Source organism: Molothrus aeneus, chromosome 7, assembly GCF_037042795.1.
Source record: "Molothrus aeneus isolate 106 chromosome 7, BPBGC_Maene_1.0, whole genome shotgun sequence".
NCBI classification, from domain to species: domain Eukaryota; kingdom Metazoa; phylum Chordata; class Aves; order Passeriformes; family Icteridae; genus Molothrus; species Molothrus aeneus.
The window spans coordinates 10,419,467-10,480,414 of NC_089652.1; the positions used below are offsets into that span (position 1 = coordinate 10,419,467).

At 40.1% G+C, this 60,948-nt stretch overlaps 1 protein-coding gene across 2 annotated transcripts; it reads left to right on the forward strand.

Annotated features, from left to right (window-relative positions):
- Nucleotides 1–28,407: 28,407 nt before the first annotated feature.
- SLC39A10 (solute carrier family 39 member 10) lies at nt 28,408–60,688 on the forward strand. Of its 2 annotated transcripts, XM_066553303.1 has the most exons (11): nt 28,408–28,484; nt 41,763–42,836; nt 43,696–43,897; nt 47,926–48,095; nt 49,043–49,261; nt 50,538–50,658; nt 51,934–52,302; nt 54,118–54,198; nt 55,951–56,141; nt 57,481–57,649; nt 58,543–60,688. In XM_066553303.1, the coding sequence occupies exons 2-10, from the start codon at nt 41,772–41,774 to the stop codon at nt 57,637–57,639; spliced, it is 2,577 nt and encodes an 858-aa protein (XP_066409400.1). In that variant the 5' UTR covers nt 28,408–28,484; nt 41,763–41,771; the 3' UTR covers nt 57,640–57,649; nt 58,543–60,688. The 2 variants fall into 2 exon arrangements, with proteins under 2 accessions (XP_066409400.1, XP_066409399.1); XM_066553302.1 differs by having other exon boundaries at nt 57,481–60,688.
- Nucleotides 60,689–60,948: the final 260 nt, after the last annotated feature.

The window sequence follows — 60,948 nt, forward strand, 5'->3', positions numbered from 1 at the left end:
TCGTTCACAGACAGGCTGAACTGTGGTTTCGGCACACAGCAAAATTACAATCTTTTACAAATAGCTGTCTGCCAAATGACTCACAGTAATATCTACATTGACGTTTTTTATTTGGCCATGTAGTCAGGTAATGTAGCTGAGACAGAATCTCTGTGAAAAAAACCATACTGTCTCTTGGAAGACATCTACTTCCATTTAGAGGCACTGATAGGATCAAGGAAACTGAACTGACAAATCATTTTATTGACTCTTCAATGTAAAACTCAAATGAGAACTGAAAGTCTTAGAGCATTAGAGAAATAAATTCTGGTGGGTTTTTTACTGAAACATGGGACATATTGTGGCAGCACCTCAAGGACAGGCTCTGAAGCTTCCTGAGATACAGTATGAGTTTTATGGTCAGAGCAGGTGTACAGGAAGAACTGAAGTCTCCTAACTAGATGAAGTTCATTTCACTGCCTCTCTCTGCAGTGAACAAGGCATGTACACACATTTTACACTCCACATTAAAAATTTGGGGCCTTTAGAGAAATGGCACGTGCAAGGGACTGGGTAGTGAAAATCCAACACATTTAGTTGGGGAACAGGTGGGTAGAAACTTGAGTCCATAGGCCTTGAAGAGTTCCATGCATGCTTTATTTTATGCAGATAAATAATCTTATTTACTTCACTGAGTACCTCCTAGGTAAAGCTCTGTAAATCTGTGTGTGCAAGTAAAATGCCTTCTGCTGATCCTGCAGGGACTGTCTGCCCCTGTTGTAGGGCAAAGCTGCCTGCAAGCCTGTATCACTGCCTTTAATCCTCTGTGAGTGTGTGCATTGTTATGTGATAGCACTGCATCCCTGTGAGCATTCCAAAGCATTTATCCACTTCTGAGAACACTGCTGTACTGCTGACCTAATGGTAAGCACACAGAAATGTGGAGAAATGAGCTGCTGAACTACAGGTTAAAAGATTTAACAAACAGGAATTTTCACAGTCAAGTTGCAATAAATATTGTGGGTCTTCAGTAACAGCAGATTGAATCTTACTGTGGTGTGAAACCTAACTGCAGTGTATTTTAAAATATCATGAGGTACCATCAGCAGTAATTCTTGCTAAAGTTGCACTGGAAGAGGTGAATAAAGTTTAGTAATTGGGCCTTTACTCGAAATGTAAACATATGATTTAACAGATTGATGGAACAGATTATAGACATAAATAAACCTGGATCATGTTACTTCTTTAGAATATTAACTGAGGTTAACAAACGCTGCATGAAGAAAAAGAAATTGCCTAGGATTCCACTGTCAGCAGTCTAAAATGCATTCTCTGCTAATCTCGTGACAAGCATACAACCAACCCCAGCTGGACCTGGGGCTCTCAATTGTGTTGGCATTGTGATTGTTGGAAACTGAATTCTGGGCCCATCTCCCTGCTGCTGCCATGCCATAAAGGGGCAATTTTTATATCAAACTCATAAAGCATTTGTAATCCTCTAGATGTTAAAGAATTTTAGCAAGTGACGTGTGAGTTTAGAACATCAGGATGAATAAGGTATGAGCTTGGAAAGAAATAAACTTTAAAATGCCTTCTAGCTTTTTGACTCCAAAGGACTTGAAGCAAGGAAACAACAACAATCACATCCTGTTTTGTCACTTAGTCATGTCAAGTGCCAGTAGCCATAACCATTCCTTCATGTTTTCTGTCTATATTCCCAGCTGTTCCCATCATTAATTAAGCCAAACATGCTGGCTCTATTTAGAACCGCTGTAGTTATAATTCAGCTCTTAATACTAGTAATTAATCATACCTTCTTGAAATTCATCTCTCCACTGGAAATGGCATTGGTAACCAGACTTTGCTTTTAATTTTTGCTCTTGTCTCTTTCTATATCTATTTGATTTGTTTTATGAGTAGCAATACTTTATGGATATGGGCTGAAAAGTAAAAGTAATTTTAAGTGTCAGGCAGAAGAATTTAATTCAAGGAACTGAATTTTCAAATTTAACTAGTGATGGATCGTAAGGGTTTTGTGGGTTTTTTGTTGTTCGAAGTATTAAAATGCTCCATAATATCTGGTTCATTTCTGTTTCACAGATAATGTTTTATCAAGAAAAGTTAAGAGATCAAATAGTTTACAAAAGAAAAATGACCAACTGTGTTTAGAATTGCTCATTATCTGTACAGCAAAGTGGGAAACTCTGGGGGACTAGTTTTTAAATTAACTACCTGAGCCATGTGATCTAGCAAAGCCTCCAAAATATGAAAAGTATGCTTAATCTGGTAATGACTTTTTTGATTTCTTACTACCAAAGCAACATAATTAGTGTTGATTTCTGGAAAGTTTCTCTCTGAAATCCACTTAACTTTACTCTCAATAACATGCACAAATCCTCCCTTAAACCTCTATAGCAGATGTTAAGGCTGAGATTTTTGAGTTCAATAAAGCCCAATGCCTACAGCAATCTAGTTGTAACAAATGGACTTTCACAGAAGGCCTAGCCCAAAATGTTGTTTTCCAGTACTTTCAATTAAAGAAACATTTTGACTTGACTGTGGCTGTAACTGCAATGACAGGAAGCAGTGATGTTTAAAATAGAACTCAATAATTTATTGCCAGCATTACATCATCCTGACGCCTTGAAGTTCCTCTTGTCCCCCACCCCTAATCTGCTGCAGCTCTTGAAAAGAGCCAGAAGGATCAATGCAGAGAGCAGCACCTCCAGCCTTGGGCCCATCTCCCTGCAACTGAGGTTATTAAGTTCTTCTCAAGCTACAGTGAACTTGGCAGGGGGCAGCTTTCCATACTCAGCATCAGAATATCTCCTGTTGTACCATACTTCTATCTAGGCCTGCCAAGGGTAGGGGTTTTGGCTTGGGATGGGGTTTTTGCACTCAGCTTGGCAGTCAGGGTGGTACTGCAGAGAAGGGATAACCATGGTTAGTCAGTGTTTGAACACCTCAGTCATGTCATTAACTCACATCATTAGATTGCTTTTCTAGCTGGTGGGGGAAAGGTTTTCCTTGTACTCTGTATCCAGCCTCTGTTTTGGAGTTACTGTGTGGAACTGTGGTATTGATGCCTCTTACATCATAACTTATACTGCCATTCCTAGTTTTCTATGGTGGAATATTTTAGAGTTAGTTTCTTTTTTTTTTTCCCTTAGTGATGCTGGCTTGCTCTCAGCTTTGTTGATGGCCTGTAATTACCTGTAGGTTTTCAGTAGCTTTATATGGACTTACAGTTAGCTTGGACTCTTAGCATCATAATTCAAAGCATTCTATCCTTAGCTCTCCTAATAGCTTCTCATAAACGAGTTCATGTATATGTCACTTAATAATTATACATAATATAGTTTGAGTAAACCTGGCAGTATAGCCACTCACAGCTTCTTCTAGACTCTCCAATGAAAATAGCTTTTTTCTTTGTAATTTTGGGGGTGTGGTTTGGAGGTTTTGAGTTGGGTTTTTGGTTTCGGTTATGTTTCAATTCTCTTTGTTTGGGTTTTTTTAACAATCTTGCTAATCTGTTGTTAAATACAGATGATGCTGGTACACATGACAGCCACTGAATGTTAGTGAAGCTATTTCTGTGTCCTTACTTTACTTTGTTTCAGTCCAACATCACAATAAGCTGGTAGTTTTCCCACTTATGATCACAGATGCAGAGAGTTAAGGCAATACCTCCATATTTTACCACTGCACTTGGCTCCAACTTGCAGGTACTTTCCACACAGTTAATGGTGCCCAGTTCTAAGCTGAATGCTTATCTTTAACCCATCATTCAGGGCAACTGTTTTGAATGGTAAAACTTCCAGCACCAAAGAAATCATGTGCATGTTTGTGTGTGGCCATCACTTGTTTGCTGTCTGGCAACACATCCATATGCCATATTACATCAGTTTTTGTGCTTAAACATTCCACAAAAAACTCTCACCTAACAATGGTCATGAGCTGTGGGGCTCCCATCCATAGCTAAGATCAGCACATCTCATAGCTGAAGAGTTACTCAGATTTTGTTTGGGCCCATCTCAAAAAAGTCCATGCTAAGAGAAATTTTCCACCTTTTTTCTGCTGCCACTCCCCCAGAGCACTTACAGTGTTTGCTTACCTTGGGGCTCAGGAGGGAAGCAGTCTTTCCAGCCAAAATGCTGTGTTAGCCTTTAATCAGTTGTTGGGAGGAGCCATAGTTAAAACTTTTACTTTTTTCCTAGATTAATGACTTCCTGGCTTTCCTTCTTTCTTTGTTCCTTGCTCACAATCCCAAATGTGTGGGCTTGGATCCACTGAAAGGTACAGAGGGCTTTGGAGGCCCATGCAGCAAAGATTAAGGACACTTCAGCAGACTTCAACTTAGGAGCTAAAGAGAATAGCAAAGGTTAACCAGGAGACTGCTTTTATCAAAAGTTTTCTAGTCTGTACTGGTGAAAGTCTAAAACATATAAACTGATCAATAGCTTTAAAAGCTGGATGTATTCTCTTGCTTTGAAGCTTTTTCCAAAACAGTCCTTTCCAAAGGATAACTTTGGAAACTGCAGACAAGCTTCCTAGAGCTCCATCCAGTCCATAGCAGAGCTAGTACTTATTCTGTCTTCTTTCTGTTTTGGACATGCTAGAAGGAGATTGAGAGCCTAAAGAAGTTACATTTCTGCAGAACTGTCAGCATAATTTTCTATGCTCCAGCAAGGCACTTCTACTGCTTGTCTTGGACCATGACACTGATTTAGCTCCAGCTGGTTTAGCATGACAGGCAAGACCTTCTCATTGACAGATATTGGGGCTTACTACAATAAAATACATACTTCATAAAATAAATATGATAATCATAGACTTGGGGAAACAGCTGGCAGGGATAACAAAAGGTTTCTAAGTGAGTGGAAGAAAATGTCTTTTCCACTGGAAGATATTTTCACTTTTTACCAGAAATTACCAAACTCTTTCCGATCTGTAACCAGAGTAGCTCCAACTCAAATCCATTGCCTGTACTATCCTCTCTGTCCCCTACATCCAGTCACAGCCAAAGGCAGCGAGGAACAGCTACTAGACCAGTCCTACAGAGCCACATTTGCTCAGCTGCTCTGCCTTCACCTCCAGTACTGCCCTCAGGACCTCTGCACTATGTTCCAGTATGTAATGTAGATAAGGCAGCAAATCATCACACTGCCTCATCTTCAAGTGAAGGCTTTTCCAGATTAGGACCATTGATTGCTTGTCCCAAATGTTTGTTTCCTTTGTCCCTTTTTTCCTAACTCAAAAGTTGGAAACATTGTCAGGAATGCATTTCTTCAGAAAATGACAAGATAAGGTAATATACAGTGCTACTAAATCTAGTGACCTCCATAAACTTCCTATGAACACATGCAGTTTGCAGGAATGCTTTTCAATTCAGCTGATTAAAGAGCATGTAAACAGACAGATAATGCTCAAACTGTGTGTATACATGGGTGTGGATTTTAAGGATGGAAGAGAGCATTAAAAATTCTTAAACTATACAAATATTTTAACTAGGCTTTACAAACTACATTCACTTTGGACTTGTGCCCAGAGTGTAACCATATTATGATTTCTTGGCTCGAAACTACAGCTCTGATGGTTTAATTCTTCTGTGAATGACTAACACTTTACCAAAAACTTTGTTTAAACACAGAAGAATGGGTGACCTTCAAACATATCATTTTCCAGTACCTGAGAACCTGGCTAGGAACAGTGCAGGAAGCACATGGGGCTGGGCATTGTACTATGAACACCATCCCTTTCTTTTATCCTGCCCCTCATGCCATCCTCAGGCCCCCTCTGATTGGTGTCACTGCAGGGAAGTATCTCCACCTTTCTCTTTGTGAGAACTGTGAGAACAAAGGGCTTCACTACGTGTTTGCAAACCAGTTTACTTCTTGCAGCCTTTCAAAGTGGTTCACCAGGTGGTGCTTTTCTTGCCAAAAGGGAGGCTAAGCTCAGCTCTTGGGTTCCTGTTGACTTCCAGACTCACTGGGAACTGGATGCCCTCATCCAGAGTTCTGAGTAAAGCAAAAAGATGCATCCTTAGTTACTAAATATTTGTTATCTACCATCACCCTTTAGCTGCTCATTGGTAAAATAGGTAAGTGGTTGTAGTAATAGGTACATGCTTGGGGGAATTCCAAACAGGAAAGCAAACATTTCCATATTTAGGTGAGTTGTTTCCCTGCTCTCAAAAGCCTAGGTTTCAAATACACTGCTACCATGGAGTTTTGATATTCATGTTGCTGCTTTCTGAATAGGAATGAAACAGGCTTTGCACTACAGTGGGGAAGAGTGTCTGGTCTGGAGAGAAAGGCAAATATATTGGAATTAACACCTACACAATTCAGAAGATGCATTGTCTCCAAACCATCAATAGCTTTGCACATTGGCAGCTTCTCTGTCAAAAAATTGCTGTTACAGGGACAGCTACTGACAGCCAGCTCAAACCAGAGAGCTGCTGGGTGAGAGGAGGTGGCATTTTCCTCTCCCTGAGAATCTGCTGAAGCCCCAGATTTCAGATGATTGGGCAACAGCATTCTGCTTTGACTCCTCTATATGCAATGAGGTCCTCAGTTACCTTCCTTCAATGCTAATCAGCCAAATTCATATGCAATGCTGCTGAGTGAAGCAGCTCCGGATATAGGCTCTGTGGAGATGACTTTGCCCTCAGAAAATAGTCCAGATTTTAATCAGACTGTGTGAGTCAGTTAAAGCCACTGTGTGGCTCTAGGTGGCCATTGATAATGAGCTTGGTGGAAGTCTGTCCTAACAGCTTGGGCTCTTGCTCAATCTCACTTCTTCACCTGGTGGGCATCCACATGAAAAAACAAAGAATACTTAGAATTTTGTGATCCTTCAACACCAGCCTACATGGTTGTGAAATGCAGAGGATGGCAAAAGCTGCACTTGATAATAAGTATATTAAATATTAAATGCATACCCTGCAGCATGATGTTCTTTCCAATAAAACAGGCAGCAACAAAACCAGATTGCTCTGGATAGGGAGTGTTCAACAGCCCAAACTGGATTTTGGCAGGATGAGCATCACAAACAGTAACAGGCCCCCTCTTGAAAAAAAAAAAAGACATTAAATTGTTAATGCCACTATATAATCAGAGCTTTGATCTTGATTCCAAGAAAAGAAACCTCAAGCCAGTAGTTGAAATCTCTACAGCCAGCAAAGGCATTGGTTTAATAATGGCCCAGAATAAGCTTCATGGTGCTGTCTGCTGCTAGCTCTCCCACTCTCCTTGGCCTAAGCCTACCTACTTAATCTAAAAAATCTAGGAGGTATGGATTTTATTGATCACCAAAGACCCTCAGAGTTTTTAAATACATTCATTGTAAAAAACAGATGAGAACCCTCCATTCTCCAAGAAAGGATGTCCCATGGCAGATCCTAGCCATCACTCCCCTTGCTTCCCAATCAAATCAGAAATTATTACAACAAAGTTTGCTTTGGCATTATTTCCCTTAATGGATAGCTCTGTTTGGAGCTCTCATTCTTTCAGCGACATGTTACGTGTCAAATCCTAAATGTTCCAAATCTTACCTTTACAAAAACAAATGAATTCACTTGCTACCTCTTGTGTGAGAGCATGTAAAATCTGGAGGTTCTCTAACCACCCTCCAGTTAAAAATTGGCTTCCAGGACTGTACTTTTAGGGCATGTGGGGTTCTGTTAAACAGCCTGTACAGAACTCAGCTAGTAAATGCAAGCTGAGTTACAAGGGCAGCTGAGTGACAGCAATGAAAGGAAATATTCAACAAGTTGAGGCATTGAAAATGACTGGGATTACAGCCAAAGTTAAGTACTGTGTGTCTTCAGTATTCAGCTTTGAATACTTAAGTAACAGCTTTGCTTTTGCTGCAAAGGATTCCCTGCATAGCTCCTGGTTTTCTTCCTGAGCATTCTGAAATATATTTGTATCTCAAGTCTGGTTTGTGGTGTATTTCAGAAAAAGGACTGTATCAAGGGAGATCTAAAAAAGTATAAAATCAGGCCACTGCTTATTTTTATTATGTGAGAGGCACTTTGGGCATTTCTTCCCTGGAATCCACCCTCATTAGTGATGTTTTCTCAAATTACTTTGGCTGCTTTAGGTGTCTCTTTAACAGATGTGTCTATTTTTACTTGCCCTGCATTCACATCTGTTTCATTCTTATCAGCAAATATCTATTCACTGGTCCTATCTAACTCTTTTACATCTATCTGCATTAAAATATGTGTCACTCATCAACTCAGGGTTTGTACATAAATTAGTCTCCTGTATGTCCTGTAGCAGTGTTATTCTTTCTGCTTATTGCATCACCTAAAAATAAAATTCATTTCATTTCTGGCAGATATCTGAATTCATATCCCTTAACTATTTCTTAGTTCAATCAGTCAACTTTTACAATTAGATTGGTTTGAAGTCCTGTGAGTTTGACAGAGTATTTGTATTCAGAACATTCTGTTTACAAACTTGATGGGTGTGGGGGGTTGTTTGTTTGTTTGTTTTTTGTGCAAGAAATAAAAGGTTTCTGACTATTTTGTAATAGCTTTGAGAATTATTTAGATAGAAAACTCACAGGTCTACAAATCTGGACTGTATTAGCCTTAACCTTGTAATGAAAGTCCAGCATCTAGAAGACAGTTCATAGATAAATATGAATTTTTAGTAAGCTACTTGTTATTTTCTGTCCTAGAAATCTACTTGAGAGATCATCTTTGAGCAGTTCTTCTAACTGCTCTGTAATCGTGATGATTTTTTACTTCTCAAGTACTAAAATATTCTCTATGTAGGTATGTTCACACTGGATTTTCACACAATTTAAAAATCTTTCCACTGATAATATAATTTCTTGTAACAAAATAAGATGTTCATGGCAAAGCATTATATTATACAGACAATGCACAATTGCAAATATGAAAGGTAACCTTGATCATCTAAATTAAGTCTTGAAAGTTAATGCTGATCTTTAATCTTTGCCCAGGAGAAATGTAATAAGTCTTCACAAACAGTTGCATCAGATTTCTAGCATTTTATCTAAGTAACTCTACCCCAGCTGAATGAGTAAATCCTTAGCACTCGAATATGGGTTTGTAATGGGGAGCATTTAATTTGTTTCAGTTACCTATACAAATAATTCTACTCTACAGCTCACTTGCCCTGGTTTGAATAATGTTCATATTTAACATGGTAAAATGCATGTGTCTAAACTTGGCTTGCAGTGCTGAAACAGCTTGTTTAGACAGACAGATATTTGATGGATATTTAGTATCTCAGATATGTTTACCACACTAATTCTGTTTATAATACTAACTCTATTTAGTTAAATGTGCTATTTTTCCAGCAGATACACAAAGACTATTAATGTCATGTCTGAGCAAACTACCTGTAATTAGTTCCTGTCAAAACTGATGTAAAAGCAACAGGAAAGAAATTACCTCTCGTAATTCTTTGATAGTTGATGTTCTATTGTCTGATGCAAAGAAAAAAGAAAGGAAATAATTTATTACTACTCTAATATTTCTGTAGCATAGAAATTGCCTCAGAATTACATAACCATGTCCTTTGCACAGTTAGGTGCCCTTTGTTTGTAAATCATCTCAGGGGAATCCATGAAGCCACTACTGGCAGTCAGAGGTGGGAATTTTACGTAGTTTTCATGCTAAGCTTTTTCCCAAAAGTGCCCTGTTTCATGGTCAGTTCCTGGCAACAGTATCATGTAAACATCCTCCACGTGTTTTAGACCTCCTTCTCCATAAAATATTGTCCCAGTAGTCTTCTGTGGCACTGCTGTGGATGGAGAGGCTTAGGGAATGCTTTACATTTATTAGAGTAAAATCTCTAATAGTAGTCTCTTTTCCCTCCCTATGAAGACAGAACCCATCTCCAGGACAGGCAGTAAGTATAGTGGCTATCTTATTTCTTTCTGTTATCCTAGCTGAGCAGACAGTATGTTACCAGACAATGAAATGGTGAAACATAAAAACCTTCTACAGAATTCTTCAGAAAGTTGCAGATGCAGAATGAGTTTGAGTTTGCTCCACAATCTTTAAGGACGCAGGTGTAAACCCAAGGATTAAAAACTGGCTTACTTTATAAATTTGGAGTTACAAGAAATCAATTAGCTTGTCCTGTCCCATAGATTGTGAAGTATCGGGGAGAGCAAAGAGAGAGAAGTAATCCTTCAGTTTGTAAAGAGAAGTAATAAACATGAAAATTCAGGCTCATACTTTTAGATTAAAATTTGTTGTGGGATAAAATACTCTTCCAGGAAATTGGTTCTCAAGTGGGAAACATGCTATCAGATGTAATAGTGATATATGGGACCATCTCTTGTATGAATTCAAAAGTGCTGTAACTTCTGCAACGTCTTCACTTGGGAGTGCTGGGTGCTAAAGCTCTAAGCAGAGCTCTATGAGATGAAAGCATGTTGCACTCCAAATGCACTTAGCAGCTGGATGAACAGCACAAGGCTGGCTCCCAGTATGTGCCATTTACTTTGCAAACAGGGAGCTTGATAAGTAAAGACCTGCTGGATGATTGCAAAAAAAAAAAGAGTAGGCATGTAAGGAATAAGAGAAGAACATAGCTGGATTAGCTGTATTGTGTTTGAGCAGTAATGAATGAGAGAAATATGCTGTCAGTGTGTTCATCATCAGCCTTTAATGACACACCATGACTATTTTCCCATCATTTATATGTAGACTGTTAAAGGCATGTGCACAGGAGCAGCTCCAAAAGAAACAAGCAAACTACATCACTTCCTCTTGAACTATTCTCTAGGGTTGGTTTAGACATTAAACAGATAAGCACTAATGTGAAAGTGGTGGAGCAGAAGGTTACATACTTGTCCAAATGGATTCATCAAACACCTGCATTTAAAAAGGTTTATTATAAATTAGTTACATTCTGATGAGACAAGGAATCTTTTCAAGTGTGCATAAAAGTGATTCTTTTCTTTTTTTTTTTTTGTTAGCTTAAGAAATGTGTTATAGAATTAAAAATTTAGTTTGCTACTGATGCATCATCTGTAGCTAAAATCAAGCAAAGGTAAGGGCTGCCACCTCAAGTCAGACACCAAATCTAGGGGTTGCAATATCATAGTGTCCCCCTGAAACAACATGCAGAGGGAAAGGCTTCAGGGAGCAGAAGAGATAGTCTTCACAAATGCACTTCTACAAAATGCAGCATTTGATTTAAGGTCTGATCTTGGATAAACTGCAGGTAAACTGAGTTATACAATTAAATCAGACTGGCAGGTTGCATATGCACATGAAGTATCAGGTTGCATGACAAGCTGTGTGAAAACAGCATCAGACTGTGTCTTGAATTGCTTGAAAAGAAAGGGTGTTTTACATCACAGCAGGTTAAAACTTTATCTGGGCTTCTGGAGCACCATTAGCATAATCTGATTACTCTCCAGGCAGGTGATGGCTGCTCCTGGATAGGCCCAAAGGAAATGAACATTGAAAGTACAAAGGAGTGCTCAGTGGAAGGGGAGAGGAATTCTGAAGTTATTTGGGACTGAATGAATACTACAAAATAATCAATGCTGATAAATTTTAAGAAGTGTCTTGCCTGTTCAGATATCTTAAGGTTTTAAGTACTGCTTAACCTTTCACTCTATCAAACTTGTTCTTATATCCATTGCCCTTATGATTTCTAACTTGGTCCAAGACATATTTGAGGGAGGTGTTGGGGAAGGGGGACCACTGTATTGGGTTGGTTGGTTTGGGGTTTTTAGTATTTCTGATTATTATGTTCTCTCACATCATTTGATATATTCTCATTATTCCCTCAAACTAATTCTATTAAGCTCCCATTTTGACATTTACATCTCATTCCAGGTGTTAAAGAAGTACTGGCTATTCGATTCTCTCAAAGTAAAGCCATGAGTTGTACTCTTTCCTTCTAAAGGAAATTAGGATTTACTGGCAGAGAGCCAGGGTGAAAGTGACTGTCAAAGACTCTGTATTGTGTTTCCAGTTGTGCATCTCTCCTGGTTTGTAACTTACTGGGATTTTCTTGTGCTTCTAATTTCGAGCTCCAAGCTTAGGCATTGCAATGCTTATCTTAATTCTTGCAAGCATAGTCTAATTATTTGCATTCATTTACAAGCCTTATTCCTCAGACCAGTAGAAATTATATTGCTAATTAATTGTGTCTAACTGAAACACTAAGTGGGCTTTTAGTCCATACAGGAAAACTAATAAAAACCAAACACATCAAATTTTTTGAATAGCAGATACATTAAATGGCTTCTAGGTTTTGCATTTCTCATCACTGTTCTAAGTCACTTTTAGTCCCTCTGCATAGGGTTTGAGTAGCACCAGGAATGTCACTGTGCCATTCTTTTTTTATGTCATCATTTCTGATACAGTTAATGTTAAATTGAAAAAGTTAATGTTCAGAACATGATTCTTTAGACATCATTGAAAGAGAGCTCTAGAAGAATATTTTTCCTTTATGTCCCTGTCAGTTAAGGCTCAGTTTTCCATTCTGATTAAGGTGAAAAGACAACATCTCTGAGCTTCTATGCAGGTTGAAGGGTCTGTCTGCTCACAGCTATGACTTTGCAAGGGGACCCCTTTCTATGCATGTAATAAATGTGGCACATATAGGGAACCTCAACTTCCTGCATGTAAGCTGCAGTAAAATACCACAGATTTCCAGATAAAAGCCAATCCTGTGTGAAAACCCTCATACAACTGCACAAATCTGCAATAACTGCATGTGAGGAGTCTGAAGGCTTTCACTGAGAATGGGATCAACATGCCAAAGCATTTATTCTCTTAAAAAAGATTCTATCCAGGACCTGAAGATTCCTAGGAAGCACGAAAGTATCACTGGCCAGATCATCTGACATCAGTAGATATTCATGGGGATCTCCATCTATGTCATACTTGAATTTTAAGACTTTTAAAGAGTTTGTCACTGCTGAGGTAATTGCTAAAGGAACTTCTTAAGACTCTTCCCTAAAGCTGTACCAGTGAGAGAAATCTGGAATCTTAATCTGCTCAAAGCCTGAATGTGGGAAGAATGGCTTGTGAATGACTAATAGTTAGAACTGCTTTCCAAGAGCTTCAGGGACAGTACTATACAGCCTGGAAATTGCTGAAACTGAGGATAAAAAAATTTCTCATAACCTGTGTCCCTTGGAAAATTGGTGAAGTATGTCAGAAGAGATACTTTAGTGTTCTCAAATGCTTCCTTTCAGACATTCTTCCAGGCCAGCAATGGCTTTTGAATTTTCTCTAAAATACTACTTCAGAGCATTGGCCATCCACCTGTGAAAAGGGGAAGGGAGCAGAAGGCTTTTTGGCACTGCCAATTCCTTTAGGCACCTGACTCAAGTGACGTATGTATATTGCAGATTAGTTTCCATTTTCCATTTCAGGTCAAACCTTATATTTTCTTCTATTAAAGCACTGAACATATAATTATGAGCTTTTTCTACCTCTTTAATTTTGTCTGAAACTGATCCTGACCCTTGGATTTTAATTACTCTGAGATGATCTTGAACTTGAATTTTAAAACCCTCTGTGAAACAGACCCATGCTGTACATCTTAACTGTATTTTTCAATTTGAGGACTCCTGCTGTCCAGTCTTCAGCTATATTTGAACTGCATCCCAAAACTGAGGTTTGTAGTGAACATACACCCACACTTACACCTCCCACCCCCACCAAGCCTTTCTCTAGAGCAGTACCTCCAATTCTAGTTCAGATGTGGGGTAGCTGGTAGAGTTACCCCTTCCATCCTCTCAGGAGAGAATTAAGGGCAAGGCAATGCATCTGGTTAGGAACATTAGTTGCTCACTTTGTGCCTTTCTTTTATTCTGACTTTTAAAAGTGTACCCACCAGTATAAACACATGGGGCTCAAAAGAGCAATTAGATTAGCAGAATTTCAAAACCCATGGCTTTTTATGACTGTATCTGTCTTGTTTTGGCCAAGAAAAAACATTATTATAATTCCATCTGCATAAAAGATGCTTACCACCTCCTCAACAATTTTTTCACTGTTATCTCTATTGGTATGCACTCCCATACCCTTCTCTGATTTCTTATCACTGGTTGCTAACTCTGAGGAAAACAGCAAGAGGCAGGACTAACAGTGAGAGTTAAGTTAGCCCACTTTCACACTTCACCTCCAGTAAATCTGCACGTAAATAAGTCTTCAGTAACCAGAAGAGATAATAGAAGAAAAACCATAGTTCAAGAGAAGCAAATCTCTGGCTGACTTCTCAGATGAAGGACTTTGCAGGTGTTCCCTGCAATGCTGTTCTAAGTTCATATCCTCTTAATGTAGACCTAATACTACTCATTGCATATAGCTTTGGCATAATTATTGGCTTAACCTTAAACCATCCTCTCTCACAAAAAAGAAAGCACCTTGCCTCTGCACAGATGAGGTGTCAACTCTCCACAGCAAAGCACTACTCCTGTTACTGCAAGGAGAAACCTCATGCAGATAGTGGAATTAAGCTGGTCTAAAAATACATCCAGCATCTTCTCTTTAACAGAGAATGACAGATCACTGCTGGGATTAAAAATGCAGCTTTACTGTCTGAAAGGGTTTTTCTTATTCCTGTATTTCATTCTGTGTTCAAAAATTCGCCTGGAAAACTCTAAGTTTAGAGCTGATTTTACAAATAAATGTTCTGAACAAGGAAATAGAAGAAAATATCATCATTAATTTTATCTAACATGAGGAATCCTAAAACAAACCAGTTACTCCCACAAGAGACATCACACTCTGGAAAGAACATGGTAATTTATGCTTGACAACACAAAGCATCATGCGTGTATTTTCCAGATTTATATCAGGTAAATCATGAGCCTGTCTTTTACTTTCAACTTATTGATGATTAAAATCATCTGGTAAACCCCCAGCCTTCTAATAAAAACAGCCTGATCATAAGAGAAGTGTCAATCATTGGAGACAGGGTCTATGAACAGGCTGAGTGCTGCGTACCTAATTAGGTTTGGCTGAGCTAACTGCACTCTGAGCATATCTTCCCCTGCTTCAGCTACACAACCATCCTCAAGGCACAGCTAGTTTCCTATTCCTACTGTGCTGCCTTAATCTAGTAAACGTCCACCTCTGACCTCAATAAATATTTTATTTTCTTCATAGCAAGATGCTTGCTTCATTCCTCTGCAAGATCACTCACCCTGATTTTCTGCATTAAATGTTTTTAGATTTGGGCATATCTATGAAGACAGATACACAGATATAGACTAGATAGAGAGGGATATATATGTGAACATATGATATATGTATGATTATATCATATGAACATAAGCAAAGAGGCAATGCAGCAAGGCAGACAGAACATAATTTCTGGAATAGCAATGCTGCAGACTTTTCTGCAACAGCTTCTGGCAGTTGGAAGCAATCAAACACAAACACCTTGCTGCTTACAACAAAATCAGAAATTTTCTGTGATGGCTTCAAGCAACTAAAAACTAAAACAATTTTCATGAAGGAGTGAGAGGGAAGCTTTCTTCCTGTGCAAAGATTTCTGTGTGAAAGAAAGCAAGCCATGACTCTTAATGATAGCTGAGCATTACTGCTTCATTGTAGATGTTAGGCTTATCTTTTATATTTTTCTCTGTCATTTTCATCCAAAAAAAATCTCTATTGAAACTGAACCTTGAGAACCAAAACTAATGTTGAAGTTTATTTCAGAGCTGACTGAAGTGAGCATATTGATTTTCATAGGTTTTGTATCAGCTTCTTGGTATACTACATTTCTCATTCAGCCATGTAATATTTTGGATAATACTCCTCTGCATACCAGAGGGTCCTAAATGCTGCTATCAAATAGAGAAGCAAACACTGTCATCTTGGTCCATACTGAATTGAGTGTGTATGAAACCTTTCCTTAAAAAAGCAGATTTGTTATGTTGTTTTGGTGGTTGCTATGGTGTCACATACCTGGCAGAAATCAAAGTGCTGTTTTGGTTTTTTTGGGGTTTTGTTGTTTTGGTTGTTTTTTTGTTTTTTTTTTTTTTAATGTGTATGTAGTGTACCTAAACAAATAACATGGCTTTCAAAATGCCTGGATTCCAGCATCTAGGATTTCTCTGGAAATGGCAGAATTTGCTAAATATCTAAACCTTTAGTAGTCTCAGAGCTGAAAATATTCATCATCCCCCTTCTTCTACCCCACCACTCACACACTAGCCCGATGTCATGGCACGTTCTGCCTTCCATAACAAATTTGGTGCATGGTCGCAACCGCGTTTTTCAGTAATGACTGTGACATGCAAAGGACATGATTCAGCAAGAGTAACACACTCTCTAATAGCACATTTACATTCCTATTGATTTGACAGGAGCTACTAAGCAACTGAGTGAGGTAAATACTTACTTGCCTGTGTAAAGCCAGCAAAACGCTTTAAACTCTTGAATCAGAGCCTGGTAAAGGGTAAGTACCGTGTTCCTTTGTAAATCTGTTTGATCATCGTTTTCAGGGAAAAAAATTAAACCAAGTGGATTTTCTTTGGGTTCATTAGGTGTCTACTGAAAATGGTTGTTTCAGGGTAATAGAAACCTTTAGAAATCTTTTCCTCTTGGAACTTCACCAGCCACAAGCACAATGGGGGGCGGAGGGAGGAAAGTCTTACATCCCATTGTCTCCACAGGACTCCCTGTTCCCTACTGAACACCAGTGTCAATTTTTCCGAACAGCTTTGTCTTTCTGCCAAAGATAATGGACACGTTTGGAGTGTGTGGGTAAAGATTAAAACCTTGTCACTCACACATGGGTCATCCGTTTTTTAGGTATTTCAGTAATCATTCCTTCCCTGTAGTTTGTGGATGCTTTGCAGTACTTGAGACTAAATTGTACTAAATCCTAGCTTCAAACATCTCAACAAAGTAGTAGAGCTATAGGTATCAAAATCGTGTACATCACTTATATATATATTTTTAAAATCAGTGTGGAATTAAGTTCTCTAAAAAAGCTCTGTCAGCTTTTTTGTTTTCTGGGAGGCTTCTGGTGTGTGGTTTTGCTCCTCCTAGAATGTGACAAAGTGAAATTAAAGGAAAAAAAATTCTGCCTCCTTTCTGAACTTAACAACATGATTTTTTCCAAAAACAGAAGAGAGTTCAAGACCATAAAAATATTATTGCTAAATTTTAATCCCTTGAAAATAAGGTCAGGCTAAAGCAAACAAAGTCCATTGAGGAGAAGTTGTTTTTATTAAGGCATTAACTTCAGTGGTGCTGTGAAAGTCTGCTCCAGTGTAGGTTCACTATGCAAATGTCAAATAGGAATATGTTCTCAAGGTCTCTCCCTGCATTGTAGTTGAGGGATAAAACTTAATTCTGGGCAAACCATTCCTCACCAGTATCTCAGGACCAAATGCACACATATAGCATGTCCTCTGTGTCACCAGGGCTTGGCTGGCTGAGAGAGACACTGTGTGACAGCAGTCAGTGGTGACAGACTTCAAGGGCCTGCAGTGAGAAGAGTGACTGGGCAGTGAGGAGAAATAGTTACCTGAAGTCTCATATTTGAGCCCTTATCAGCAACAGATTTTTCTCATTCATCCCTCTGTGCCTGTTACTATTCAGTTACAATTCCACCTTGGCAAATGCTGCCACAGAGGAACCACCAGCACGAGTTTAGGTACTGTTTCCTGACCTTCAAAAAATCTCCAAACAACTTTGCACTTGGCCTTGCTGAGCCTCATGAAGTTCTCATGGGCCCAGCTCTCCAGCCTGTCCAGATCCCTCTGGATGGCATCCCTTCCCTCCAGTGTGCCAAGCACACCACACAGCTCGGTGCTGTTGGCAAATTTGCTGAGGGCACACTCAGCCCACTGTCTGTGTCACAGATATTAAAAAGTGCCAATCCCACCACCAGCCCCTGAGGAACATCACTCATCTCTGGTCTCCACCGGGGCACTGAGCTGTTGGCTCTGAGTGTGACCATCTAACCAATCCATTACACACCAAGTATCCATCCACCAAATCCATGTCTTCCCACTTCAGGGACAAGCATGTCACTGAGGGACAGTGCCAAGTGCTTTGCACAGCTCCAGGCAGATGATGTCAGTTGCTCTTCTCTTATCCATCACCAACATAACCCCATGCCAGCAGGCCACACATTCATCAGGCATGACTTGCCCTTTGTGAAGCCATGCCCTCAGGTTGTCATCACTCTCCTTATTTCCCATATGCCTTAGCATAGTTCCCAGGAGAATCTGCTCCATGATCTTGCCAGGCACTCAGGTGAGACTGAGTGACAGGTAGATTATGTTCTTTTGAAGAATACACTGTCAGGAAAGGACATGGAAATACTGCCCCCAGAAGAAACATAACTGCTGGCCTAGTTTCCTACAACTGGAAGTCAGAATGTCCCTTTGGGGCCTCCACCCAGGTAAGACCGTACACTTAAGTCATGTTAGGAAAAAGGAGGTTGGTTGCTTTTGCAGATTCTTGAAAATACAAACTGCCTTATAAAGAATCATCTCATGGTTAGTGGTAGTACAAGATGGATGGTTGGACTGGATGATCTCAAAGGCCTCTTCTGACCTTGATGATTCTGTGATTTTATCATCTCTGAAAAGCTTTCTGTGGCAATTCTCACTGTATCTGTCACACTTCAGGAAAGCAGATTTTCTGAGGGCAAGAGAGCAGAGTTGTGTGTTGTGTTTAAGACAGCATTATAACCTGTAATCCAAGGTGGCTGGGTGACTTCACTGGTGGCTCCAGCCAAAGGGCGAAACATGAGCCATACCAAGACAGAAAGCTCTGGGATATGTCAGGAAGACACAACTGTTAGGGTGCAATGAATAGACAGAGATGTTTGGGGGGAAATTCCATCTGCCTCTGCCAAACTCTTGAAGTCCTGTTCTTTCCTCCTCACTCGGCTTTCTCAGTGACTGCTGATCAGGTTATATTAAAATTAAGAGTGGACTTACACAGTCCTTAACAAAGGACTCTGTCCTTTGGCCTCAGGAGATCACTGATTTTGGAAACAAATGCAGTTTCTGTGCTGTTTTGCTGTACAACACAAGTGGCATTAAAAAATGGAAAGCATTGCAGTAATATTGATCCACCAAACCCTTCCCTAAAAATATCACTTTTTTCTATGTTTTAAATTACAGTTAAATTACCAGCAATAACCTCTGAAAAACCATCTATTGCTGCTTGGCTGTTCATAGTAACTGGGGCTTGTACACTGCAAACCTCTCAGTGCTCAACAGTCAAAGGTTTTGTGCAGCAATTTGAAGTGTCCTCTTGTGAAAACAGCAGCTCTGGTTTTATAACTAGAGCATTACCATAATATTGTTTTTACTAGCTCAAGGTTCAGTTTCAATACAATAATAAATAGCAAAACCCTCTTCAAACAGCTCCTTAAAAATACAGTAGTTTAAAAAAGAAACTGCATAGACAGCAACTCTTCCTGTTTAGGGAAATGAGTAAAGGCCATGCAGTCTCTCCCTCCTGTACAGGAGGAAGAGAAGAAAGAGAGAAATGACAAGAATCAGCTACTGCTGTCCTGAATGATGGAGCTGGCACTCAATATCGTGTAAGTGGCCTGATCTGATCTGTAGTGTGTGCATGCTGCTCTCAAGAAGGGGATGCCTGCAGGACTTCCAGGCACTGGCAGTTCATTTTCTGATTCACTGTTTTTAGAAGCTGCATACCCAGTCTATTTTTCATCTAATTAGTGATAGCTGTGTGTTAATGTCTTCTGAGACAATGGGGCCAAAATTTGTATACTTCTCTGACAGTAAGAAAAGCACATTACCTTAAAACCAAAGCCCCTTGGAAAAACAGGAACAAATTCTGGTCATTCTTATGCTATGAATTTGACACATTCCATAATATAAATAATGTTATCCCAGAATCACACTGTCCAAATTCAGTGCTTTTCTGTCATCCGAGATAAACTTGAGTAAAACTCTGTCAGCTGGTTTTGGGTTGAGAATTCCCTAGAATCTGGCAATGAGCCAGCCCAGCTTAGGTTCATGTGAGCAGGAGAGCCCCAAGCAGTCTCTCTTCAAGTACCTGGCTTGAAGATATTCTCAATATCTTCATATTCTCATTTCAAGCTTCCTTGCAAACCATTAGTAAGTATTGACTTTAGTTTTAGTTTCTGTTTATCTTTAAGAAGGAATGCCTTGAAGCTCCTGTGTACGAATTCCTTTTTTCCATTATGTGTATTGATTTGGCAAAGGATATTCTGTCGTGCTTTGGAGCCTTGTTCTCAGAATTTTAGTAAACTGAAAATCTGACAGATTACAGGCCTTCAAACTTCAGACTGCACTTGCAATTAATCCAGTGGATTTCTCTCATACATCTAACAATTAACAGAAAACTAATTTGGAAATGTAAATGACATTATAATGCTTACCCAGCTACAAATTATATCATACACATCTACATTTATGCTAAACTGTCTGCAAAAAATAGAGAATGGTGATTCTCTGAAGTAAATGCTGCTCCAAGTAAGGTTGTGATTCTATGAACTGTTTTAAGGTACTGGATGTAGGTAACTACATAAGTGGCCTGACAAGCAAAAGCTGCTGTGAGATTGCTTTCAGTGAGAGCCACCACCCACTCACTTTAATGGATGAACAGGGGAAGCAACTTCATGGGTAATTTTTTTTCTTCTGAGAAATAACTGACAAACCTGAGCAGGAGGGAAAAACTCTTCAGAATCTTATATATACTCTTCACATATTTAAGGAAAGCCAACTGTTGGAAGCAGTTCCATGAGCAGACAGTTGGTGAGAGATGGCACCATAGTTAAATGAAAAAATAAATATCAGTTCACTCACAAGTCCTTTAATTTTGCCCCTATCTGTCCAAAAGGCAGTAGTATTTGGGGTTTTTTTTCAATTAATATTTAGCTTTGAATTATATCACTGCATACTTGAGGTGCATTTTGGTATACATTCAATAATGTAAATCTTTTATAAAGAACAAACTGCATTTGCTCTTCAACATTTTATTCTGAACATTCTTGGGATGCTCTCCTTAACCAAGAAAAGGCATGTACTCGTGTTTTTTTCTTGGAGAAGTGCACAATAATTTTATTAGAGCTACTATAGAAGATTCATTAAGAGTTAACCTTTGTGTATATGGGAATGATTTTTCATTTGTATTTATGAAGAGAGGGGTAAGAAATACAAGGCAAGGTTATCTGAGAGAAGTAGAAAGACACTAACAGTGTGAGTGAAAGCAAGCGTTTTCAAATGTAATTTGAAATTTTTCTTTTCAATTTTAGTGTTGAAAAAACTGGCATGGCGTTTTTTCTCAGACTGATTTTCTTTCCCTGAGCTTGTGAGTTCATTTACTTGCATGACATATCCATAGATGGACAGAATGGTCAGTCCAACAACTCAGCAAAGTTAGTCCAGCCTAATCATTGCAGAAATGCTTTATTTTCTCTCTGCTTGCTTATTGGCATTGCCACCCTTGAGTGTCCTCAGGGCTCTCAGTGCTCTAGAACATGGCAAATGCATCACCTGATGGGTCAGCAAAGACACATGACCACATCCCCTCTGTCATGAGCAGTCTCCTTAGTCCCATGCTTGAGAAAATGCTTCAAAACTTCTGTTCCCTTCTAAGCAATAACAGGAAGAATTCACCACTGTGAGAGTCTATCCTGCTGCTGCTGTACTTGCTCTCAGAGGAGTTTGCTGGTTTACAGAAGGAGGTTGCTAAGTCATGCAGATCAGAAATAGTTAGGTAACATATTTACATTTCTCTGTTGTCTTCCCAGTTCTACTGTCCCACATCCCCATTGTCTGTCTCTCCCTGTAATTCCACTGATACTCATCTCTGGTTTTCACACTTCTTGTCATTTAGACCATATTTAGGTGTCTCCATGATTCATCTTCTTGTGTATCAGCTAAAGTTTACTCCCTTCTTCATAGATCTTTATGCTTAATTTCACACTCCTTCTTGCATCATTAAACCCAAAAATTATCATCCAACTGTGCAAAGGATCAGGGCAGCAACATAGAAAATCAAGCTGCAACACCTGAAAGCACTGTCAAATGGCTGTACTTAAAGGTTTGGAAATTGGGGTGTTCCCTAACATCATTTGCGCCTTCCTTCTGCCTCTTTATTTATTTTATCTAGAAATCATGAAATACAGGTGTAAAAAATCACAAATGTAAACGATGGGGGAAATTTATCAAAGTTTAGGTGCATACCAGCATTTCAAATCAAAGGTCATGTAGTTTTAACAGTGCCCTAAAGGCCAGCAGGTCCCTTCAGTTCCCAGTTCTGAATTACCAGGCATGGAAGGATAAATACAGCTGACCTTAAGTTAATTCTTTCCCTAAACTGTGGGCCAGCCTTTGATATTTTTGATTTTCAGAGCCTTTCTCTTGATTTTAGATTTTGTTACCGGTACAGTTTGTTTAAAGAAAAGCAAACAAAACACCCATTTAGTAATTTGCTTTATTTCTGCAAACAATACCTTTGTTTTCCCTGCCACTGCATGTTCTTGTCCCACCTGTTCTCTGTAGGTGTCTCTGAGGTTTTGGATCTGTGCTAAAGATGGGATGAGGCTGTAAGACATCCATTCAAATTCATATGGGTTTCCCTTTCCACTGCCAAAATTTCACAGAGGAGCAATGGCCAAACAGGCAGCCAGCAGCTTAAGGATGTCTTGGCTTCCTGATTCTTCCTGCTGATAATGGCAGAATTGCAGGAGTTCAAAATTTGTCATTTCCACTCCCATGTGTAACAGAGGTGAAAGAAATGGGGAACTTCACCCCAGCAGCCTACTAAAATCCAGCTTGAGCAGAGCTGTGCTTCCATTACTCAGCTAAATCTAGGTCATATATAAAAATACCAATTCACCAATTAGTGGTTAAAATTTGACAGGGACTGACAATAAAAAGATGCTGACCTTTGATTTCTTATTTTAAGCTCCTCATTGATTTCTTCAAATAATGTCAGGGCCAGTCTCATTAATTTTTTTCCATTCTGTTTGAAAAGAGGGTGTAAAACAAATTCCTCAGCTTGTAAAGAGATTACATTAAAGCCAATATTTTCTCTTTGGTCAGGTGAGTCAGTTTTGGAATCAGTCGTTTGCTTTTATAAGTGAAAGCCTTTAGAGGAATTTCTACCCCACCCAGGCAGCTAGCACAGCTTTGTTTAATGTTTTGAACCCTGCCTGGCTCCAACAGATAATATCCATATTTATTGATACAGAGGTCTTGTGTGAACATGACCAGAAATTCTTTGTGCTCTGCAATCTCACCCCACTCGTGCTGCAGGAAGCAGATGACTGGCCTTTCCCACCCACCACTTCCTTTGGAATGAAGATGGTATCTCCCCACAACCACTGCCTACAGGCAAGATGCCACAAGCAAACAGGTGTTTTCAGCAGGCAGGCAGGAAGGGAGAAAAATAAATAAACCTGAGCCTGCAAGAGAGGAAGAAGGCTGTGACACACTTTATAATATCCTCCAAGTCAAATTTTATCCCAGACCTGCAACCAGAAAATCCTGCCTGTCTCAGATCCAATGAAAGGGCTTTTGACTGCCTTAGAGAGCAGGACTAGACAGTTATGTTTAAAACAAATAATAACTAAACAAAGGAAGAATCATTTAACAAAGCCAAGTTTGCCAGCAAGCTTTCCTGTGGATAAGTATGCCAGTGTTTGCTAGCCTTGCAAAATTGGCCAAAGGTCATCTTGGCTGTTTCCCAAATTGCAGACAAACCTTTGAGTGCACCAAAGACTTCAGCTGCTGCTGCAGCATCACACCCTTCTGCTTATGTCCTTTAATGTTTATGTAACCTTAAGTCTAGAGCCAATGAAAAAGGGTTTATATTTTTTCTAAAAATGTCAGCCCATGTTTAAAAACAAAACAAAAAAGCCCAGCCCTTCCCCACAGAGTCAATTCAAAAACTTCTAAAACAAAGACCTTTAAAACCTATATCTTGTTTTGGCATGTTAAAAAATAATAAATAAAAAATTCCTAGATTTCTGTTTGAACAGACTTCCCATTGGTACTTACACTGATATTGTATTTAAAATTATGCAGATGGTATCATTGATTTTGATAGTTTTCCTTCAAAACCTATACAAATGCTCATACATGTTTAGATACTGAACAGAGGGGTATCTACATGTTGTAAGAGAAGGAGCATAAGAATGGTTTCTAGAAAAAAAACAAAAAAGCTCAGATGGATTTCCCTTTTCTTCCCCATCTTAAAACTAAAGTAACTTTCAAATTATACTTACTAGTTCATGCAAAGCTAGCCAGATCTACTTTGATTTACCATTGGAATTCACACAGTTGAAACTAATTAGAGCTAATTAAAGGAACCTGCCAAGCGAAGGCTTCAGAGAGAGCACTCAGTTTGGCAGGAGGGTGGAAAAAGAAGCATATATAGTTTCTACTAAAAGTCCCATTTTTATATATATGGCCATGGAGTAAAATAAACTTGGGCTTTAAATTCACTGCAAACAAACTAAGCAGTCCTGAGGCAGTGAAATCCCTCAGAGGACACCACTTCCTATTTCCAAGCACAACCTTTAATCACAGAATCACTACCCTCTTGTTTAAGTTCCCCCTGATGCTTAAACACTTCCCTTCTGTCCTTGCCATAAGCAAAGTCTCTGCTGCTTCAGCACCAGCCTCACTGCCTGGAGATGAGCACAGCCCAAAGTGCCAGGCAGTCAAAGTGCAGGTAAAACCAGAGATGGTCTTACAGAAAATACACCAGGAAATTCAGAGCAGAAGAGACAACTGTCAGCAGGTCATATTTGAGACACAGTGTAGGAAATGATGATTTCTGTATGATTCCCTGGTATTTCACTTCAGAGCTCTTATCAGTATACTTGTGAGCAAGCTTCCTGCAGCAAAGCTCTTCCACTCCTGAGGAATTGGGTAAAATCCTTCTGCTTGGCAAGTCTGCGTTGGCATTTCTGACTTTGTTTCAGGCTTCCAGAATGAATGAAATGCAAGGACAGAAACTAGAAAAAATGTTTCAAAGAGCAGGAAAGAAAATATGCATGTAGCATGTGTCACAAACCCAGCTACACTAACATTCAAATGCCTTAATTTCTCATTAAATCTTGGACAAGGTGATTTAAAATAAAAGGAGGAAGTTGATGTTTCAAGCCATTACCTTGGCTTTTTCAAGAGACATCAGTACTTCAAAAATAAGAAAATTAAGTTGGGTTCTTCAACCAAAAAAAGCTGAATTTGCCAGTAAGTTCATTTTGGCAACAAGTAGTGACATTTTTCTCCCACTTATATAACAAGATTTGTGTACACCTTCAACTAGCAGCTTTCTACATTAATTTCTCCCAGTTAAAATATTTTTCAGTATTACTCTTCCAGTTCTCCAAGGAATACTCACAAGACTCTTACTTCTGTTTACAGTCAGAGGCACTATCACGATATAAGAACTAAATCTGTGTGCAGAATTATAGAGTAGCTTTGGGGTTTGGTTGGGTTTTTTGGATTGGTTGGGGTTTTTTTTAATAATTTGTCTAAACAAACTACTTCTTTTTTATACATATACATGTCAACCTTCTACCACCTCACCTACAATTGGGTTGTTGCAAGGAGGGACAGGAAACAAGTGAGTGAGATCTGTATATAAATATATATATATATATCTATAAAAATATAAAAATATGTAATTCCCTTCCTCAGCCCAAAATATGAGTGTGAGTCCTACTCAGCAAGGAAGTGCCCTGTGAAAGGAGAGGGGAAAAAACCCCAAGCCAGTTCTGTTCTAAAAGTATGGTAACATATTCCTTTTGAAGCTTGAAAAGTCAGTCTGGGTTTGTTGCATACATTGGTGTTTTCTCAAGCTCTCAGCACTGTTGCAGTGCTGGCTGCCCTGCTCTGCTGTTCCAGCTTCCCTGCAACACAGAAAGTTGTTCCACAGGCTTCACAGGGAAACACACTCCTCAGCTTTTTTTCATGGTAAATGCCTGATCCAATAATTTTTGGTTTGGGTTTCTGAACTTATGTTATAGAAAGTCCTACTTTCTTTTCCTCAGATACTTTAGCGCAGTTCTTGCACTAAAATGTATGGTGAAAACTGCAGAGAAGAAGCCTAAATGCAAGATACAATGTACAACTACAGGGAAAATATTCTAGATACAAGCAGGCTTTTCAATGTATCAGGAGAAAGCCAGGAGCAGACTGACTGGGAAGGTTCTAACCTAACTCAAACTACAAATGAGACTCATTTGTTAGCAGGAAATGTTAGCAGAGTGCTGGCAGGCCTACTAATGGCCCCTTCTGGATTTAAAATGAACAGATACATGTTAGAGTGGGGAACAGCTGGAGGGTAGGGGAACCCACTAACAGAGATCTATTTATTGGTACACCTGGGCTGGGTGAGTTTCTGGAACGTCACTGTGTACCATCACTATTTCATTTTATTAGAGCTCTTGATTTTTTTTTAAGGAGATTTTGCATTACTTGACTTTTACTCAGAAAAGCTAACAAACCCCATATGCTCTATTTATTACTGAGTACAATTCCCTGAATAAACTCTGATGGAAAAAGAAAACTTAATTTTTAAATTTCTTTTTCCACTCAGTGGATCTATCTCTAGAGCAAACAGCAATACAAATCAGTCACACCTAGTCATCAATAGTGGCACTGTGATAAATGTCTAATAACTATTGTCATAATCAGATCTGTATTTTATTTGCTGTGCTAAAATTCTGAGAGATAAGGGTCCTGCTTCATGGTAAAAATCATTCAAATCAACATACAAAATGATCTGGTGCAATGCTTTGGTATACTACCTCATAATCACTTTATATCAGTTCCTAAAACTTGATGTGAGCCACTGACTTTGGACTAGTATGGTTTATATTCTAGTGATGGACTTGGTAAGACATATAGCAAAAAATGAGGGAGGGATTATGGCTGGTTTTTTTTTTCCCAAAAAATAAATACTAAAGAGAGAAAAAGATGTTGGAGGAGATACGAAATTATCAATTCTGTCACTGAGACATGAACCTCATGGATAAATAAGAGACTAATCAGAAAAGTTCAGAAAAGATTCGGCATCACATACTAAAAAATTGGGTGTAATGCACACAGCTGATGTGCTCTTAGGTCATTTGAGAGGTCTACATGTCTTTGTTTGTTTGCTACAGTAGCTGCATTATAATGGACATTTATCATATTTAGAGAAGTTTACTCTGGTTTTCTCTCGCACCGTGACTTCAGTTTAATGCTTATGTGGTTTTTGGACTCTTAAAGGTAACAACTTTCTTTTGGTTGCTAAACAAATAGAAGTAATCCTTTACATGTCACCAAGGAAAAATCATGTAACTTTGGAGGCTTTTGGAGGGGATAACCATGGGGTATGCCCTGGACTTCAGACATGACTAGGACAGGGCTCTGGCTCTGCCAGGCCAGACTTAAGGTAGTGCTGGTGTGAATCATCTGGTCTAACAAAGGAACATTTTTAGAAATAAAAAGGTTAGTTCCATTCAGTAATACAAGAATCTAAAAGCAAAATGTGTGCATCCTTAACAAAGAGAGGGAAGGTCGGTTTGCTTCTAGATACATTCTAGATACACTGCAGGCTTCTTCCAGATTGAAGCCTGCAAAGGAAACACTAGCTATTTTTTGGAGGAAAATGTCGTGAAAATTGTATGCGAATTTCTCCAAGAGAAAAATGAAACCGCCTAAAACTTATCTGAAACGTTCCTATAACTGTGCTTCAGCCTTTGATCGTGCTTCCTATAAATAACCATTACAAAACATGCTGGTCTATTTTAAACTGTGATTTGTTGTGAAAGACTCCACTATATTGTAGGTCTTACGTTATAAACCAAAATGTCCCCTGATCCTCGGTGTTGAGCTAGCGAGGGTTTTGATTTACCTAAGGTTTGGCTTGGGGGCTTTATTTAGCTCTGTAGTTGTTGTCTAGGAATGGAGTGTGTCGTGACGAGGGGCTCCACCGCGCCATGGGAGACGCTCACTGCCTGCACAAGCTTTGGGGGCCTGAGCGAGCCTGACAGGAGTTTGTGGAGTGACATAAACGGGGGTTGTGCCCACCTCGGCCCAGAAAGGTACCCCTGTAGGAAGGTAGCTCCATAGGAAGGTACGAATACCCCGTTGTTGCTCTCTGTTGGGGAGAGACGGACCCTCTCCCGAGGCGGCTGCAGAGGCGGCTGCAGAGGCGGCAGCTCGGCCCCGGTCCCGCAGGCCGGGCTCCCTCGGCCGGGACAGAGCCGCGCTGTCCCGGCCCGCCGCGCTCCCTCCGGCGCTCCTGGGGCCCGCGGCCATGGCCGGGCCGTGCGCGGAGCCGCCGCAGCGAGGGGCGGGCGGGCAGGGCCGCTACGCCACTTTCGTAGCGCTGGAGGAAATGGCTGCGCATTGGGCAGCGCGGGCTGCGGGGCCGCGTGTGCAGGGCGAGCGCGGCGTAGCCGGCTCTGTGAATAGCGCCGGCGGAGCGGCAGGAGGAGGAGGAGGAGGCGCCGCGGCGGTTTGGTACCGAGCGGAGAGGGAGATGCACACGGCACTCGAGTGAGGTAGCTATAAAACCCCATTTGTTTACATGCCCTCCCCCACAGCCGCCCGGCGCCGCGGAGCGGGTGGCGGCCGGCCCGGGCCGCGCCGGGGCGGGGGGGCGGCGGTGCGGGCGAGGAGCCGCGGCGGGGACCGAGCGGCGGTAGCGGACAGCGGCTCGCCCGCGATGCGGAGCGGCGAGAGGGGCGCGCGGCGGCGCGGCCGCCTCATCACGTGGCGGCGGGGCGCGAGGCCGCGGGGTGCGCGCGGGGGGCCGGGGGGCGGCGGGCGGGGGGGGCGCGCCCGGGCTCCCCCCGAGGCGGAGCGCGAGGCGCCGCCGCGGCCCTGGCGCATCCCCCCACCCCCTTTCTTCCTCTGCTCGTGAGGCGACCATGCGGCAGGTAAATCCTCCCCGCCCCCGCGCCCAGAACGGGCGGCCCGGGACGTGGCCGCGGCGCTGCGGCTGCCCGGGCTGCTCGGGCGGAGAGAGAAAGGGGGGCGGCGGGGGTCGGGGGGTGCGGTGGGCCCCGTGTCCCGGCGGGTTCGAGCCGCGCGGTGCCCGCTCTGCCGCTTCCCTCCGGCAGCCTTCCTGCCGGGAGTGCGGCTTTGGGCGCGCCCCGGCCCTGCCGAGCTCGCTCGTTCTCTCGCTCTCGGTGCGGCCACGTGGAGGCCGCGGGTGCGGGGGGAAGGAGCCGGCCCTGCCCGCCCGGCGTGGGCGCTGCGGGTGTGCGGGGCAGGAGCGCCGTGCGGGAGCCGTGCGGAGCCCGCCGGACTTGGCGGTGTTTGCGGACAGTCTGGGACGGTGGGTGATGAACAAGCCAGGCCATTAAATCTTGCAGGGCTTACGGCAGGGATTTAGCGCTAACAGCTGAGGAAAAATCACTCGGGCTGTAACCCGCACGTAACCTTAAATAAGGGTAAGGGCGGAAGGGTCAGGAGGCTTTGTCGCTGTGCTGTACAGGCACAGAAGTGATGAGGGAAAAACATTGGTTTCCTGTTCTCGACCATCTCTGCTGCTTATGCTGCGTCCTTTGGAAATACCCACTTAACGTTGAAACTGCGGAATAAAATTGCTCTTTAAAATCTCTAGCAATCTTTGTCGTTTTTGGGCCTCTTTGTAGAAGTGTTCATGCCTGCTAGTTGATAAAACTTTCTGAACAAGAGTTGCGTGAGTAGAAATACTTCTGGTTTGTAGCACTCGTAACGCTGTATGTGTGTAAGTAGCAATCATAATGTGTTTTTTTTATTAAGGTAGGATCTTGTACCATAACACCAAGGGAGCCTGTGATAACCTCGAGCCTGATACAGAACTGAGAAATGCACACTGGAAGACCTGGTTAGTTTTCAGACGAGCGGAAGCAGTTGTCATCTAGTTAACAAAAGTAATTCCTGGCATGTTCCAGTGGGTATGTTTTTGTATCCCTTTGGGTAGTAGTAACTGACACAGTGACATAAAAATAGAAAACTTTCTATATTAAAAAGGTATCATATGAGGGTTTTTAATTGGACTTTAACAGAGAATGCAGTCTGATTTCCTCTGCCGAATAATGTGCTTTGCTTCAGATGGCAGGAAAACAGGAATTGGGACTGAGGCACAGTATGTAACTCCAAAGTGAGGGACTAATGGTTGCTCTATAGGCTAATAGTCTGGCGTGGTCATGTAAGACAAGAACTGGAAAAAACACTGAGGTCCCCAACAACATTGATCAGTGTCACTATACTTTACCAGCTAAATTCTTGTGCTAAATTAATGGTTAAAGTAACCATTTATTAGTGGTGGTGTCCTGCAGCATTTTTATTTAGACTGCTTTTAGCTCATACTTTGGAGTAAAAAAGTATGCAGCCATGCAATCTATTTCTAAAGGAGAATAGGGTCTAGATAGATGGACAGACTGAATTAATTGTGTGTGTTTGATGAGATTAATGGTGGCAGTTCCATATTGGCATTACGTTAGTGTCCATGGGTGGGTGCAGAGGGGTTGTTATACACTGTTACCTATCTGGAATAGGCAGTATGACTGGAGATTCTAGCTACATAAAAAAATTCCAAAAAAGTGGGCTTTGTTTCAGTTAATATCTGTGTAGGTCTTTGTGCTTTCCAGGTTGGCTTACATAAAACCCGAGTATTAAGTTTGCAGCATATATCCAGTCAGTCATAAAATGTGCAATTACAGCAGAGCTGTGGTTTAAAGTTATTCAAATATGCTCACAGGCTTTGTCTTAATTGATGTTTTTCCCATTGCATGAAAATAATTTCATTAAATTGGATCATCAGGGTAATTCAGACACGTTCTAGAAAGTTTACTTGACATGAAAAAGCACATGCTGACCACCATTACTTTGACAGTGAGATAAATATATATATATATATATATATATATATGTATGGCAAAATTAATGTATCCAACATGGAATAGGTACTTCCTGGTCTTCACTACGTAAGTCAAGCAGCTTTAATTTACTCTTTCTATTCTTAATACATTTTCTGCAAAGTAGTGGCTGATTCAAGTCTGAAGAGACTTTTTAAGTAGTGCCCAGATCACACTGACTTAAGCTCGTATATAGTCCTAAAGGAAGTGTGTTTGGACTTGTTTGCCTTTGCTCTCCAGTTTCAATGTCGTTTGATCATGACTGTGCCTATTGTAAAGACTTATTCCTGTCTCTGTCACAGTTTTTACAGAAGTGGAAGTTTGTTTTGAATGTGTGATAGGCACTTGATAAATCAGTGATGAAGTAAATCAATTTGAGAATATTTACATGTTTTCATCAGATGGAATTGCTGATTAAAATTACAAAAGCTACTTAAAAGCCAAACTCCATTAAAGTTTTTCTGCAAGTTACAATTTGGTCATTTACTGCAGTGAAACTTGGTGAAAGGATGGTGGCATCTGTACAAACTGATGGACAGACATAACTGCATGTGTCAGCAGTGAAAATGATACTAGAATGAGAAAACCTCATTCCATTTTCTTCTCAGTTTGATGATCAGCGATGTCAGAACCCTTGGTATTTCACAGCATATTATTTTTTAGGATGTTTTCAGAATTGTCAAATGTGTCTTGACTTCCTGTAACACATTTTAAAATGTCAGCAGAAGTTTCAGAGAAGGAAAGTTTAATGGCAGTTCTGTTCCTTGGGCAGGTATTTTTTCACAGGATTGAGCTTTAGGTGCAGGGTGAGTTCCTTAGGAGAATTTATGCCTTTCGGGAAGCAATTTCTATTCTAATGTGAAGAAAATCTGTATAGCTTCCTGGTTTACTGTGGGAGTCCAACTTAATTTAGAGAGCAATTATTTAAAACAATTTTATCATCTGAAAAGTATTATCTTTGGGGGTGGGCTACTGAAGTTATCTTAAATGAAACTAGTAATTTTATCTTCCTGATAAAGGCCTGAAGTAACACTTAATGCAGAAAGAATTACGACTGCTCTTACATCATACTTTAATTACAGCTGAGATCTTACTTGAAATACACCTAATAAGGTCTGGTAAGGAAATGTGTACCACTTAGGCAAAGCTAATAAAACGTTTTTTTTCCTAAATTTCAAAAACTGATTGAAATGCTGGAAACCATCTCCTACCATGGTGTAACCTCCTAAAGGAGAGAAAGGTATGTGCTGTGTCAGTCCCCCTATTCACAGTCTTTTAGTGCTGTTGAGTCAGTGCCATTGCTCCAGGCTTTTTCGATGTAATAAAAATCCGAGGAGTAAAGAAGCTAAAGAATAATTGTTTGAAGTCACTTTTGTTACCTCTGTGATAGTGCAAAGTCTGTACAGGTTTTAATACCCAGAAAGCTGGAAAGCAGCATAAAAGACTTGGAAGATGATGGTTTGCTGATGTCAGTCTGAAAAGCTTCTGAGAAGAAGGGGATGTTGGAATTACATGTAGGGTGTTGCACCCATGCTGGGGGACATGATTCATGAGACTGGAAATGCTCTCCTCTGACATTGTGCTGCCTCATCTCTCTTTCCGTTTCCTGGCTGCTTTTTCCATTGCCGCAGAGCAGGAATGACTCAGCTGTTGGCCTTTCTCTCAGTGACCAGGAGCTTCATTCTCATCTGGCTGTCACCTTCTCTGTAGCCTCATGAAGTCTGTGAGAGAAACCTGCCCCTCTTTTTGTTCTGTGTTGACAGTCACAAGTCAGTATTAAAGTAGCACGTCTGTACAAGATGTGAAATATTCACAGAGAACTTAAAACTCCAGAAAGAGTTTCTGAACTGTTAAGAGGCACAGGAAATTGTATAAGCATTCAATTTGGTGCTTAATTGATAAGCACAATTCTGAATAAGTGTGAATAAGTCTGAATAATATCTTAAGTGATAAAAACACAGTTCTGAAGTCACTGAGATAGCTGAACCAATCTAGCTTTGGGAGAAAGTCTTTGGAATACTGGAAGCTGCTGTCTAACTGATCATGTCTGAAAGTCATCAATCTACATTGAGGTTGGTCAGATAAGATAAAATGCATATGTGAGATAAAATGCTCTTTAGGTTAAGAATGTGTGAAAGAAGTTTCATGCAGAATCTGTATAAAATTGTAAATACAATAAACAGGGACTTTGTGTAGTGTTTCTGCATGTAGGTTATAAATGTTTTAGAAATAGTTACCGATCGCAGCTCCTAGTAAAGACCACTGTAATCCAACATGAATTCCAGGCAGGGGTTGTCATACAATTTATATGTAAAGATGCAGGTCTCTAGATTACCTGACTTGCACTACATTCATAAATAGCTCCTTAGGGTGATGATTATTAATGGACAAAAATGATACCTTGAATTCTCAAAGATAACTGTAAATGATAAATTATTTACACCTGGTGATTTGATATCTATAAATAGTTACCCTTTAACCAAGCTAATTGCTGATAATAGCATGCAACCATACTGAGATTGGAGCAGCAAAGAAAAACAAAGGAAAAGTGTGTGCAATCCTCAAGGTAGTCTCAGTAGACATTCTTTTTATGGATTTTTTTTGAGCAATATCTTTGTTAATACTGATTTGCATTTTAAATACAATTGAGTAGCACTGAATTCCATCTAGGACTGTTCATGATAGCCATATGTCATTTGTAGAGCTGGCAGTTGAATTCAATCCCCAGTAATATCCCAAGTGAGTGTTCCTGCAAGGGGGAGCAGTGAACCAGGGCTGCTTCTCAGTCCTGCTTCATTCATATCTTGTACAGAGCAGTCCAGAAAAGCTGCTTCACTGCCAAGTGGCAGACTGCACTCTGTTTGACATGATGGTTGCACTACTTCCCAGGGCTCTGGGCAGTTCCTGTAACCATTCCTGTCAAGGAAGGCCTCTTTCCACCAGGGCTCCTCTACCCTGATAATCACTTTGATCCATGAAATGCAAACGGTGTCATATAGGCCATATGTATTGTCTGGTGCTGTTTGCAGAATATAGCAGCATTTTTTGTGCTGACCTGAACATCTGTCTCTAGAAGACAGTATCTCAGTTGCAAAATAATGTGGTTGCCTTGCAGTACTAGGTTTTTTAATCTAAATATAAAATATTCCTATTTATTTGATGTCTGCTACAATACATAAACAGGATAGATTTCCATCCTTGCTGTTCTGAACTGTGCTTTGAGGCAATTGTCCAGCAGAGGCATTGTATTATATTAACAGGGTCCACTTGCTCCCACACCATACATTCAGTAAATAAATACTCAGTAGCTGCAGCAGGATGTATATACAAACTCTTGCTTTTCATTGTATTATGCCCATAACTAGTTATTTTTTCACTGAGTTGCTGTGTTTGTACTCCAGATAAGAGATTGAGTTCTCTAAAGTGTTTAGTCTAAATTTATGCATCTGTGTCTTGCAGAGTGTGATACAGAGTCACACAAGTTCATTTTTAGTGGCTTTAGGCAAAAATTCTTACACTGGCTTTTGCTAACTATGTATGTTCAGTAGTAGGGAAAGGAATGTGAGGGGTTAATGCTGACTCCTAAAAGAACAGATGAAGATGAGATGCTTTAATAACAATGCAGCAAGTATAGCAAATTATTGTTGTTTCCCTTGTATCAAGCTCTGTGATTCAAATTAATTGCAGTAAACAGTTATGCTGAGTGATGTAAAATACTTTCCCAGTCTTTGAAGATGATACTTTGCCTAGTATTGTACTGTTGTTGAGTTCTTAAAACAGAAATAAAGTTGAGAAAGGGCGATTGCCACATATTTGTGGAAAATCCTGAGAGATCCTATAAATAAACTAATTTACTGGAATTTTCTCCATCACTGTAGCTTAATTGTTAACAGTAAATCAGCAAAGACAAAGGATTAATTATATTTTATAAACAAAATATTCTCATAGTGAAACACCTAGAGTAGTACATTGTTCTACACATAAAAGGAATGTATCTCTACAATGGGAAAACCCCACATTTTTGCTGAGTTTTGCCATATCCTATGAAAAGTGTCATACAGGAGTTCCTTGTATTCAGTCAAGCAGTGATTGAATAGGAGTGAAGTACCAAAATGATGCCTCACGTGCTCTGCGGGTTTTTGTTCTGGACATGCAGTTACAATTTCCTTCAGTTTTACTTCCCTTGACAATAAGCAATGCCAGACCCTTAATATTTCTGCCTCATATATTACCAGTAATATTGTGCTTCCTTGCCCCTCTTCTGTCTCTAATCTTGCACTAAGAGTAATATTGGGTATTGAATACTGTGTTTTCATTATTTCATCTTAAACTTCTGAGCTAATACCTTGCTAAGAAAGGTTTATTGTTCGTGGTGAGTGATTTTTAAAGCCAGTCAGTATTTGTATCAGTTTGAATGGTTGCCTCCATCACTACACAAACCTGTAATGAGTAGCCAGGTAGATCTTTCAGAATAATCCTGGTTCAAATAAATGATGGCAGGGAAATGGCATGAATTCTGTCGAGGTCTCACCTGGATGTGTGATGAAAATGACACTAAGTGGTTCAGCTGGGCATTTCGTTGGTGGATTTGCCTGCTGAGATATGTACTGCTATCTTATTCCTGTGTCAGACTGGATAAGTGTTACTTCTGAATCTGCCAGGACACCTTCACAAACTCCTCTGGCTCCCACAATTACTGAACAAAGACACATCTGGAAGCTCACTAATTCAAGATGTCACTGGTTCCAGTTGCTAGCTGCCTGCTCTCTTAAGAGTAGCAGTTCCCCTGGTTTGTTCTCTTGACTGAGTAACTATGCTAAGAAGAATTTGAGTGGCTTGTTGGTAGGGCACCTTAGAAAAGTCTGTGATGTCAGTTCATTATTTAAAAATACAGATCTAAAAATACGGATTTGATTCAATAGTATATAATTTGAAACCTCTTTGTTTTAGGAATGGCCTTCACAATCAGGCACTAACTTGGCATGGCACATGTAAAAGTTTGCTTTAGTCTCATGTTTGAGTGGACTTCATAATTGACAGCTTTTCTAAATTTATTTTTCTGGTTTTTTCAAGTGAGATAAGTCATTGGCGTAGCAGTAGGCATACATAATTCCCTTTCTGATTGCAGCAGTGATGAAGAGAGGTTTATTATAAAGATGTAGGTATTAAACAATCATCAAAGACTTGCCTTTTATGCCTTCTAACATACCACAAGTACTACAATGTAGTGCAAGGATAGTGGTGTAAGTTATAAGAATAAAAGTACTGCAACTGGTTTTAACACTTTATTAGAAATATTGTTATATTCTGTTCTGAAGGGAAAGTTGGAGAAATTATTTTCAAATAGTGTTCAGCAGGAAATAAGTTTCAATGTTATTTGAGGTGCATTTTGAGGTGGCCAGTTGTTTTATTTGTGCTCTCTCAGAATGTTCTGTTAGAGTGCAGATCAACCAGATCAGTGACTGGTGCTCCCACCTAAAGCTGGGTGGCTCTTTTTTTTGTGTGGACTGTGGTCTTTGTGCAGCTGTACAGTGAGCCAGATAGGAAAAGTAATCTGTCATGAAAATAATATTTTTTTTTCTTTTTCTAGGCTTTTTTTTCAGCAGAATGTAGTTGTACAGCTGCACAGTGAACAGATAAGCAAACAAATGTGCTGGTGTCCAAAAATGGTTTTGTGGGCATGGGAACAAGAGAGTGAAGCAGTGGGGGAGGGCAGCACTGCTGCTTTAAGTGCAACACCATCTTAAAATATTTGTTGAACTTCATCTTTGGTTGTAACCAAAACAGTTTGCTTACTTTCAGAAGAAAAATGAAGTATTAAAATGCAGCTGTAAGTGGTTTATCTTTTCAAGTATTTCAATCTTACAAGTGCTGGCTGGTATCTTAATACGATCTAATGGAACAGTATATTCAATACAGAATATTGGCACAAAAGCAAATTGGCTCTGTTATAAATTCTGTGCATTAATAGGTGTTTCATGGACTACATCCAATTTATATATGAAAGACTGCAAATTAATTCTTGGTGAGCAGAACTAGTACTTACAGAACTTCCAAGTATTCTGAAGTTTTTATATTATCTTGAGCTCTGAGAAGGATCCTGTACTCAGCAATTCCTTACAAATAACTGACCCTTTGAAGAAGGCTCTCCAGTTTTCTTATGTTCAGAATAAATGCTCCTTTCTGGATAACTGAGCTGGTAGATTGCTACTGTATTAGTTCAAGATCATTTTATTACACTTGGGACTTGGCTGTTCAAATACTTCACAGTTCAGATTTTTAGGAAGTATTCATGGTGTGTTCACTTATGCATAAATGCTTTCTGTACTCTGTAAGTCTTACCTGGTATTAACTTGGCAAAGAGGGCTTGGATCAGTTAGTTAATGCTCTCTTCTTACAAAGTGCCCCTCCTACTGGGCTGTAGGTTTTCAAATGAATGAGGTTCACTGAAATCCACAAACCTGTTTCACTGAAATCCATAAACCTGTTTCACTGAAATTGAAGAAGGAAGAAAGTACAGGAGATGGGTGAGAACTGAAGTTAGAAATGGTTAATTTCAACTTTATTGATCTGTAGCATGTTTTCCTGTTTCCGTTAGCAGAAGCTACTGTCGGCTTAAGACTGATAAAAGAAAAACAGATTGTTATTATTTAGTTAACATGTGTTTATGGCTTTCTTAAAATGTCTTTCAGTAACAACAATATATTAATTTCATATTATTTTTTTTTAAAACTTACCTTAAAAATGTGTGCTAGATTAATAGGATTTTGTATTCTACTATTTGTTAAAAATGTGAAATTAAAAAAATATAGAGTAGGTTCATCTGGATTTTCAGATTCCAGCCTTTTTACTTTTAACTGAATATTTTTATGAAGTATTGCACAGTTCAGGATGGGGGGAAGCTGCATACATCTCTCCTGCACATACACTGGAGTGAATACCTGCAGTATAGAAAAGCAGTTAAATTTCTAGGACTTGAAAGAAAAACTGTCTTTGTCTAGTCAATAATTATTTCAAGGAATATTTCTCTTTTTAAGAAATTGGCATTTCTCATAGAGCTGTTACTCTGAGAAGTTCCTAATAGAAATGAATTACACAAGTGCTGAACTTGCCCTGCCTCACAGTGAGAATGCTTTAGTTTGGTAAAAATATGGCTTTGTCCTTATTTTTAGCACCTGTTTGTCTTTCTGGGTTCTCTCTTGGCTTAGCTGGAGCATGTGTTTGGTGTGGAACTTGTAGAAGTCCATGAAATCTTGCTAAAGCACTTTCCTCTCTGTGGCATTCAAGCTGAGTAACTTAGACGAGTCAAAGATGTTTTTCATAGATGAGCAGAACATTCTTCAGAGAAAACAAGGATAAGAAAGTTGAACAACAAGGGAGTGAAACTGAAATTACTTGGGAAGGAGCGTGGGAAGGGAAGAAATCAGTGCATTTATATTACAAATATTTCAGGTTATTAAAATTGTTGAGAATACACAACGAAAAGGGTTAGGGGGAAGAAAGTTGGGCACTTAAAATACTCTTGTCAGCATTGTACACAGAAAAAATGCTGTACTGCGTGGGCTGCAAGTGCTGGAATAACAGATGTGGCTTTCATTTCAGTTTGAATTTTGTATGACTGCATTATTTGAATCCAAGTTTGTTGTTTCAAAGTACAGCCTAACTCTTGAACTAGTTTTCTAGTCTCAGTGAAACAGTCAGTGATAAATAAACAAAGATGTCCCCACAAATTATATTCCAGGCTTTAAGGCATAAAGTGCTATGTAAAACAAACAGTTGAAATAGATAGTAAGCACTGTAGATAAATTTCAGAAATCCAAGGGACATTGAATGAAAGAAAGATTTTAAAAGAAACAAAACCAAACCCAACTCTGATGACTGATGCCTTTGTTTAAGTAGCTGAAACATGCTAGGCAGCGAGTGGTTTGCACGGAGATGTGCTGAGTTTTCCATGGCACTACTGCCCATGTGCTTGCACCTGAAGGCTCTGTGTGTGTGGGAGTTCAGTCAGTTCTCCACGTGCTGGGAATGATCTCTTGCCCTGCAGTGTGGGGAGGGGATGGGTGCCCTAGGCAGCATCGTGTGCCTTCCTGAGATGCCCTCTGGTGGGACACACCTGATCTGTGCCCCCCTGCAAACGTACACGTTCTAATTGTGCAGCTTGGCGTGGGGGCTGAGCCGCTGCCTGAGGTGTCAGAAGGACTCTGCTGGTTGTCCCTGCAGCTCAGGGAGGTGCAGCAGGTGCTGTTGGTTCAGCCCTGCCCTTTAGGGGTGCTGTATTTCACTGACCCACAGCTCGGAGCTGTTTTCCCTCCTCTGCCCCTCAGAGCTGTGAAGGGCAGGCAGCAGGGAATCAAACAGTGAACAGAATCAGGCTAAGGCTGACAGCAGTAATAGGCAGAGTCTTTCTCAACTTTGGTGTAGCCTTCTCCTCAGGCTGCCCTTGCATATTCTCTTGGGGGATTTGAGAGTCTTAATGTTCCTATAATGAGATCAGCCGTACACAATTTTGTGCCACTGAAGTGTACAGAACTTGGACTTCAGCTTTCCAGTATTATACACATGAGTGCTGCCTGACAGGTTAAACATGACAGGTATTTACAGTTGCCTAGAGAATAATGAAGCTCGTTTAAAAAGAAAGAATTAATTCTTTCTGGTTGTTCTTTTGGAAACTTTTTATTATGTGAACATTTGTTTTTTAATTATCTGTTCCATAACAAGATTTCCAATGGAAGATAGAGAATATTATACAATAGAAGATCAAAAATACTGTGCTAGGGTTATTACTGTTTTAACTGAAAACAGACAAGTAATTGATTTTGAAACTGCTCTGAGACTGCTCAGCTCTTGTTTTTCAGCAACGAATCACAGTCATAGGTTGCAAACTATTTTAACCACTAGGGCATGGAGAAAAGGTACCATTCAAAGCTAAACACCACAATTAGGGATGCATGACTTAAGTTTCCAAGTAATGTATTAGTAGTATTGTATGAGCCAGTCACATGGAAAAGATCATGAGGTTGTGAAAAGGATTATGAGCATGCTTTAGTCATGAATTTCCTGGTAGAGATATTTTAGTCTGGATCATGCTTGTTTAAATGAGAATTATTTAACTTTGCTTGTTCTGATTGTATTACCAGTATGTGGCAAAGGGGGAGAAAAGGTTTCTTACCTACAAAAGTAGTATTACTTTATATATATATTAATACATGAAAATAATATTTCAGGAAATTTTGGGGGTGAACTTACCATATTGAACTACTTGAAAAAGTTTATCCTAGCCCTGAAATCAGTAACTGGAATGTAGGGGACTGAACTGGAGATAAACTATGGTTATTCCAGACTGATAATTGACCAGTTGTTTATAAAAATAAGGCATTAATGTACAATGAGTAGCCATTGGCCTATCTGACATCCATGGAATCAATTTTGATGCAGATGCCTACATTTTACATTTAAAAACATAAGCCCAGATATTCTTCTGGGCTTATGTTTTTAAATGGGACAGCATTGCAAAAGAGAGTTTTGCTTTTTAAAAAAGTTTTGTAAGTTCTTGAAGCTCCAGTGAAAAAGTGAACTTTCATATTTTGGATTTGTAGAGATTACCAAGAGAAAGGTTTTTCCCAGTATCCTGTGTTGACACATTTATTTGCCATATAAAGTCCTTAGAAGGCAGTTCCTTCATTTTCTCTGCCGACCTGTTACAAGTATAGGAGCTTCCAACAGATATTTTGGGAAAGTCAGATGGACTTCAAATGTTTATGGTTTGCTGCAGAGCACTTTCCTGGCCAGTTTCACAAAGCACATTTTAGTGAGCAGCTCTGGGGGCCTTGGTAACCAAATTTCACCTGTCTCATGTGAGAGTCAGCGGCACCTTAGGATGTGCTGAGCAGGTCACTCGTGTCTGGGAATGGAGGGCCAGTGGCAGCTCCAGTCAAGGTGCACATCAGGAACTAAAACCACTGGTAAGAGTGGCAAGAGCTTAAAGCACAGCTGGCCTGTGTCCTGTCCCCTCACATGCCTGCATTTGCTGCAGTGTAAAATGGTGACTTGTTTTCAATTATGAACACAAGATAAGCTTTTGCAGTGTCTCCTTCACAACCTGGTGTTGAATTGTAAGTTTTTTACATGTAACACTAAATTGAAAACCATATTGTCCCAATGATATAATTTCTAAAATTCAGCCCTAAGTGCTTTCAGCTCAACAGTTGTCAGCATTAACAGTATTTTTTGAGTTGCATAAGCAGATGTTTTCCATATAACCCTACTTTTAAATGGCTGTCTACATAGATCTTTGAAGTCAGTAAACCAATGTAAGTGAAAAGTACTAAAAATATGAACATATAAGCAATACATTGAAGTTAGTTAATGGCAGCTTATTTGTACATTGATAATGGATGAATTCAAAACAGGGAATTGTGCAGTGTGTGTTTAGTGGAGGCACTTCAGCAGCACAAAAAGAGAACAAATGGTGTGTGGGTTTTCAGCTGTATTACCTGCCCGTCACCCCTGTGAACAGGAAATTACAGCATTGTTATTTTAAAATAATTTTCATTCTTTTGTAGCTTGTGTTTTATCAAGATTTTCAATATTATAGGTTATCATAAGTATAGATGCCTCTGAAAATATGCACAAAAATATTCTGATATGACTGACTGTAAATATTGTTAATCTTTTTCTTATCATCACCTCCTGTCAGTATGGTTTTGTAAAACCACATCTCTAAAATACACAGTCTGTCTCACTGTGGGATAAGAAAAGTACATTAACACAATTTCTGCTGTAAAAGTACTGCAATTGCTATTCTTTTATTGCCAATATCCAAAAAGCTTTGTGAGTGATTCAGTTGGCATAAGTACCAAACTGATAGGCCATATAAATTGACACTGAGATTGCTTTGCAGCTAAGTGCATCCCTTTGTGTTTCTTGTAGGAAACAGAGATGAAGGTACACATGCACACAAAATTTTGCATCATTTGTTTGCTGACATTTATTTTTCATCAGTGCAATCATTGCCATGGAGATGGACACAACAACGGTCCCAAAAAGGATCGTGTGCACGACCATAATGACTATCAGATCTCAAATGAATCATACTTCCAGAATGGAGGAACAGAATCTATGCCCAGTAAATTTTCAACGTTGGAAGCAGAAAATGAACAAAAATACTACATTGAAAAGATTTTTGATCGCTATGGTGAAAATGGAAGATTATCTTTTTTTGGCCTGGAAAAACTGTTAATAAGCCTTGGTTTGGGAGAGGTAAAAGTAGTGATGATAAATCATGATGATATTGGCCATGATCATGTTTCTCACTTGTATGCTTTGGAAGTACAGGAAGGAAAGCATTTTCATCCTCATAACCATGCTCACAGCCACTCAGATTCAGAAAACCAGACCACGGTGGGTGCGTCTGCAAAGAGAAATCACAAATGTGACACCGAGAGAGAGGCGGCGGTGCCCTCGCTGAAGGAGGAGGGCAAACACGTGCACAACCAGAGCCGCCGGCACCAGCACCACCAGCACCCGCGCGCGCACCGGCACGAGCACAACGGCACGCGCCACTCGCGCCACGACGCCGGCGGGCACGGCGACCCCGCCGAGCAGAGCCACGAGCCTGCCACGGACACCAACACCACGCAGGAGCAGCCCGAGCGCAAACAGCGCAAACAGAAGAAGAAGCAGAAGAAGATCAGCGAGACGTCGGGAGACGCCACGTGGGATTACGCCCCGGAGCACGATGCCGGCGATCAGTACGAGCACAACCGCGTGCACAAACACGACCACGTCCACGACGCCTCTCACCTGCACGTGCACCACCACGAGCACGGCGGTGACCGCTCCGCCGGCCACGGCCACCAGGACGGCAGCGTGGGCTCTGCCACCGGGCACCGCCACACCAGCAAGAGAGAGGCCTCGCACAAGCAGATCAGCGTGAGGAAACACGCCCTCCCTGTGGCACGTGGGCACAAGGATCACAGTGAGGATGAGCACAAGCATGAAGAGGTGAGTGTGACATGCAGAGCTGGTAAGTTGGCTTTCAGTGCTGTCACATAATAACTGAAGGTGCATACCCACAAATAACAGAGAGGCATGTTTGGGACCATAGTGTAATACAGTGTATGAGTTTGATCTGTAAAGCTTTTCCCCTTCCCAATATTCCAAAATGCTACCACCACACACCCCTTTTTTGGACTTCTTTCTGAATCTGAGATCACTAACATTTTTGAAAACTGCACAAACACTCTTTCCAAGAATACCTGCATCTTTTCAGCACATTTCTGATATCTTTGTCCTGAGAGATTAAGAAGCAATTGCAGGTGTAGCTTCAGTAGCACTGTGCTCGGTGGAAGCTCTTCTGATTTGTCCTTCAGCACCATAAATCCCTTCCCCTTACAGTTAACTACAAATGCAGGACCTTGTAAAGTCATAATTTTGAACTAGAAGGATGGAGGGAGTGCTGAGTTCAAGGTTTCAAGCTGTATTAAAAAGTGAAACTCAAAACACAGAAGGTTGGTAGGTAAACAGAAGTGTTGAAAAACCTATTTTGGATTTACATTTTTCCACTCTTCACCTGTTGCTTTTTCTCCATTGCTGTACTGTGTGAAGAATATGGAAACTGCTTTTCAGTGACATTTATCAAAAGTTATGTAGGTGTTGGGAGACTCGAGTGTGCAGTGCAGATATTTTTACTGTTTCTTTCTCTCATAAACCACTTAGATCAGCTTTAAGACATGTTTTAGCACTGGTGGAACATTTGGACCAAAGTTTCTGCTTTGTTTGTGTTCTCAAATAATATCCTGCATTTTCCATACATGAAAATAGATGCTTTTATATTTCATTTGTTTGTACAATTTGCTCGCAGTGCTTAAATGCTACGCAGCTGCTACGGTACTATGGTCTGGAAGCCAGCTCCCTAATATCTCCTGAGCTCTTCGTGTACATCTGTCCTGCTTTGCTCTACCAGATTGAGAGAAGGCTTTGTATTGTACATTATGATGAGCTGGAAGATCTTGCAAGAAATAAAAATGCATCAATTGAGAATAAAGATAAAACAGGTGCATCAGGTAGGTGTATTTTTTTCTTAGTGGGACTGAGGCGGTCCATATGTTTGTCTCAAAGCTGGAAAGTTACAGTGTTACTTTGGCACTAAATTTCTTAATAAATTTGACCTGGACCTGTTAATTCAGGAATAGAGAACAACACTACCACCACAGTTCATTCACTGGAAAATAAGATTTTAGGTCTTACTATTTTTATATTTTCACAGTGATACAAGTCTGTAGAATTGACATGCATATTTTTTGGTGAACTTGAAAATTAGGCATAAGCAAGTACAAGAGCATTTAAATTGTCATTTCTGGTACTTCCCTCTTCTGAGTATTTCTCTCTAAGCACATGAGAAGTGTTCCATCAAAATCTTCTGTTGCCAGTTTTAATTTTTTTTTTGTGCATACCTTGAGTAAAACTGAGTAGACTTCTTCTCTCATCACCACGGTTCTAAGTTAAAATATTTTTACTACTGTTAAAGCAGTTACTCTAAGGGTAGAATCCATTGTTGTTATTTCATAAGTGAATGTACTTTTCAAATACATGTTTGCCACTGCTATCTTTCATAAATTATAATGGAACTGTTGATGTTTAGTTGCATTAAAATATTAAAAATCTAAAAAATCTTAGATATAATGTCTATATTTTGAAAATGAAAGTATTGGTAATGTGAGGATTGATTAGTACATAGGTGCATATTAGCATCATTAGAAATAAAGCTTGAAATAACTGCATTCTCATAGATGTTAATAACTGCTGGGAAGAATGCATTGCTGGTAATCTTTCTTACCAATTGCGGTGTCATTAAAATAATTAACTTCTTATAGATAAATCTCCTCTAGTGACACATCTGCTGTCTTGTTAGCTGCTCAGAGATTGCTATAGAGCAGATACAGTGGGTGTTTTGTACAACAGCAAATTGCTTTGTGCTGTGGTCTCAGTGTAGTAAGAGCTGAGCCCTGCCTGATTCCCAAGAGCATTGCTAGAGCAACTCTAAGCATTTTCTGCCAATTAAAACGTTGAAACCCTATACAAAACTGTCATGTTGCACATGCTTTGGACCAGTTTAATTAGGAAGCTTCTACAGATGAGTGCTTCTTTTTAAAAGATTGCATTTTATATTTTTGTAATGAGAAAGGGAGTTCATTAATAACTCAGCTTGAGAACCTTTAACGTTTTAAGAGACTTAATCTGCAAAATTAGTGAAGCTTATTGTGAACATTTAACATGTTTTATGGCATCTGATATCTTGAGTATAAATAACACCTTTGCCAGTTAGCTGTAAAAATTTGGGTTCTAACTCATTGATTTGGCTCTCAAATAGTAACCTGCAGAACAAATCAGCTTGATTAGATAATGATAAATCATTCTTCATAACAATTTCCTGTATTCTCTTGTATTAATTACAGCAAGATTTCAGTTGATATAATAATGATTGTTCCTTCTTATGTAAGGAAGTGAATCAAAAAATAACAAGTCCTTATTGGAATGTGGGGATTGTGGGAGGTGTAGAGCAAATGTCAGTCATAGAGTAACTTAACCTATAGCTTGTAGGACTCTACTGAAATGAAAGCATATGCTCACCTTATAAGCTCATATAAACAGTTTTAGATAGAAGTATTCACCAAAGTTAGGAGGATCCAGTCACTTTCAAACATGAGCTTTCTGTGGTTTAGTTTCAGTTAAAGCTTTCAATCAAATTTAGCAGGTCTGTGTTGCTTCTGTTCATTGATACCAGCCTTTAGGTTTCCATTACCTCTGCTAACTGTGGTTTTCTAAAGCAAGATAATTTAATTAACTTATGGCCAAAAACTTATGAAGCCATGTGGGGTTTCTTCCTGTAATTTACAGATAGTTCTGTGACATCTTCTAATGGAGGATTTTCAAGGGCTTATCCACAGAACTGACCTTTGACAGTGTAGCTGCTGAAGAGGGGGCATTGTCACCACTGAGGCCCATAAACAACTGAAAAGGAAAGGCACCCCCTGCTACTGAATGAAGCCAGTAGAAGTCACACAAGTAATCAGGGAGCATTTAGTTTAGAGCTCTGGAGATGGCTTAGAGCTGTTGAGGAGAAGTGTCTCAGATCAGTCCAAGCTGTAATTCTGCCTGTGCAGATGCCAGTGCTCCCTGGGGCTCAATCCGAGAGGGGCACAGATTCCTTGTTCTAATCCCATGTGCCTTATGTTAATCATAATGCCATGTTTAGGTCCTGTATCATCCACAGGAGTATTCCAGCCTCTCAGAGGTGTATCTGCCAACCCTGCTGTGATAGATGAAACTTGAGCCTTTCCATTTTTCTCCATGTAAGGCTGTTGATCATGCACCAGTGTGCCCACCCTGTGGCAGTGCCCTGCCCAAAGGCTGTATCATTTTTATCTGGGCTGCTTGTGCATGTGTGCTTGATTGAGCACTGAGGGACAGCTCCATGTATGCTGGGTTTTCAGCACAGCCTCTCGGTCCTACGTGGCTGAAGTGCTCCGGGGATCAGTCTGGGGACCTGTGGCACTATTTTGGTCATCATGGTCCTGCTTCAACTTTAGACCTACTTTCGTATTCCCATTTTCCAACCTCAGTTTTTCAGTTCCTCATCTGACAGCAGACTTTGCCTTGCCACCAACTCTCTTTTCCTATGGTCTCAGTACTCATGTCTGTCAGTGCACACTTCATACTAGCTAAAGCTTTTTCCAGTCATTTTCTCCCAGTGGATGTGGTCTTGTATCCCTTGCATTTCAGCTGGATTGTTTCCTTTTATGCAGTGTTGTGGAATGACAGCCACAGATTTAGTAAGAATGAATATCCCAAAATAAAATGTAAAGCAGCAGATGTTGTGAGCTTTGGTGTTGAACCAGACTGAGCCTGCAGCAGCCACACTTGTGTTGGCAGAGTTGTATAAATCTGCTCCATAGTGGTTTTGGTACAGATAGAATTCTTGGGGTGTTTCACCCTCATGTTGACACTGAGCAGCTACAACACACTTGTTCCTCTTTTCTTCTCCTCTCACACATACCCTGCCCCATTTTCCAGGATGTTTTCCCCTACTTGTGGACCCTCAGAGATGCAAGGAAAGTCAGGTTGTACTCTGAAATGTGGAAATGTTAGGGATTCTGAGTCAGGAGCTGTAACTTACCTTGAAGCTGGCAAAATGTGGTAGACATGCATTTTTGATTAAAAGTGGAGTTAGGAAAAACCCTGTGGAAGAAAATCAAAGCCTCTGTACTAAAACTTAAAGAAAATACTTTATTAGAGTGAAATGCTGACTGAAAGAGCCATGTTTGTTTATAGGATCTGTTTCTTCTGTAATTCCTTCTTTTCAATGTCACATAGAAATTTTCACATCTTCCCTCATGAACAGGAATATGTTGGGTGTACCACATCCCATTATCACTTCTTCTAATGGCAACTGTAAAGATTCTCAGAAGAAATAAATGCTGCTATTTGGTGGTAGCAAGTTGCTTTCAGCTGTTCAAGTTCTTACTGTAGCATTTGATTTTAGAGTTCCTCTGCCAAAGGTTGAGTCCTCTCATGAATAAAGGTGTATGTTTCAAAGCACCAGGTGAAATAAACAGTGCCAAACTAAACATGTGATTCCAAATGGGGAGAAATACAGAATCCAGAAAAATTTTGCATCAGAAGCATATTAAAAACAACTGTTACATACACATTAGTGCTTGTAGAACCCTTGTAAGTTAAGTAGCAGAGATGGTTCTGTCCCAGTATGAAACCTTTAGTTTTTAGTTTCATGAAGGGCTGCAAAGCTAAGCCTGGAACTAACAATCAGGAAGAATTGCTGGGCTCTTTCTAGCTAATTGTCTTCTGATGTCTCACTACATTATACTGTGCTGTGAATAAGCCTGTGTAGTTCTGGTTTGCTGTGGACTTCAGTACTGCCTTTAAATTTTTCAGCACCTTTTCAATGAACAATCACACATCTTAGGTTAAAGGAAAGTCACCCTCTTAAGAGATAATTGAAAGTCATTAATCAGGCTTAAAAGTTTTGCAGGTGTTGTTCTGATAACCTCTCTGTGTTCATTTCTTCCCACAGCCTGGTTTTGTGGTATCATCTCTATCACCGTCATTAGCCTGCTTTCCTTGCTAGGTGTGATCTTGGTTCCCATCATTAACCAATGGTGCTTCAAATTTCTTCTAACTTTCTTGGTAGCTCTGGCTGTAGGAACAATGAGTGGAGATGCACTGCTCCATCTCTTGCCACATGTAAGTATGGTCTCCTCACCTTTTATTCTTAATTGTAAATGAGTCTAGAATTTTCAAGGAATTGTTTGATAGTGTCAATAAAGAAAGGTTCACTGATGCACCTGTAGATAGACTTGACTGTGAGGGACACCAACACTTTTGGGGACTTTCTGCTGACAGAAGGGAAGGGAATGTGTTTCTCTAAACAAAAGGAAGGGAAAAGTAGTTATATATTCATTGTTGAACTGATGTCACACTATTGTAAAACACTCAGGAACCCAACAAGAGTATTTTAAAATTAGCAGTATTGCTGTCTCTTGTTTACTGATAGCTGTGTATCAGTACCTAAAAGTATTTCCTGGGGATTAACCTGCCTGCTTGCTATATTTGAGGGAGAAAGTAACCTCTCATGTACTGAATCAAGCAATTGCCCAAGGAAGGTGAGCAGCTTTTAATTCATGATGGTGTACTGTAATTCTTAAAAGGGGAAGTGTCTTCTAAAATTCTGTTACCTCAGTTGTTTAGCACAAAGACTAATATTTACATGTTTTCTTTGTATAATTCTAATATGCATTTTTGGTTGTGGTTTTAGAGGTTTGTTTAAGTTCATATTTCAGATCAGAATTTAGGCTGTAATTGACAGTAATAGTTTAAAAAGTCATAAGGCTTGGTTGCTAATGGGAGAGTAAGAATGGTATTCTTATGATATTTCTGAGTGTTAGTCTCATTTTCAGCATTGTGAGAGAAAAGCTGAAGCTTCATAATCTACCTCCTCAAAAAAAAAAATTCCCAGAGAAATTTTTTTACTGATTAGGGTAATGAATAATCTATTGAAAAATTTATGTGGCAAAATGTGTTAGTGTGAAGAAAAAGCAAAAAAGGGTGGGGGTTTCTGTTGTTTCTTCTGGCCCAGTGCCACTTTAGTGTCATGGCTGCCCCAGCGGTGTCACTGTTGTCTCTCCCACCAGTCCCACGGAGGCCACAACCACAGCCACCACCATGGCCAAGGGCACGTGCACGAGCACAGGCACTCGCACCGGCACGGCCACGCACACGCCGTGCACGCCGAGGGCTTCCTGGAGGAAAATGACCCCGTGCTCAAAGGGCTCTTGGCACTTGGAGGCATTTATGTTCTCTTCATCATTGAGCACTGTATAAGAATGTACAAACATTACAATAAACAAAAGGTAGGTGCTGAAATTGTTTGCTGTTCAAAAATGAGTTCCCTAAAGCTACCTTGTGAGTGCTGAGGAATTGTGTTTGCTCTGTGAACAAGTGCTGCTGCTGCTCTGTGTTCTGCCTGGTTATGTGAGGGATCCCTTTCCTAAAGAAGTTGCTTTTCTCAACAAGGGAACTTGGGAAAACAGTGTAGAAATCTGATGGAGGAAGCTGCATCTAAAGCTTCCTGGGTTTTTTTTCAAAAACAGGAGAAAGCATCATGTAAGGAAGATCTGGTTATAGAGCCAGCAATTGTCAAGACAATTGACAAGAAATGTAGCAGTATGCTCTTACCTAACAATGCCAGTGTAACACAGGTATCTAGGTTTTCCACATCAGAAAAATGCTACAATTTTCAGACCTGCTTTCTGTAAATTGACAAATTTTAACTTGTTTCTCAAAAAATGATTGGATTTTTAGTGCTGGGAGCACTCTGTATTTATGGTAGGGGTATAAAAGGAGAGCAAGTACCCTGGGGAGTGTGAGTGTGGATGAAAGTTCAGTTTTAGCCTTTGCTTTTGTCATTCAGCTTTGAGGAGAAAATTATTTTGGTGAAATTCTAACTTGCTTCTCCCAAAATGACTGTGAAAACTTTTCAGCTTCTCTGTTTTCATGTCGGACTGCTGTCTGAGCTGGACAGGCAGCAAAAGATCTTCTGTGTTGGAGGAGGCATTTCTTAGATCTTCTGATAAAAGGATGAAAACTGTTACATTGTGCATATCTTCTTTGAGATTAATTAAATAATAAAATCCCCTAGGCTGCTCTGGCAAATCCTTGGGATCTGCTCTATGGGCTGCAGATAGAGAAAAGCTTGCTGCTTTCTTGAAGGGAAGTACAAGGAAGTTACAGGAATATAAAGCGACAAAAAAAAAAGAGTTGAACAAATTAGAGGAGCTGTTCTTGCTTCAAGTTTGCCTTCTTGAACAAATCTAAAAGCTGCATAGAAGCATTTCTGAGGTGTAAGAGCAATCCTTGTCAGAATATCCCCTCTTACTAAAGTGAAACATATCTCTGTGTAAGAGTTTGGGAGTGAGATTCCATGGTAAGTAGCTAAGAACTCCCACTGGAATAGGGATTGTTGCTGAGCCTTATAAAGATCAATATTCTGAAGGTAACATATTTCTGTCATACATGTTAAGAGAGAATATCTTGATCTATTTAGGAGATTTTTGGACAGCAGTTCAGTTCCTGTTATTTCCATCAATGTCCTGTCACAAACCAGATGTTACCTGCTTTCTGTTGCAGAGTAAGCAGAAATGGTGCAAAAAACCCCAGCCTGAAGAATCACCAATTGGAAGGAAACTTTCTGATCACAAATTAAATAACAGGCCAGATGCTGACTGGCTTCAGCTGAAACCCCTTGCAGGTAGGCAGTTACTGTCAGAATTCCCTGACTGGGAGATCCAAAGTAGGAGCAGGTTACTGGGGCATGGTGTGTAGCATGTAACCTCTTGTACAGTTTTGCTGCTATTATGCAAATCATTGTTAATAAGACTTAATAGGCTTTTCCCTATTAAATCTTTTTTATTTTGTTTTCTTTAGATCTGAGAGCACTCTGAACATTTCCTAATATGCCATAGAGATGGTTCTCAGACTTCTGAAGCAGTCATGTTTTGGGTGGCTGTGGATCTTTGGGAGTTTGCTTGCTTGCTTGTTTGTTTGTTTGTTTTCAGGGTGTTTATGTTGTTTTGGTTAAGCTGTTACTGACTAGCTCAGCCCTGGCAAAAATTAGATCAAAAATGAACACCCACACAATGAATGGGGATATCTTCCACTTTGAAGATCCCAGCATCTGACCAGTTACAGATAAACAAAATCTGTTTCTTTCCATAAATACAACCAAGTATCCTGAATACTCCTCAAGTATCCAAAACAACTTTTGCCCACTGTTCCTTCATGACAGCCTGTGGATGCTCATTCTGTGTGTACCCAGAAGAAATGCTCTACCCCCCCTTTAGGCTTTACTTCATAACCTTCCGATTCTGTTGCCTGCATGGCTGCAGGATTAATTTGTTGATGAAGAACCTATTTGCTCAAATTAGGTTTATTTAATTTGATTGGTTTGTAGAAGAGAGGGTTAGGACTGCAGCCTTCTCCATGCAAACAATCTCAAATGGGCTTTGGGGCACTGACACAGAACATGGAAAGTTTTCAGCAGTGCAGTGGCTGGAACATATATTTGAAATGTCTGCATGACAGTGGAGGCTGAGCTGTGACCTGTATGGGCACATGTAGACAGAGCCAGGTAGGGTTTCCTAAACCACCCAGATCCCTTCTACAGCTCAAAGACGTTATCATCATTCTGGCAACTCTCCTTTGCCAGTGTTGAACCATAAACTTTGTCAGTAGCAAAATTACAGGTACCAGCGTAGGCTGGACTAAAACTGGCTTTGAGTGCTATGGATGCAGTGCTGCTGCCTTGCAGTGGAGACTTTTATATGTTGTACGTGCACATTTGTGAAAAAATGTCTCAATGACAGACTTAGTTTTTGGATTGAATGCTGACAACAAAGTTGCTAGAGTGGGATGTGTTAAAGTACTTGTTTTGCTTTCCCAGAGCAGTTAACCCTTAGGTCGGGGTGCAGTGGTTGCTGCTTAAACAGGAATTAACTCAGTGTCTCTCCCACCTGACTGGATGCAGGAGCAGATGATTCAGTTTTGTCTGAAGACCGACTGAACGAAACTGAACTGACTGACTTGGACGGGCAGCTGGAGCCCCCTGCCAAGAACTACCTGTCTGCAGAAGAGGAGAACAACCTGCGCCACTCTCACAACGACGTCGCCCACGGCGCCCAAGAGCACGAGCTGCACGATTCCGAGTATGACAGCCATGGAGAAGATAAAATGATAGCTAGAAAACACAGTCACCACTGGCATCACAAACATTCCCATCATTCCCATGGCCACTGTCATTCTGGAAAAGACCTGAAAGATACTGGGATAGCTAATATTGCTTGGATGGTAATTATGGGAGATGGCATTCACAACTTTAGTGATGGCTTAGCAATCGGTAAGCAAAAGCACTGAGTATTTCTCAACAGTTTCTCCTTACCTTTAGTAACTCTGCTAATATTTGATTTATCAGTGATCACAGGTAAGGCTTCCAGTTAGCACCTGTGGTTACTGCCATTGTTCAGTCTCTGCAGAGCAGAAATAAAAAGGCTGTCATTTGTAATAGTTTAATAGTTTACCTTTTGTTAATAAATTAGTGTATCAGTAGCAGTGACAATCACAGTCTCTGCCAAGGAGAGACTGGTGCATGCAAACCTTGGGATTTATGGAGCACAGTAACACACCTTTCTTGTTTGGGTCTCAGTTGCTTTAGAATTATAAATAAATGCCTTTCAGCCTTATTTAGAATGATATTTACTAACAATAATAGTAATACTATTTATATTATTCTTAATACATAGAATTACACATTACTTGCAAATAAAAATACACTGTGAGTCAGGTTACAGAAATAATATTTTTAAAGTATTACTTAGGATAATTTAATTTTTATTTAAGCAAAATATTATTTTGGCTCACAGTTAGTATAGATTTATTTCTAGCCAAGTGCAGAAGAAATTGGAAGTACCAAACAGATTTTATTAGATTTATTAAATCAACTTGGAGTCACACAATGTCCTAAATGTGATCTGAATTGTAAAGTGTATTAATTTGGATATACAAGTCAGGATAATGGTGAGAGGACTGAAATGCACACTTTTGATTCTTTACTAAGGTAGCTGCTTAAGAGTAAGGGTATGCAGGGTTCTCAACTAATGGCAGAAGGAACACACCCATTTTGAAGGATGGGGGATAAGGCATTTGTCAGGGTCTCTAGTTAACAATTGAATCTACTATAGTTTCTCCACTTCCTTCTGATGACTTCTAAAGAAACTAAACTCCTTAAAAATTAACTTGTTGCTTCAATTTCACATAAAACAGGTAAGACATTTAGACAATGGCTTTTAAGGCCAAAAACAATTGTCACGCCTTCTGTTGAGAACTTCACAGTATTGAAACTCCATTTCTGAATATTTCTGGGTCTAGCCCAAACAGCTGAATTTGTGGTAAAATGTAGATTTTAGAAAAGCATGCTCATCTTTTTAATGTGTCAAGCTATGAAGAATCCCAAGGAAAGTTAAATTCCCTCTCTGTCTTCAGATTGTGTCTTCTCTTTCTGCTTTATGCTGCCTGTTTAGACTGCTCACTGCAGGCTCTTTTTGTGCTTTTCTCTGCTAGAGTACAGAAATTTAATACCAGTTTTCTCATCTCAGAATTATTTAAGGTATGATGTTAAAGTCGATTGAATTCAATTAGCTTATGCAAAAGTACTGAAAGATATTTATAGCAATGTTTTTACCCTTATTATTTTCCAGGTCTGGCTTACTAATATTGCTGATATGTTCTCTGAAAATAAGTACAAAGGAGCTAGAGAGATTATGGGTTAAGTATTAGTTTGGATTTCCAAGCTGGAAAGGCGAGAGCCAGACTCTTGCTCATGTACATTCCTAACTGCCCTCATGTACTGGAGAGTTCCTAAAAGTGGTGTTATTTATTAGCTTGTTGCCTTTATGTCTCATTTTTGGCCAATTGTGTTCTCCTCTCCAGGGTTTGTCTTTCAGATAAATGAGTAATAACACCTGCAGTGGTAATGCACATCCAGGGTGCTTCCAGTATTTCCCATTTGTATACAGACAGGACACAGACATACTGAAAGATACTAGTGTGCATTCTAACAGAAAGGTGTCAGCTCTGCAAAGTCGATTGATTTTCTGACCTGAAAATAGTGAAATATAATTTTAATTTTTTTTTCTTTTTTTTCTTTTTTTTCTAGGAGCAGCTTTTAGTGCTGGACTGACAGGGGGAATTAGTACATCTATAGCAGTATTTTGTCACGAGCTTCCCCATGAATTAGGTAACTAAGTGTAGAAACTGTGCTCCATCTATACAAAATCCTTATCTAAAAGCTGTTGTAATACTGTGCTAAGCTCAATGCAGTGCAGAAGCTGCAGAGGTGACCAGAACTTCAGAGGGTGAGGGAGAAATATTGCTTCAGAGTATGTACTGCTACAGGAATATGTTGGTAGTGTCTAGTTACAGCACTTCTGTAAAACTTTTTGAGCATGTGTTAAAAATATTCTTAGGAGCATACATTTTACATAGCACTCTGCATTTTCTAGTTTCACACTACTCTGTGTGGCATTGTCTTACACAAAGTTAAGTCACATAAGTAAACACAGGTTTACATAAGTAAAATTCCATGTGGGATCTTCAGAAGAGGCTTTGTTCCAGTTGTGGCCAAGTTCAGCAGGTGTGGCCATTTAGGGTAAAGCCTGTAGGCACTGTTGCCAGTGCCATTGATTCTTTCCCCCCTAATTGAAGCATTTCTTCTGGAGGTAGCTAACCATGGTGAGACCTGTTGTTTTCACATTGCATGAAAATTTACTCCACCCTGAGAGTTTAAAAAGAGCAGCCAGAGAGAGGAGGAATTTTCTGTTTTTCCACACTGATGTGAAGTTGTGCTAGACTGACCTATGTCTGTACTCACAGCTTGCTCACTTGAAGAGCTGCTGGGTCTGAATGATCAAAAGTGAGGTAAAACAAGCACTTCTAAAACCTCAGAGGTGATGAGGGAAAGCATTTTAGATAGGCAGCTCCTGAGCTACAGGTAAATCGTGGGCATAGGGGGGAAATAATAGAGCAGGTGTTCATGGTTTGACCTGTGCTGTACAATCATTAAGTGAAGCTGCTGCAATAGATAAAGGATTGCAATATCAGTATTTGTATATTACAATGCTTAGAACTTGACAGCATAGCATGATGAAATGAACCTTCTATAAGGGGTGAGTAGTTTATACCTTTTTTTAAAATTTTGATATGTCTTGATTCTAATTTTTGATTCTAGATTAGGCAAATAATTTCAGGCATGGGTATAAGAACATTACATAAGAATATTATATTAATTTCCCTGATGTCTGTACATTATCTTACACTTCTCATGGTCACAAGAATTCAATTTGAATGAAGTAAAACTATTAGAGCTGATTACAAGACTGAAGTCTAGGTTTTTATAGAATATCTACTTTTAGCACCTAAATTAGCAGAGCTGTCCTGAATTCAGAAAAAAACACACTACCCTGGTATGCCTTTACCCCAATTCAGGGTGGATGTGAAGTCATTCTTTGTGCACGTAATTCTTCCTAGTGCTCAAATTCAAATTCATTGTCATCTTCTGTGGGGACAAATGCCTCATTATCCTCTTCCTGGATTTGCATTATGAGGTGTGTATAGCTAAGAGGAATTTTCACATGTATTGATCCGAACTAGGCCTCTGGTTTTACGTGCTGTGGAGAACTTCCGAGTGTGTGCACATGGGTGTGTTCTCTGTGGGAAGAGCAGACCTAGACTCCTGCATTCACCCTTCACAGTTAATCACGGCTACCTTTGTGACAATCAGTCAGCAGGATGAACAGGCACCTTTCAATCATATTACTCAAGGGATGGCTGTGCCTGAGTACAGCTCTCCCGGGGGGTCAGTTCCTGTGGCTCCGGCTGCCTGTGAGCCCCTGCAGCAGCAGCAGCAGCAGCAGCAGCAGCAGCAGCACTCTCTGCTGAGGGGGTGTCTGGGTTGCCGGCAGCGGCACTGACAGCCCTGCTGTCCCCGCAGGTGACTTTGCGGTGCTGCTGAAGGCGGGGATGACGGTGAAGCAGGCCATCGTGTACAACCTGCTGTCGGCCATGATGGCCTACATCGGCATGCTGATCGGCACGGCCGTGGGCCAGTACGCCAACAACATCACCCTCTGGATCTTCGCCGTCACCGCCGGCATGTTCCTCTACGTGGCCCTGGTCGACATGGTACGGCTGCCTGCGCTGGGGCTGGGCCTGGGGCTTCTGGGCGGGAACCTGGGGCTTTGGGGTGCTGCGCCTCAGTCTGCACTGAGACTTCATCGCCATGTATTCGGCTCTGGAAGGCTCAGTCTGAACTTTTACTATGAGCAGCTGCTGATGTGGTGAGTACCTTTTAAAACATTACCTGGTGGAAAAATGCTGCTGCTTCCAGAACACACAGGTGCATTACCCTAAGTGTGTGTGCACCATAGATCAGACCCTTCAGGCAGCAGTGCTGCTGTGTACATGTTACCAGCCCATATTCAGTCCTGATTTCTCTCCTCTAAGCTGCTTCAGAGCTTCATTTAAATAAGGCAATTTTCTCACTTCTTGTCTTTACCAGCCCAAAGGTGATGAGATCGTTTTGCATTTTTGGGGTACTTTGTCACGCTCTCCACTTCATTATGGAGACTTTAATTTGTAAATATACTGTTCTTATAAGGTCACTCTAATCTATTAAGAGGTGAATAAGTCCTTTTCAGGGCCTGCTAAATAAATAGAATGTCTGACTAGAGTGATCCTTCTTGCAACTTCAGGTGTTCTATAATGCCTGAAATATCACTTCCTTGTAAGCTCTGTGTCTGATACTTATTTCCTTTCCTTTGACTGAAGATGTCATGGATAAAGGAAAGCAAGGCAGTACTTTGATTCCTTCATTCCTTTTTCTTTCCCTCGGCCATCACAGTAGTAACCAAATAGTCAAAGTCCCATTAGCAGGAAAGCTTCTGCAAGAGACACTTCAAACTCAACCAGTTTTGTCTTGGCGTTTGCATAATGAGCCTCCTTCTCAAAGACCTCTTTACTTGGCACACAATAAGAGTAGGTTCTGATTCCTCCCTGGGTGTGAGCAGAGGTTCACAGAGGTGTGGTTTTTTTTATCCATTCTTTATACCACCCCATATTTAAAAGGGATGTGTATGTGAGTATGTGTAAGCATCTCAGATGATGAATGGCTAGGTTAATCAAAGTCATATGTTTATTTGAGTATGACTTGAATTCTTTTAAAATTAAAGGAGCAGAACTTGAATATTGAGCTGCACCTTATCTTGAGGAACTTAATGTTCAATTACATGGATGCTCCAGTGAAAGTTCAAGGAAAGGCATTTTTAGTTTGTTTTATAAATACATTACATGATCATGTTTTATTGAATGTAGTTGTTCTGTAGAGTTTAAGCTGTATCTTAGTGTATTGGTTTTATATCTGAACCCTGGAGTGTTTATCCTTGACAATATCATCTTATAAACTTGTCCATGTATAAATGGAAAAGAGATGAAGTAACTTCCTCAATTGCTTTGTATCTTTTAGCTTCCAGAAATGCTTCATGGAGATGGAGATAATGAAGAGCATGGTTACTGTCCTGTGGGGCAGTTTATTCTTCAGAATCTAGGCCTGCTTCTTGGATTTGCCATCATGCTGGTGATTGCCCTCTATGAAGACAAAATAGTGCTTGACATCCAGTTTTGACCTGATGCTGGTAATCACTGTGGTTCCAATCTGTTGCTGTCTGGCTTTGAGTCTGCACTGTGTGGCTGTTTGCACACTGCTCACAGGACACGTGGTGCTTGCACTGCTTACACAAGGACAGGAGGTTCCTTTCTGCCTAGAGTAGCTTCTGCTTTTCTCTAATCCCATCAAATGAGCTTACCCAACACAACTCCTAAACTCAAGTGAGTGATGTTTAGGAAACCCTAAATCTGAGAAATAAGGGCCAAGGTCAGGGTGCTGTAGAGGGAGCACTGCTTGCTTAACAAAGAAAAAGTACAGGACAAGATCTCATTTGGAAAATACCATTCTGTTAGTGCACTTGGACAGAACCCAGATGTTGCAGCTGAAACTCACACCTGTGCAAGGAACCCAAGGAAACTTTTAGTGCCACATGAGTCTTGAGTAGCTCACAGCTCTATGTATGTATAGATCTGTGTAGATAGAGACAGATGTGCACACATATACTTGTGTGTGTGTGCACCTCTGTATTTATATGTGTATTAATCCTGTGCTGATTTTTCTGCGTAGTGGTGACTTGAAGTATTCTGTCTTACAGCAGGACATGGCTGGAAACCACTGTGCTGGCTTAAATTTTTAAAAAGAAGCCCCAAGCCTAAACACTGTTTAAATTCTTACAAGCTGTGTTAAGCTGCACTCCATCATTGCAAAGCTCCTGTGTAAGAAGGCAGGCTGTTGCCGTGTACTCTGCAAAGTGTAACTTCTATCGAGGGTCAGTTTGATGATGTTTTTCCCCAGCTGAGATTTATTGGATGTTTGTTCCTTTGTATTAGTAGGAAAATGCAAAATGCAGTAGAATTAGTGTTAGCTTGGGGAAATCCCTGACCTTGGAGTTATTGAGCTGTTTCTGGTTCTTCCTTACAGACGCTAAACATGTATTGTGTGCCACTTGCAGCATAAACTACTGAAGAATTGTGGCTGTGAATTTGTGCAAACTCTTTTAACAAGAGAATCCATGTGGGAATTTCTCCATTTTTAAAAATTATTATTTTGGACTGTTTTCTCCTCTTCATGTTAAACCAAGGTGCAAGATGCTAGTTGCTGAAGCTGGACACAAGGGTTAAATTATGCTCTGTGTATGTTGTACTGGTAGGGTATTTACAATACTGTAACAGCGCATCAAATCTGTTCCTACAATGCCTTGATATCAGACATTGTGACACCAGCCATTTCTGGCAGTAAAGAATATGTAAGAAGATTTCTACTTCCAGTATAAAGGAGTTCATTTCTATGATATTTTTTTACAATTTTGGTATTTAAATTATTAAAAAGCAGATGTGGTAGAACCATGGTATGTGTCATTTAGAAGAATAGACTGAAAATTTGGGCCTTAACTTGCTGGGACCAGCTGTCCTAGATCAGATTGTGCTGACAGGTATTTATTGCCAGACATGAGTTAGTTCTTCTTGTACCCATCTCCTTAAAAAAATAAATTGTGAGTTTGTGGGGAGTGCAAGTTGATTCTGTCGTACCAGTCCTAAGCATGGCAGTAGCTTTTTTTCCAAACATCCAGTTTGTCTCTCTACTGTGTATGCCAGGTAAAAGCTGTACTTTGACTGTGTGCCGTAAGTTTAAAGTTCTGGTCTGCTTGGTGCCAGTGTAGCTGCTAAAAACACTTAATCCTGACGCCTTTAATGAGAGCCAGTGGGTCTCTGCATTCCATTTCAACTTGCTGTGTTTCCTGTGGCCCTTTCCTTTCGAAGCTTCATCAGTCAGTTTAGCTTTTACTGAGAGCAGCTCATGTGTTTTAAAGGTATCAGTTGGTTGCCAGTATTTCTTCCTAATGCAGTATCAGGAAACAGTATTAAGGGTCCATTTCAAAGAAGGGTGCAGTTTCTTCAGTGAAGAAGCCAAAAGCCCAGAGTTCAGGCACGTGGCCATTCGATGTTCTGAACTCAGGTTTTCTTTTTTCCTCTTTAAACATGTTTAGTGTAGAACCCTAATTAGCAAACACACTGTTGTTAGCTTCAGATTGCTGAATTTCTGCAGTGTAAAACTCCCGGATGACATTTTTGCATAGTGCCCATGTTAAGTCAATGAGACAAAACTTCCTGGATACCTTCTGAAGATCTGAGTTTAAACAATCTCTGTTTCTTTTGTATTAAACTGACTGACTTAAGTTTTTTCTTTTCTGTTAATTCTGAAATATAAGGGGGTCATTATGCAGCTGGTGTTTTATCAAATGATTTTTTTTTTAAGATTTATTTCTCTTAATTCTTTTCAAATGAAGATTTCTGTATTTCCAGTAGTATATTTACTGTTGTGTTAGTTGGAATGTGGTTATAGCTCAATACACTGCCTCTGTAGGAAAATAGTTAACTTCCTTCCAAGACCATCTTCAGACAAGGGAAAAACATGGTCGTTGAAGGTAGGTACTGTATTTTTCATGGAATATGGATTGTTTACTTTTATTTTCTAGTATTTATTGCAAGTGTAACAGAGCAGTGTAACAGCTGTGACTTCTCTATGTTTCCACCAGTATTGAATTCCAGATGATTCTAATGTACACTTTTGAGTCATGTTACAGACAATCTGAATTCCACTACATTTCTACTTGGCTTCAACATTCCATTTGGCTTGAATCCAGAGTCTCATTTAACTTGTATTTGTTGGAGGGCATAAATGTTACTTGTATATTTTACAATGCTGTCACTGTGTGACATCCCATGTGAATTCTGATGTAAATCACATTGCACTCAATCCGCTGTGATTATGCTTAGAAAATGTTGTAGTTGCTAGATGCAGTGTGATTATTTTTTTTATTTTTTTTTTCTCTCCTCTCCCCATTAACAACTGAGTCTATGGTTTAAAATGTGATAATGGTCCAATAAGATAACTTGCTGAGCTATTGGTTTTTTTTGTTATAACTAAATCATTTTTAAAAAATTTTATAAAGCTGGAAATTATCAAATGCTGTTTTGTTCATTGTCAACAGTGTTGTGTTCATTTTATGTATGTTCCTTATACATAAGGAGCCTTCAGAAAATAAAAAAAATATTCAAGGAGCAGATATTTTTGTTGAGTTTCTTAAGGTTTGATTACTTTTCTGTTTTAGTATTCCTTTCAGTTCAGCAGACAACACTACAAGCCTCTAAAAGAAATTCTGAAAAGGAAGGTATCAAAATACTTGGCTTAACAGGGTTGCTAAACAATTAAAAACCAACAAAAATGCTCTGTCCTACATTTATGTCTAGGGCAGTCAGGTAGGAGCAATACTGAAAACAAAACAGTGGATGGGGGATTCCATGGAAAGTTATTGTGATTGTCTGG

Bases quoted from the DNA above. Each gene is read 5' to 3' on its own strand.
- SLC39A10 (XM_066553302.1), top strand. From the start codon at position 41,772: ATGAAGGTACACATGCACACAAAATTTTGCATCATTTGTTTGCTGACA. The intron at 42,837-43,695 runs GTGAGTGTGACA...ATTTGCTCGCAG, and splicing joins ATGAGCACAAGCATGAAGAG to TGCTTAAATGCTACGCAGCT. The intron at 50,659-51,933 runs GTAGGCAGTTAC...GACTGGATGCAG, and splicing joins TCAGCTGAAACCCCTTGCAG to GAGCAGATGATTCAGTTTTG.